This window comes from Hyla sarda, chromosome 1 (genome assembly GCF_029499605.1).
Source record: "Hyla sarda isolate aHylSar1 chromosome 1, aHylSar1.hap1, whole genome shotgun sequence".
Taxonomy (NCBI): domain Eukaryota; kingdom Metazoa; phylum Chordata; class Amphibia; order Anura; family Hylidae; genus Hyla; species Hyla sarda.
Window position 1 is genome coordinate 504,234,307 of NC_079189.1, and position 72,089 is coordinate 504,306,395.

Sequence of the window (72,089 nt, forward strand, 5' to 3'; positions counted from 1 at the left end):
TCTGAATAGAATACTACCACACACTGTACCCTCTAAATTTAATACTACCACACACTGCACTCTCTGAATAGAATACTACCACACACTGTACCCTCTGTATATAATACTACCACACACTGCACTCTCTGAATATAATACTACCACACACTGTACCCTCTAAATTTAATACTACCACACACTGCACTCTCTGAATATAACTTGCTGTGCAGTGCACCCTATGAATAAAATACCCAAATGTATTGTGGCCCATAAAAAAACGTACCACCCCAGAAATTCCTCATAATCTACAATATACTTCTGAAATGCAGAACACTCTGTGCCTTCACATATAGTAATAATGCCCCATCTTGTGCCCCTACATATAATAATTATGACACGTCCTGTTCCCCCCACATAATAATGCCCTGTGCCCCTAACATATATTGCCCCCTGTGCTGTGCCCTTCACATATAATTCCCCGTTCTTTGCCCCTCACATATAATGCCCCCATCATGTGTCCCTCACATATAATGCCCCCTGTGCTGTGCCCCTCACATATAATGCCCCCCGTGCTGTGCCCCTCACATATAATGTCCCCTGTGCTGTTCCCCTCACATATAATGCCCCCTGTACTGTGCCCCTGACATATAATGCCCCCCATGCTGTGCCCCTCACATATAATGCTCCTGTCATATGCCCCACACATATAATGCCCTGTACTGTGGCCCTGACATATAATGCCCCCCATGCTGTGCCCCTCACATATAATGCTCCTGTCATATGCCCCACACATATAATGCCCCCTGTGCTGTGCCCTTCACATATAATGCCCCCGTTCTTTGCCCCTCACATATAATGCCCCCATCATGCGCCCCTCACATATAATGCTCCCTGTCCTGTCCAGTCAGGGGACATTATATGTTTGGGGCACAGCACAGGGGGCATTATATGTTTGGGGCATATGACACAGGAGCATTATATGTGAGGGGCACAGGACAGGGGGCATTATATGTGAGGGGCGCATGATGGCGCATTATATATGAGGGGCACAGGATGGGGGCATTATATATGAGGGGCGCATGATGGGGGCATTATTTGTGAGGGGCACAGCACAGGGGGCATTATATGTGTGGAGCACAGCACAGGGGGCATTATATGTGATGGGCACAGAACAAGGGGCATTATATGTATGGGGCACAGCACTGGCATTATATGTGAGGGGAACAGTACAGGGGGCATTATATGTGTGGGGCACAGCACAGCAGGCATTATATGTGTGGGGGGCACAGCACAGGGGGCATTATATGTGTGGGGCACAGCACAGGGAGTATTATATGTGTGGGGCACAGCACAGGGGACATTATATCATATAATGCCCCCTGTGCTGTGCCCCACACATATAATACCCCCTGTGCTGTGCCCCACACATATAATGCCCCTGTGCTGTGCCCCCCACACATATAATTTATATGTGTGGGCACAGCACAGGGGGCATTATAAGTGAGGGGCACAGCACAGGGGGCCCCCCTGTTATGTGCTCTTAACATATAGTGCCCCCAGTGCTTTGCCCTGCAGCACCTCACATTAAAAATTCCCCTTTCTCTCCCCCCCCCCTAAGTTTTTAAATCCCCCTCCCCCTCCGATACAGTGCCCTTAACAGTGGCACATATTCTGTCCCAAAAATCCCCTGGGCCCTGAGCATACTCTTCTTACATACTGTATGCTGGCCGCGGGGACGGGATTACCAGGCCCGCAGAAGATCGCGTCCCCGCAGCTCACACGCTGTGCACTCACAGCGTGTGCACTGCCAAGGTTAGTGAATGGTGGAGCGGAAGCTTACAGCTTTGGCTCCACCATTCTGGGGGGCGGGGGGCAGCAATCTCGGGGGGGGGGGGGGGGGGGGCAATTGCCCCGTTGCCCCCCCCCCCCCCTGGATCCGCCACTGCAACAAGTATCCTTGTTTATCAGCTTGGGTGTTAAATTGATTTAAACCTAATATTGCAAATGTGTTAAAAAGAAAAAAGATAGATAAACATTAACTATCACAAAAGCATTCAATATTTTATTCATAAAAGTGTTTAACTGTACATTGTGTGAGGCAAACTCACACCTTTTTGCAAATGATTTTGGAAGTACTCAGAATATTTTTTGTTTTTTTTTGTCGGTAAAACGTCCATTTTTGCATAAAACGCTCATTTCGGAGTGAAAAATAAAATCACTCCAAGTGTTTTCTAAAGTGTCAGTTGTGCAATGTAAAATTTGGTCGCATAAATAGTCGCACAGACGTTGCGACTAAAATTTAGGCGCAATAACCGAGAAAAAGAGTCGGTTGGACTTTAGTAAATGAGGGCCAATGTGTGGGGAAATTTATTAAACCTTGCGAAGAGGAAAAACTGGTCTAGTGCCCATAGCAGCCAATCAGATTGCTTGTTTTATTTTTCAGAGGCCTTTTTAAAAATTAAATAAGCAATCTGATTGGTTGCTATGGGCAACTAGTCACCTTTTTCTCTGCACAAGTTTTGATAAATCTCCCTAAATGTTATATATACAATACACAGAATAAAGGATAGAGAGATACAGATTTAAAGGGGTTGTCTACTTATATAGAGGAATACTATTGTGGCACTACAATATTATAAAACCAAGGCTCAAGCTAGCACAATTGTGAGATTGACTGTATGATAACATAGCAAACAATATAGGAAAAAAATATTTACTATATTGTGACAAATACTGATCATATGCACAGCAGCAAATAATGGCCTGTGAATAGCTACAAACACTATCATTGCAACAGTACACAGTCTATTAATAAAGACAATTACTATTGTGGAATCATTGCAATAGAACACAGTCTAGGAATAAACATAAAGATTATTGTGATATCAGCAGAACACACAGGCAGCACAGTGGCTCATTGCCAACACTGTTGATTTACAGCACCAGGGACATGTGTTCCAATCCAGCCAAGGACAGCACCTGCATAGCCTTTGCATATTTTCCCATTGTTTGTGTGAGTTTCTTTCAGGTTCACCCACGCACAGACACACACACACACAAAAACAAAATGTTGTTTCTGAACAAAAGAATAAAGACTTTGGTAACTTTTTTTTGATAAACGGATATTCGAGCATCAAAAAATTGTATTTAAGTAAGACTATCAACCCAAGATATATAACTTACTATTATAATGTTATCACAAATTGTACTGGCTTCAGCATGCTTTTGCATGATTTCCCACAGACAGGAAGTAGCGTAGTTCTTTCATGTTTATTGTAGTGTTGTCTCTAGAGATGAGCGAATCGAAGCTGATGAACCCAAATTCATTACGAATTTCATGAAATATTCAATTCGCAATGAATGCGAATATCACCACGATTCTATTGCGCGAATGGCTTCATTAAATGCCATTTTACAACGTTCCTGGCTAAAGGAGACCTAAAATGGTGGGTCCACATGTGATTACATGGGGCAGGGGATTATGGGAGGGCGGGAAAGTACGGCGGGAAGGGAGGTAGGCGGGATGACCCTGAATCACATGTGAGATGCAGCCTATCAGCATTCATTGACCCCTGTGATGTCACAGCCCTATATATTCGCCAGCCATCTTGCGGCTGTTCATTTCATCCATGCACTCAGAGAGAGAGGACGGACTGCGTGTGTGTGTGTGAATTGCTTATACCACAGCGTACCACTGGCAACTGCTAGTCACATCAGCATTGTGGACAGACAGAAGTGCAGTACTTTGGTTGTTCTCACTGAGAAGGATCTTACGCAATAAACCTCCTATTCCCATTATTGAGCATTTAATCAGAGAGGGGCAGATCCAGGGGCAACTCCAGGCTGTGTCATTCAGGCAATATATGGTTTACTGATGCCGCTGCTGGGCCTGGGTCTGGGAATTACATTTTTATGATAGGTGGCACCAGCTATCCAAAATCTTCATTTAAAATTTCAAAAATTCTTGTGTTTTTTCTTAGGGATTGTGAAGTTCTGTTGTGTGTACTCATACTTAAGCCCACTCCAGGCTCCGTCATTCAGGCAATATATGGTTTACTGATGACGCTGCTGGGCCTGGGTCTGGGAATTAAAATTTTATGATATGTAGCACCAGCTATCCAAAATCTTCATTTAAAATTTCAAAAATTCTTGTGTTTTTTTCCTAGGGATTGTGAAGCCCTTTTGTGTGTACTGATGCTTCAGCCAACTCCAGGCTGTGTCATTCAGGCAATATATGGTTTACTGATGCCGCTGCTGGGCCTGGGTCTAGGAATTAAAATGTTATCATAGGTAGCACCAGCTATCCAAAATCTTCATGTCACGTTACTGGATGTGGATGTCATGGAGCAGGTAGTGGATCCTCTACCTGTGTGGCTGATGACACGGACCGTATCGGGGAGTGGAGTCTAAGGTGCCGCTGGTCTTCACCGGAGCCCGCCACAAGGCAGGATGGATTTGCTGCGGCATGCGACACCCAGGTCTCTACCCCCTATACGGCTCGACCACACAGGTAACTGGGCAAGGCAAAGTACAGGAGGATGAGACAGAGGCATAGTCAACGTAGCAGAAGGTCAAGGCAGGCGGCAAAGGTTCGTAGTCAAAAAACGTAGCAAGTAAGTCTGGTAACAAGGGTAGACCAAACAGGCAATAGGAATGCTTTCTCTTAGGCAAAGTGCACTGAAGATCCGGCAGGGAAGTGTGGGAGGTGCAGGGACTTTTTAGTTAGTGTCAGGTGCATACAGTAATTAAGGCCGTACTGGCCCTTTAAATCTCAGAGCTCCGTCGCACGCGCGCCCTAGGAGACGGGTGCGCGCGCGAGGGGGGACGAGACACAGGAGAGGAAGCGGCAGCAGTACTGGGTGAGTGAAGGGCCGGGATTCACATGCGGGCGCATCCTGCGATGCTCATCCCCGCGCTGCCGGGAGCAGGAACAATGCGCTCACGGCCGACATGTGCGGCAGGAGCGCAGGCAGTAACAGTACCCCCCCTTTTGGTCTCCTTCTTCTTGAGAAGATCTTTGTCCAGAATATTGTCCTGCGGCTCCCAAGACCTCTCCTCCGGTCCGAAACCTTCCCAATCAACCAGAAAAAAGCATTTTCCTCTGATGAACTTAGAATCCAAGATTTCCTTTACAACATACACATCAGAGGTTCCAGAGATTGGGGCAGGAGAGATGTCCCTTGGAGAGAAACAGTTGAAGATGGCTGGTTTCAGGAGAGAAACATGGAAGGAGTTCGAGATCCAGAGAGAGGAGGGAAGATGGAGGGAATAAGCCACAGGATTGAGCTGTTTCTTGACTTTATAGGGACCCACATAACGAGGTCCTAGTTTATAACTGGGTATCTTAAAGCGGATATATTTAGTAGATAGCCAGATTTTGTCACCAGGAGAATATTCAGGAGGAGGACGTCTCTTCTTGTCTGCCTGAACTTTCATACGAGAAGTAGCCTGTAGAAGTGAAAGACATGTTTTACGCCAGATGGAAGAAAAATTCCGTACTTGTTCGTCAACGGCAGGAACTCCAGAGGAAGAAGACAATAGTTGAGGAGGACGAGGGTGAAGTCCATAGACCACATAGAAGGGAGAAGCACCTGAGGAATTGGAATTCTTGTGATTGTAGGAAAATTCAGCCCATGGTAGCAGATCGACCCAGTCATCTTGACGCGGGGAGATAAAATGGTGTAGATAGTCTCCCAACGCCTGATTCACCCTCTCGACCTATCCATTGGATTGGGGATGGGGATTGAAATCCAACTTAATTTGTAGACGTGAACATAGGGCCCGCCAGAATTTAGAGACAAACTGAACCCCTTGGTCGGAAACAATATGGGAAGGCAGTCCATGCAAACGAAAGATATGATGAAGAAAAAGCTTGGCAAGTAGTGGAGCTGATGGGAGGCCAGGTAGCGGTACAAAATGAGCCATCTTAGAAAATCAATCCACTACCACCCATATGACAGTATTTCCTTGGGAAGATGGAAGATCTGTAATGAAATCCATGGCAATATCAGACCAAGGAAACTCAGGAACTGGTAAGGGCTGAAGCAGACCTGCTGGCTTGGAACGGGGAGTCTTGTACCGGGCACAGAAAGAGCAAGACCGAACAATATCAATGACATCCTTTTTCAAAGTAGGCCACCAGTAATGTCTTGAGAAAAGAATGTCCCCATTTCAAGACTCGGAGTTTCATATGAGGTTATATGTAAGTTTTTCCAGGAGGTAGATGTTGGAAACTTGCTGGTGCTAAAGAAATGAGACGCTCTGGCGGGATAATATGCTGTGGAAGGGGTTTACCGTCGTGCACATCTGAAGACCTGGAGCTGGATGTCAGCTGGATGTCAGACCTGGATGTCAGTTCGGACATTCTGTTCTGCAGGACGGAAATGGATGAAGAAGTTGAAATAATGACCATCGGGTCTGTCGCGGGTTGAGACGATGGGCAGGCTGAAGATAAAGTAGATTCTTGTGGTCAGAATAAATTGCGACGGGATGTACAGAACCTTCCAGGAAGTGACGCCACTCTTCTAAGGCCAGCTTGATGGCTAAGAGCTCGCGGTCTCCGATAGAATAGTTTCTCTCTGCAGGGGAGAAGGTTTAAGAAAAAAAATCCACAGGTTAAAGTTCTCCCTTTAGTAGACTTTTGTGTTAAGACTGCCCCAGCTCCTACTGAGGAAGCATTCACTTCCAAGAAGAATTGCTTGCAAGGATCAGGTATGGATAAAATAGGAGCAGAAGCTAAGGCGGACTTCAACTGTTTAAAAGCTTCTTCAGCCTCTGGTGTCCACACCCTAGGATAAGCCATCTTTTTGGTTAGGGAGACGATGGGAGCTACCAGAGTGGAATAATGAGATATAAATTGCCGATAGTAGTTGGCAAAACCAAGGAAGCCCTGGGTCGCTTTCAAACCAGACGGAAGAGGCAAGACCAGAACTGCAGACAACTTGTCGGGATCCATTTGGAGACCTTCACTTGTAACAATATAGCCCAAGAAAGGAAGACTGGTCTTTTCAAAAGTGCATTTTTCCAATTTGGCATAGAGATGATTTTCACAGAGACGATGTAAGACTTGGCAGAGATGAAAGCGATGTGATTGAGGATTGGACGAATGAATGAAGATCTCGGAAAATGTCGTTGATGAACTCCTGAAAGACTGCTGGAGCATTACAAAGTCCAAATGGCATGACAAGATACTCGAAATGTCTATCACGGGTATTAAATGCAGTCTTCCATTCGTCCCCTTTATGAATGCGAATCAAATTATATGCCCCACGTAGATCAAGTTTAGAGAAGATTCTAGCACCTCTAAGGCGATCAAATAATTCCGAGATTATAGGTAGTGGATAGCGGTTCTTCACAGTAATTTTATTTAAACCTTGGTAATCTATACAAGGTCTAAAGGAACCGTTTTTCTTCTCAACAAAGAAGAACCCAGCTCCGGCAGGAGAAGAGTACTAAACCCCTTGCGCAGATTTTCTTGGATGTAGTCTGCCATGACCTGGGTTTCAAGAACAGACAAGGGGTACATTCTGCCTCTGGGAAGGGTGGTGCCGGGCAGGAGATCTATGGGACAATTGTAGGGACGGTGTGGAGGCAATATTTCAGCTTGCTTTTCGCTGAAAACGTCTCCTTATGTGAAACTCCGACCTGCATTGACAGGGGTTCTGTGCGGTATAGCACGGTACAGTCCAGTCTTTCTCCATTTACCGTAGAGATGTACAGGGGTTTCTGTAGGCGGGACACAGGCAGACAATACTTATGCACCAGGGAGGCGTCAATAAAGTTCCCACAGAGCCAGAGTCCAGGAAGGCCAGAACGGAGATGATCTCTTTGGAGGAAAGAAGTAGCTGGACCATCAAATTTAAACGTGGAGAGGAGGAATTCACACCTAGGGAGGCCTCTCCTACAAACCCTAGGTGCGAGCGTTTCCCTGTGGCTGAGAATGCAGAGGACAATCCTTAAGGAAGTGGTCTGCACTGGCACAGAAAAGACAAAGATTTTCAGTTTGTCGGCGAGTCCTTTCCTGCTGGGTCAAGCGAGACCGATCCACCTGCATAGCCTCCACTGTGGGAGGCAACAGAGAAGGTTGTGAAGGTTGGTGGAAGAGTGGTGCCAAACGAGGAAAGCGCCAAGATCGTGCAGAATCCCTTTTCTGTCGTAATTCCTCTCGTCACTCGAAGAAACGGATATCTATCCGGGATGCCAATTGTATCAGGTCATTCAAGGTAGATGGCAATTCCCAGGCTGCGAGGACATCCTTAATTTGGCTAGATAATTATCTCTTGAAGGTAGCGCAGAGAGCTTCATTATTCCAGGACAACTCAGACGGCAGAGTTCGGAACCATACTCGCCAACAGTGGAGTTGCTCGAGCAGGTTCCTCAAAGACAGTGCGGAATTTTGTCAGGAATGTCTGGAGATTAGTGGTGATGACATCACTGCGATCACACAGCAGGGTTGCCCAGGCCAAAGCCCTTCCAGACAGGAGACTAGTGACGAAAGTCACCTTTGCACATTCTGTGGAGAACTGGTCCGCCATGAGTTCTATGTGCATGGAGCACTGTGTCACAAAACCACAACATGACTTGGGATCCCCCTAATATTTCTCTGGAAGCGACAAACGTAGTTTAGATCCAGGAGACTACAGCAGAGGGAGGTTGTACTGGAGCAGGAGGAGGAGACAGAGGCTGTGGCAGTTGCTGCTGAGCAGAAAGCAACTGCTGCATCATGGCGGTTAGCTGGTTGAGCTTCTGTGCCTGCTGAGCCAACTGCTGGGACTGAAGCGCCACGATAGGTGCAAGATCCGAGTTATCAGTCAGAGAAACCCCAGTTGGATCTATGGCCGGATCTTGCTGTCACGTACCTGGATGTGGATGTCACAGAGCAGGTAGTGGATCCTCTACCTGTGTGGCTGATGACACGGACCGTATTGGGGAGCGGAGTCTAAGGTACCGCTGGTCTTCACCAGAGCCCACCACAAGGCAGGATGGATTTGCTGCGGCAGGCGACACCCAGGTCGCTACCCCCGAACCGGCTCGACCACACAGGTAACCGGGCAAGGCGAAGTACAGGTGGATGAGACAGAGGCGTAGTCAACGTAGCAGAAGATCAAGGCAGGTGGCAAAGGTTCATAGTAAAAAACATAGCAAGTAAGTCTGGTAACACGGTTAGGCAAAACAGGCAATAGGAACGCTTTCTCTTAGGCAAAGTGCACTGAAGATCCGGCAGGGAAGTGTGGTAGGTGCAGGGACTTTATTAGTTAGTGTCAGGTGCATACAGTAATTAAGGGCGTACTGGTCCTTTAAATCTCAGAGCTCTGTCACGCACGCGCCCTAGGAGATGGGGGCGCGCGCGACAGGGCCGAGACACAGGAGAGGAAGCGGCAGAAGTACTGGCTGAGTGACGGGCTGTGATTCGCATGCGTTCGCGCCCCGAGATGCGCATCCCGGTCCCACCGGGAGTAGAAACAATGCGCTCACGGCCGACGTGCGGCCGGAGCGCAGGCAGTAACACTTCATTTTAAATTTCAAAAATTCTTGTGTTTTTTGTGAAGCCCTGTAGTGTGTACTCATGCTTCAGCCAACTCCAGGCTGTGCCATTCAGGCAATATGACACTGTGCCTTGGTCTGGGAATAAAAATGTTGTTATGGAAGGTAGCACCAGCTGTCCAAAATCTTCGGTTTTAATTTCTGAATTCATCTTTTAATCTTAGGGATTGTGAAGGCCTAGTGCCAATTCATGCTGCTGGCAACTCCTGGCTGTGCCATTCAGCCACTATATGGTGTCCTCATGCTGCCAACACCTCCACGCTGTGTCATTCAGCCACTATATGGTCTCCTCATGCTTCAGCCACATCCAAGCTGTGTCATTCAGCCACTATATGGTCTCCTCATGCTGCCAACACCTCCACGCTGTGTCATTCAGCCACTATATGGTCTCCTCCTGCTGCCAACACCTCCACGCTGTGTCATTCAGCCACTATATGGTGTCCTCATGCTGCCAGCACCTCCACCCTGTGTCATTCAGCCACTATATGGTCCCCTCATGCTGCCAACACCTCCATGCTGTGTCTTTCAGCCACTATATGGTCTCCTCATGCTGCCAACACCTCCACGCTTTGTCATTCAGCCACTATATGGTGTCCTCATGCTGCCAGCACCTCCACGCTGTGTCATTCAGCCACTATATGGTCCCCTCCTGCTGGCAACACCTCCACGCTGTGTCATTCAGCCACTATATGGTCTCCTCATGCTACCAACACCTCCACGCTGTGTCATTCAGCCACTATATGGTGTCCTCATGCTGCCATCACCTCCACGCTGTGTCATTCAGCCACTGTATGGTCCCCTCATGCTGCCAACACCTCCACACTGTGTCATTCAGCCACTATATGGTGTCCTCATGCTTCAGCCTCATCCAAGCTATGTCATTCAGCCACTATATGGTCTCCTCATGCTGCCAACAACTCCATGCTTTCTCATTCAGCCACTATATGGTCTCCCCATGCTTCCAACAACCCCATGCTGTGTCTTTCAGCCACTATATGGTCTCCTCATGCTGCCAACACCTCCACACTGTGTCATTCAGCCACTATATGGTGTCCTCATGCTTCAGCCTCATCCAAGCTATGTCATTCAGCCACTATTTGGTCTCCTCATGCTGCCAACACCTCCACGCTGTGTCATTCATCCACTATATGGTCTCCTCAAGCTGCCAACACCTCCATGCTGTGTCATTAAGCCACTACATGGTCTCCTCCTGCTGCCAATATCTCCACGCTGTGTCATTCAGCCACTATATGGTCTCCTCATGCTGCCAACACCTCCACGCTATGTCATTCAGCCACTATATGGTTTCCTCACACTGATGCCACCACCAGGCTCTGTCATTGTGCCGCTCTGCAGCAGTGATTCTAAAAGCGATGCCGGTAATCTGCATGCTATTCTGAATAACAGTATTATTTCACTACCCCAGCGCACTCCATATGCGTGTTAGAACACAACAAAGTGTTCTATACCCCTATTGAGGCTCTCTGTGGGCTAGAAATAGCCTTTTTTAATATAGATTCACCGCAAATAAATTCAGATCGAAACAAACTTTTTCGGAAAATTTTCGGCGAATCGTCCGAACCAAATTTTTGAAAAGTTCGCTCATCTCTAGCTGTGATTGGCTTCAACCATCCGGCCGATCCCCACTCTGGGCGGAAAATATGAATGAGTGTTGTGAATTCTATTCACATCACTGGCCGGCGGGAGTACAGAGCAGAGATACGAGCACTGTATAGAACAGCTCCGCATCTGTGCAATAGATAGGATGATCGCATCGGGTGTCAGGAGTGACACTAGGGGCGATCTGTCTATTAGTACAGGTACTACAACTCCCATCATGTACTACCTAAAAAATGCAAAAAAATAGAGAAAAAAAGTGAAACACACACACACACACACACATACTTTATTAAAAATGTATAAAAATGTCATTATAAAAAAAATACAAATTTTGTTAAATAGATTTTTTTTTTTTGTAGCCAACAAATTTTGAAAAAAACACCAAAGTCTCCTACCTCTCCCTGGTCCGGCAGGGGGTCCCCTCAGAAGCAGCATCGGTCCCGGCGGCAGGAACGGTGGCAGCAGCGACAGTCGCGGTGGCAGGATACAGCCGGAGGTGAGGCCTGTTCACCGCCTGCTGTTGCTTAGCAACAACTCTCCGCATGCACAGCCAAAGGGCATGCTGGGAGTTGTAGTGTTGCAACATCTGGAGTTCCAACTACAACTCCCAGCATGCCCTTTGGTAGTCTGTGCATGCTGGGGGTTGTAGTTATGTAACAGCTGGAGGCACATTTTTTCTACGAAAAAGTGTGCATCCAGCTGTTGCATAACTACAACTCCCAGCATGCACAGACTACCAAAGGGCATGCTGAAAGTTGTAGCAGTGTGCCTCCAGCTGTTGCAAAACTACAACTCTCAGCATGCCCTCCGACTGTCAATGCATGCTGAGTGCTGCAGTTTTGCAACAGCTTGAGACACATTGGTTGTGAAACAGAGTTTGTGTACTAACTCAGTGAAGAAAAAGAGCAAGGTCCAGCTCCCAGGAAAAATGAATAAAATTCAAAATTTTAATTCAAGCCATTAAAAATGAGTGAACAAAAATAGAGGGAGGGAAATAAAATCATCCCTCCCTCTATTTTTGTTCACTCATTTTTAATGGCTTGAATTAAAATTTTGAATTTTATTAGTTTTTCCTGGGAGCTGGACCTTGCTCTTTTTCTTCATCCCAAGTCTTCACTCCAAACATGCGGTTGGATGTTGTCCGTGCTTCCTACCTACACTTGAAGTCCTCCTCTTCTCAAGAACTTATATGGTGGTGAGCTGGTTTTCCTCTTTTATTGACTTTTTGTTATGCACTAACTCAGTGTTTCGCAACCAGTGTGCCTCCAGCTGTTGCAAAACCACAACTCCCAGCATGCACTGAGAGACTGTACATGCTAGGAGTTCTAGTTTTGCAACAGCTGGAGGCACACTGGTTGCAAAACACCTAGTTAAGTAACAAACTCTCAGTGTTTCACAATCAATGTGCCTCCAGCTGTTGCATAACTATGACTTTCAGCATGTATGGTCTTTCAGTGCATGCGGCGAGTTGTAGTTTTGCAACAACTGGAGGTTTGCCCCCCCCCCTATGTGAATGTACAGAGTACATTCACAGGGGAGGGGGTTTACAGCAAGATTTTTGCGGCAAGTTTGAGATGCAGCAAATTTTCCTCCGCAGCTCAAACTCCCAGCGAGAAACTCACTGTGATCCCCCGCTCGTGTGAATTTACCCTAAAAACACTACACTACACTACACAAGATCAAAAAAAAGGAAAACACTACATATACCCTTACACAGTCCCCACCCCACTCCAATAAAATAAAAAATAACGTCTTGTACGGCAAGGTTTCCAAAACAGAACCTCCAGCTGTTGAAAAACAACAACTCCTAGTATTGCCGGACAGCCACTGACTGTTAAGGCATGCTGGGAGTTTTGAAACAGCTGGAGGCACCCTGTTTGGGAAACAATGCTGTAAGGTATTTTGGTGGTGGATGCAAATCCCAAAAATATGCCTCAAATGCGCATGGCGCTCTCTCGCTTTGGAGCCCTGTCGTATTTCAAGGCAACAATTTAGTGCCACATATGGAGTATTTCCGTATTCGGGAGAAATTGCGTTACAAATTTTGGGGGGCTTTTTCTCCTTTTACCCCATGTGGGTATAAATCAGCATGTTAGTATACATTTATTTAATTTTTTACACTAACATGCTGATGTTGCCCCATACTTTTAATTTTCACAGGGGAAAAAAAGACCCCCAAAATTTGTAATGCAATACCCCATACAGTGCCGTAGCTATAGTGGTCGCAAGAGTCGCAATCGCGACTGGGCCCATAGCCCCCCCTGCCACTTCACTATACTATGCTATGCTATGCTACAGCAACATGTCCCGGGCCCACCGCTGCCAGCAAGTCGCCCGGGCCCGCCACTGCAAGCCGCTCTGCCTCCGGCTTTCATTCATTGTGCCGACCTGGCATCCCCAGATGAAATACCTTTCATTGCTGCGCAGAGGCTCCTCCCCCAGCTTACGAGCGGTGCGTGGCCATACATATATGGTGGCTGTGTAATGACGTTCCCAAAATCACAGCAAGGGGGCGTCACTAAGCTCTACGTCATTACGCGGCCGCCGTTTCTGTATGGCCGTGCACCGCTCGTCATCTGGTGGAGCTGCGCGGTGTCTTTTGCCTCCGACTCCTACAGCAGCAGCATCGTCGATGAAATGTGGTGCACTGCTGGATGCAGCCACCTGGTAAATGAAGGGGACTGTCTACAGCAGTGTTTCCCAACCAGCGTGCCTCCAGATGTTGCAAAACTACAACTCCCGGGAGGGGGGGGGCGTCCTAATATAAAAATCTGAGGAGACTACCTGACTACTGGGGGGGGGGGTGATATGAGATATGGGGTCCAGATGAGGGAGGGGGAGGGATGATATGAGATATGGGGTCCAGAGGAGGGGGGGGGGGATGATATGGGGTCCAGAGGAGGGGGGGGGGGGTGATATGAGATATGGGGTCCAGAGGAGGGGGGGGTGATATGAGATATGGGGTCCAGAGGAGTGGGGGGTGATATGAGATATGGGGTCCAGAAGAGGGGGGGGGGTGATATGAGACATGGGGTCCAGAGGTGGGGGGGGGGGGGATATGAGATATGGGGTCCAGAGGAGGGGGGGGAGGGGAGGGGTGATATGAGATTTGGGTACAGAGGAGGGGGGATTTGGGGTCTGGAGGCAGCGTGTGTATGAATGATGTGTGTGTATATACTGTATTTATGTTGTATGAATGATAAATGTTGTGTGTAAGCTAGAAGGATATATGTATGATGTGTGGACATGTATTTTGTTGGGGGATCTGGAGGCGGCGGGTGTATGTATATGTATAATGTATAATGCTTATGTATTATGCATGTGTGGGGGTCCAGAGGCGGTGTGTGTATGAATGATGTATGTGTACTGTATGTATGATGTGTGTGTATAAATTATAGATGTGTGTAAGCAAGATGTATATGTATGATGTGTGGACATGTATTATGTTGGGGGGATCTGGAGGCGTATGTATGTATTTTGTATGTGTGGGGGTCCAGAGGCAGCATGTGTATAAATTATGTATGTGTATGTACTGTATGTATGATGTATGAATGATGTGTGTGTATAAATGATAGATGTGTGTAAGCAAGATGTATATGTATGATGTGTGGAGATGTGTGTAAGCTAGAAGGATGTATGTATGATGTGTGGAGATGAATTATGCAGAGGGATCTGCAGGCGGCGGGTGTATGTATGATGTATGTGTATGTAAGATGTGTGTGTATGTATGTATTATGCATGTGTTGGGGGGGTTCGGAGGTGGCATGTGTATGAGTGATGCGTTTATGTACTTTATGTATGATGTGTGTATGAATGATGTGTGTTTATTAAAGATAGATGTGTGTAAGCAAGATATATGTATGTATGTATGATGTGTGGGAGGGTACAGTGTATAGCATGGTTATTTTTGAGGGTTTATATTCAGGGGCACAGTGTGTGGCAGTATTATATTCAGGGGCACAGTGTGTGGCAGTATTATATTCAAGGGCACAGTGTGTGACAGTATTATATTCAGGGGCACGATGTGGAGAAGTATTATATTCAGGGGTACAGTGTGTGGCAGGATTATATTCAGTGGTACAGTGTGTGGCAGTATTATATTCAGGGGCACAGTGTGTGGCAGTATTATATTCAGGGGCACAGTGTGTAGCAGGATTATATTCAGGGGCTCAGTGTGTGGCAGAATTATATTCAGGGGGGACAGTTTGGGGCAGTATTATATTTGGGGTACAGTAGGTGGCAGTATTATATTCAGGGGGTGCAGTGGATGGCATTATTATATTCAAGGGGTACAGTGGATGGTAATTTTATATTCAGGGGATACAGTGGGTGGCAATATTATATTCAGGGGGAACAGAAGGAGGCAGTATTATATTCAGGGGGAACAGAAGGAGGCAGTATTATATTCAGGGGGTACAGTAGATGGCAGTATTATATTCAGAGGTACAGTAGATGGCAATATTATATTCAGGGGTACAGTAGATGGCAGTATTATATTCAGGGGGTACAGTGGATGGTAATTGTATATTCAGGGGATACAGTGGGTGGCAGTATTATATTCAGGGTGTACAGTAGATGGCAGTATTATATTCAGGGGATACAGTGGATGGTAATTTTATATTCAGGGGATACAGTGTATGGCAGTATTATATTCAGGGTGTACAGTAGGTGGCAGTATTATATTCAGGGGATACAGTGGATGTCAGTATTATATTCAGGGGATACAGTGTGTGGCAGTATTCTATTCAGGGGATACAGTGTGTGGCAGGATTATATTCAGGGGTACAGTATTTAGCAGAATAATAATGATTACTGTCTTCATACAGAGGATGAGGATCTACTGACAAAGTGAGAACCTATGATGTCCGGGTGTCAGACTCTGCAGAGAAGATGGAGCTAGAAGACGTCCTGATGTCTGGACCAGATGGAGAAGGAAAGAAAAGACAAAAGAGAAGACGTCACTCAGGTCAGTGATATCATTGTGTTTTCTCCTGACTGTCCCATCAGAGCTGGAGTCATTTGTAAGTTCTGCAGGGATGATGGGTGATGCTGTACCCTAATCAATGGCTCTCCAGCTGTTGAAAAACTACAACTCCTATAATGCCTGAGGCTCTCTAGACATGATGGGAGTTATAGCTTTACAACAGCTGATTGGTGATTGGTGGGGGTCCCAGAAGTTTGACCCCCACCAGAAAAATGGGCATATTATTCTTCAATGCCTGTTTTGTCTGCCTGGCCCTGCCTGTTAGTCAGGAGAATACACAACTATATAAGTGACCAACAGGCAGGGCCAAAGGGACAAACAGCACTGATGGGACACAGTCAGGAGAATACACAACTATATGTGTCCCATCAGTGCTGTAGTCACTGATATCTTTGTGCAGCCGAGTAAGGGGTCGTCTGGGATTGGGGAAGAGGGTCGTCAGGTGGTAGGGGGGCCCAGGGCAATTTTTCGCACCAGGGCCCTGTGGTTTCTAGCTACGCCCCTGACCCCATGTGTGGGTGTAAAGTGACCTACGGGCGCACAACATGGCTCAGAAGTGAGAGTGCACTATGTACATTTTAGGTCTAAATTGGTGATCTGCACAGGGATGGCTGTAAATACCCAGATATGACCCCATTTTGTAAACTACACCCCTCATGGAAGGTGACAAGGGGTATAGTGAGCCTTAACACCCCACAGGTGTTTGACAAATTTGTAGCCCCATTTCTTCTGAGTTAGAACATACCCCATATGTGGATGTATAGTGCTCTGCGGGTGAACTACAATGCTCAGAAGAGAAGGAGCACCGTTGGGCTTTTGGAGAGAGAATGTGTCCGAAATTGAAGGCCATGTGTGTTTACAAAGCCCCCATAGTGCCAGAACAGTGACCCCCCCCCACATGTGACCCCATTTTGGAAATTACACCCCTCCAGAATTTAATAAGGGATACAGGGAGCATTTACACCCCACAGGTGTCTGACAGATTTTTGGAACAGTGGTCCATGAAAATGAAAAATAAAATTTTTCATTTGTACAGCTCACTGTTCCAAAGATCTGTCAAACGCCAGTGGGGTGTAAATGCTCACTGCATCCCCTTATTAAATTCTGTGAGGGATGTAGTTTCCAAAATGGGGTCACATGTGCCACTGTTCTGGCACCACGGGGGGCTATATAAACACACATGGCCCCCAACTTCCTTTCCAACCAAACTCTCTCTCCAAAAGCTCAATGGCCCTCCTCCTCTTCTGAGCATCGTAGTTCACCCGCAGAGCACTTTATGGGGTATTTCCATACTCAGAAGAAATGGGGTTACACATTTTGGGAGGCTTTTTCTCCTATTACCCCTTGAGAAAATAAAAAAAATTGGGGTAACACCAGCATTTTAGTAAAAAAATCTAATTTTTCATTTTCACGTCCAACTTTAGTGGAAATTTGTTACGTTCCTTGAGGAGTTTAGTTTCCAAAATAGTCATGCCATGTTTTTTTTTTTTTTTTTTTTTGCTGTTCTGGCACCATAAGGGCTTTCTAAATGCCCCCCAAAAACCATTTCAGCAAAATTTGCTTTCCAAAACCCAAATGTGACTCCTTTTCTTGTGAGCATTGTAGTGCGCCCGTAGTGCACTTGACATCCACATATGGGGTATTTCCATACTCAGAAGAGATGGGGTTACACATTTTCAGGGGCATTTTCTAATATTACCCCTTGTAAAAATTTAAAATTTGGGGGGAAACCAGCATTTTAGTGAAAAAAAAAAATACAATTTATTTACACATCTGACTTTAACGAAAAGTCGTCAAACACCTGTGGGGTGTTAGGGCTCACTGTACACCTTGTTACGTTCCTTGAGGGGTGTCGTTTCCAAAATGGTATGCCATGTTGTTTTCTTTGCTGTTCTGGCACCATAGGGGCTTCCTAAATGCGACATGCCCCCCAAAAATCATTTCAGAAAAACTCACTCTCCAAAATCCCATTGTCGCTCCTTCCCTTCTGAGCCCTCTACTGCACCCGCCGAACACTTTACATCCACATATGAGGTATTTCCTTACTCGAAAAAAATTGGGTTACAAATTTTTGGGGCTTTTTTTTTTCTTTTACTCTTTGTAAAATTTCAAAAACTGGCTCTACAAGAACATGCGAGTGTAAAAAATGAAGATTTAGGTGTAAGCACATTATTTGCACAGGGGCCCTCTGCTGTCTGTGTCCACCCCTGCCTTAGCCTATAACTATTCAGCAAGGGAAGTTGGATATTAATGATACTAATTATATACATATGAGTGGAACATAAGAAAATGCAATGAACAGGGAGAGATCCATGCAAGAACCCAGAACCCTGTGCAGCATAACTTAAAACACGTTTCTGTGATCGCATCAGGTCTTACTCCTGAAACCCGCTGCAGCATTGCGCTTAGCTCCCTGGTCGGCAGAGATATCTGTCATTTCTCTGCATATAAGTTTATGAGTGATCTCTGCCGAACAGGGAGCTGAGTGCAATGCTGTCCGCTTTCTCAGCCTGAAATTAACAATCGCAGCCAGTCTGAGGTCTCACCCTTGTTAAGTCACCAACCCCGATGTCTGATGGCCCCGCCCCTTGAAAACTGCAACTCTCAGTATACCCCGACAGACCCTTTAGCTGTCTGCATATGCTGTCAGTTGTAGTTTTGCAGCAGCTGGAGGCACCTTAATTGGAAAGCACTGGTATGGAAGGATGGGGAACATGCTATGGAGGGGATAACTAAATAAAACATTGTTTCCCAGCCAGGGCGCCCCCAGCAGCCTTTGACTGTCTGAGCATGATGGGAGTTGTAGTTTTGCAGCAGTTGGAGGCACCTTGGTTGGGAAACACTTGTATAGAGAAATGGGGGACATACTAAGGAGTGGCAGGGGACACCGTGTAAAAAGATTGGGGACATGCTTAGGAGGGGTGGGGAACTATATAGAGGGATGAGAGACATGCTGAGAAGGGGTTAACTAAATGGAGCAATGTTTTCCAACCAAGATGCCTCCATATGTTAAAATACTACAACTCTCAGCATGCATGGACAGCCTTTGGCTGTCTAGGCATGCTGGGAGTTGTAGTTTTGCAGCAGCTGGAGGCACCCTCTTTGGAAAACACTGGTATGAAGGGTTAGGGGGCACTATGTAGAGGGATGGGAGACATGCTGAGGTAGGGGTAACTAAGTCGAGCAGTGTTTCCTAACCAGGCTGCCTTCAGAAGTTGAAAAACTACAACTCCCGATATGCCCTGACAGCCTTTGGCTGAGGGTAAGTTGGGTCCAGGACCCTGTTATTTCTAGCTATGCCCCTGTCATGGACCCTAGCACTGTAAGGTAACAATGCTAAGCCACCTGAAAATAGACTCCCATGGACAGGTTTAGCACGTACATTGGGGGCTTCCATAATGTACACACTGGCCCACATTTACTATTCAAACCCAACATGTTTTGTCGGGTTGTGCACAGATTCTGGCCCATTGCACCAGAAATTCTGTCCGCGCCAGAATTTGCACTAGAAATTCTGTCTGCGCCAGAATTTGCACCAGAATTTCCACCAGAGTTGTAAAAAAAACCTGACTAAATCTCCATCAAGAAAACCCGAAAAAGGGTTGTGACGGTTCTTGACATTTTCCCAAAAACCCAACACTTTCACAAAAATCCAACATATTTACTAAGGTTTCCACAGAAAATGTGGTGGATTTCAGCTGAGGAAAACCCTACAGATCAGAGCATGTGTAAAAAAAAAAGCAAAATGTACGGAAAGTGGAAAATGTAGGGAAACCTTAGTAAATACCGTGGAAAATATTGGTAGAAAATTAAAACCCACAAAGAAACCTACACAACACTCTTAGTAAATAAGGGCCACTAAGCGTAGTACAAAAACATAATGGGGGAGATTTATCAAAACATGTCCAGAGGAAAAGTTGCTGAGTTGCCCATAGCAACCAATCACATTGCTTCCTTAATTTTTTTAATGGCCTCTGAAAAATGAAAGAAGTGATCTGGTTGGTTGCTCTGGACAGGTTTTGATAAATCTCCCCCAATGTGAATGTAGCTTTAGATGCAGTTAGCCAATGTTAACCAGCCCCCCTTTGGTTTTGCATTGTGATTTTCTAATGCATAGCCTCCTACACCCATGATGGAGCCTCCACAAAAGGCATTAAAATGTCCAAATCATTTGTTGAAAGCATTTTAATTGGTGGAAAGGTGCCAAATGCTATTTCCTATTGCTCAGTGTGCTTAGAGAAGTAATAAAGAGGACTTTATGATACACCGCTATACATGTGCTGTTTTCCCTTTCCTAAGGAAATGTGTTCAGTATTTAGCGGCTCCACTAATGTGTGACACCCTGTAATTACCTTCATTTCTGGCTGGAGCTCCAGCTCCGCTGCACAACTCCGGCACAGCTTATATTTTTCATATTGAAAGCATTTGGTAAATGAGCTGCCTAATATAAAGGAGAAAACCAAGAACATAGGTTACATGCAGATAGCAGAACCATTAATGAGACGTATAAGGATAATGTGTGACATGTGTCAACTTTGTCTTCATAATTTAAAGAGTAACTGTACCAAAAATAACAATCCCTTGTTATCTGGACTACTTATGTAATCACATGTTGTTTATTTAAATAAATATAAGTTTTATTCTGTTGTCCAAGCAGCACAGCCATAAGGGCAGTGCTGGTGTTACTGCTGTAAGGAGCCCAAGTCAAATTAAATATAAAGAGGGATCCATTTCTGCAGACTTTGCCATCTGTCTAATATATGTTACCAGCCTTAGAAGGCATCAGAGCCCATTGTTTTTACCAAATTAAAATCATGGGGGTCCACCACCTTCCCCTGCACTGCATGCAGGGAACTCCCTACTCTTCCTGGGGCCCACTTTCTTGGTAGATCAGTGTCTATTCTGTCGGGACGGAGGTGGAGGGAGGGAGATGGGGAGAAAGGCTGAGCCCTACTTGGTACAGATGAACGTCAGTGAGAACAATATAGGGGCCAAAATATTAGCTGACCTGTCGGCAGGAAAACAGGGTTTAACCCCTTAAGGAATCTTCGTTTTTGCACTTTTGTTGCACCTACAGACCCATATAAAGGCTTGTTTTTTGCGTCACCAATTGTACTTTGCAATGACATTACTTATTTTATAACATAATCTGCGACGAAACAATAAGAAATTATTTGTGGCGTGAAATGGAAAAAAAAAGGACTATTTTGCAAATTTTTATAGCTTCCATTTCTACGCAGTGCACTTTTCGATAAAAACGACACACTATCTTTATTCTGTAGGTCCATGCGGTTACAGGAAAACCCAATTTATGTAGGTTTTATTTATTTTACTACTTTAAAAAAATGATAACTACATGCACCAAAATTAGTATGTTTAAAATTGTCATTTTTTTTTTCTGCGTATGGGGCTATATGAGGGCTTTTTTTTTGTGCCATGGTGTGTAGTTTTTATCGGTACCATTTTTGTTTTGATGGGACTTTTTGATTGCTTTTTATTAATATTTTTATGGTATATGAAGTGACCAAAAATTAACCCTTTTGGCCTTTGGTATATTTTTACATGTATGCCATCAACCATGCGGTTTAGCTAACCTTATATTTTAATATTTCGGACATTTATGAACACGGCGGTACCACATATGATTTTTTTTATTACATTATTTTATTTATAACATAGGAAAAGGGGGGTGATTTAAACTTTTATTAGGGTGGCTTATTCAAATTTTTTCACTTTTAACTTTTTTTTTAGCCCCCTTAGGAGGCTATACCATGCAATCTTTAGATTGTATACACTGTTCAATGCTATGCCATAGCATAGCATTGATCAGTGTTATCGGCGCTCTGCAGCTCCAGTCTGCTGTGCAGGCATGGAGCAGTAGATCGCCGATCGGACAACGAGGAGGCAAGTGAGGACCCTCCCGTCGTCCAGTAAGCTGACACACTATCTTTATTCTGTAGGTCCATGCGGTTACAGGAAAACCCAATTTATGTAGGTTTTATTTATTTTACTACTTTAAAAAAATTATAACTACATGCACCAAAATTAGTATGTTTAAAATTGTCTTTTTTTTTTTCTGCGTATGGGGCTATATGAGGGCTTTTTTTTGTGTCATGGTGTGTAGTTTTTATCGGTACCATTTTTGTTTTGATGGGACTTTTTGATTGCTTTTTATTAATATTTTTATGGTATATGAAGTGACCAAAAATTAACCCTTTTGGCCTTTGGTATATTTTTACATGTATGCCATCAACCGTGCGGTTTAGCTAACCTTATATTTTAATATTTCGGACATTTATGAACACGGCGGTACCACATATGATTTTTTTTATTACATTATTTTATTTATAAAATAGGAAAAGGGGGTGATTTAAACTTTTATTAGGGTGGCTTATTCACATTTTTTCACTTTTAACTTTTTTTTTAGCCCCCTTAGGAGGCTATACCATGCAATCTTTAGATTGTATACACTGTTCAATGCTATGCCATAGCATAGCATTGATCAGTGTTATCGGCGCTCTGCAGCTCCAGCCTGCTGTGCAGGCATGGAGCAGTAGATCGCCGATCGGACAACGAGGAGGCAAGTGAGGACCCTCCCGTCGTCCAGTAAGCTGATCAGGACATCGTCATTCTGTTGCGATATTCCCGATCCTGAGCTGCCGATATAGTTTTACTTACAGTTTAGAGGGTTAATGTCAGTTATCAGCCCAATCGGGGTTTAACCTGTTCTCCACTCGTGAGAATGGTTTTAACCCCGTTAGCGGGATTAAGGCGTACAGGTACGCCCAAGTGATTAAGGACTCGAGAACAGGGGTGTACCCGTGACACCCTGCATCCTTAACTGGTTGAGTAAGCACATACCTAGATAGTGCTACTCATCAGGATTACAAGCAAGCTTTTTTTCAGTCCTTGTAGTACTCTACATATGCAAACAAGGCTCAAGTATCCAGAAGATGTTCCATAGTGTATTAGGAGTCTGAATAAGTCCAGCCCATGACCATTTTTTGTTTAGTGACTGTCAGTCAAACAGGCTAGGGAGATGTGGGCCATGGGGAGGTCATAAAGAGAACAAGAGATGGACATGCCTGGATTCTTGTTGTGCTGGGGTCTAGATGAGTGAATTTTTGAAAAATTTGATTAGTCCCATTCGCTGAATTAACCGAAAAAATTTGGTTCAGTTCAAATTTATTTAAAGTGAATTGCTATTAAAAATTACTATTTACGGGCTACAGAGAACCTCAATAGGGGTATAGAACACTTTGCCTTGCTGTAAAACGCATAGGGAGTGTGCTGAGTTAATGAACTAATATTGTTATTCAGTACGACATGCAGATTACAGGCAACACTATTAGAATCACTGCCGCAGAGTGTCTGGATGTGGCAGCAGGGTCGGGAAACCATATGGTGTCACAATTGAAGAGATTAAAGAGATGTTTTATGTAATACGCCGTTCGATAAGTTGGCGCATACTGCTGTAAATTGCTGCAGTGAAAAAGCTCATACTTGTATCTTAAAATCGAGCTGGTGGTCCTCTGCGAGGTGAGCTACCACCTGTTCCTGCCCCAGCCTCCCAGTGCCCCCCCTCGCCCCCCAACTGTGAAACTGCGAATGTTTTATTTAATCAGTTATGGTTCATTGTAATTGCTTCAACCTGTTTCATTGGATTCTTGTTTTCAAATTGAAGATTTTGAAAGTTTTCAAATTTCAATTGAAGATTTTGAATAGATTCACAAGTTTAATGTCCTGGGTGCCCGAAGCGTTTTCCTATGAACTAATACTATATGACCACAAAACTCAATATAATAAGGAGATCCCATGGCGGCACAATGACAGAGCCTAGAGGTGGCAGCAGCACAATGAGACCATAGGGCCTCACAATTAAAAAGATTTGAAGATTGTAAATAGAGTAACATTTTAAAAGTTTAATTTAATGTGCCGACAGCATGAGGAGACCATATGGTGGCAGAATTACCCAGCCTGGAGGTGGCAGCAGCCTGACGAGACCATAGGGCCTCACAATTGAAAAGATTAAAGATACGTTTACATTTTTTAATGTAAGATTTTAAATAGATTAACATTTCAAAAGTTTAATTTAATGTGCCAACAGCATGAGGACATATGGTAGCAGAATGACACAGCCTGGAGGTGGCAGTAGCATGAGGAGACCATATAGTGGCAGAATGACCCAGCCTGAAGGTGGCAACAGTATGACGTGACCATAGGACCTCACAATTGAAAAGATTAAAAACATTTTTTTTAATTTATATGGAATATTTCAAATAGATTAACATAAAAAAGTTTTATTTAATGTGCCAGCTACATGAGGAGACCACATGGCCACAGTGTGTCCTTGTCCTCTGTCTTGTCTTCCTCATCACCCTGTAGCTCCACACACTGCTCCTCCTCTCCTGTCAGATGATTTTAAAAACCACTCATTTCACGAAACCTTTCCTGTGCTCCACTGTCCCCCTCCTCCTCCTCTTCCAGTTCAGCCCCAACAGGGCTCATGTGGTCACCCATCGTTTCCAACACTTGTAGGAAATGAAGCAGTGGAATGACGTTGTTCATCCCGTAATCCTGGCGACTGACTAACAAGGTGGCTACCTCAAAGGACCTGAGCAAACAGCAGGTGTCACATATGAGCTGCCACTGGTTGACATTGAAGTTACACAGGGGAGTTCAAGAAATCGGTGATGGCTTTTCTCTGTTCGTATTGTTGGTCCAACATATGGAGGGTGGAATTCCAATGTGTGGAAACGTCGCAGATCAGACTATGTTGGGGGATGCCGCTCTGACACTGCAGCTCAAGGAGGGTGTGCTTTGCGGTGTAAGAGTGGCTGAAGTGCATGCAAAGTTTCCTTCCCTTTGTTAGGATGTCTTGCAGATGGGGGAACACTTCAGCAATCGCTTGACAACCAGATTGAACACGTGTGCCATGCAGGGTGCATTGGCTCAGGCTTCCTTGACACAGCGCAGACAAGAGGTTCTTCCCATTGTTGGTCACCATGGTTCCCATTTTTGTTTTTGTGAAGTAAGCTATGATTCAATATCTTGATGAATCACTTTCAGCAGTTCCTCCCCTGTGTGACTCTGTTCGCCAAGGCAAACCATGTGAAGAACAGCGTGACACTGCCGTGCCCTGCACATATGGTATGCTGGGCGGCACTGAGACTTATCCATGCAGTGGAGGCTTAGGACACGATGGAGGATGAGGAGGTGGAGTCACACACTGTCGCAGGACTAATGGAGCTGAAGCGGTGTGACCTGTCCAAGTTGCTGTTGTGGGTGTGCAGGAACCACATTCACCTAGTGGGCCGTAAAGGACATGTATTGTCCCTGACCGTAGTTACAGCTCCCCACGTTTGCGCTGACGTGCACTTTGGTACACACCGACAGGCTCAAGGACTGGTCCATCTTCTGTTCCACATAATTGTGCAGGGCTGGTTCTGCCTTTTTCACAAAGAAAAGATGGCTTGGGACTCTCCACCTCGGCTTGAAAAGGGAGGGACTGCAGCACCAGCAGCTTCTGCACCATTGGATGAGTGGGCGCATACTGTTGTCTCTTGGACATGGCTTAGCTGATGGATTGTTGGCGGAATAACTGACTCAAAGTAGGAGGAGCAGGAGCATCTGGACCGACAGAAGATGGATATGACAGACAGCTCCCTTCGGCTAAAGTGGTGGAGCCCTTGCTGGCTGAAACAGGGAGCATTGTGCCACTGGATCACCGAATCAGAGCCACGGTTCTCCTAGGCCGCTTTATGGTGATGCTGCATATGTCGGCGCAGGGCCATGGTGCCAAAATTGGCACCCTGGCCACGCTTCATCTTCTGCCGACACATCTAGCATATGGCCATGTTAACCTCCTACGGATGCTTGATGAAAAACTGCCACACTGCTGAGTAGCTGAGTTTCCCCCCCCAACAATCCGCACTGATTGACTGCTACTGCCTCCAACTCCAGGAACCCCTGTTCCACTACCTCCCGGGAAGGTAGGCTGCCGCAAAGCAGGTGGTCTACCTCGGGAACATTTGGCTCCAGACTTCCCAATTCTGCCACCATGCTGACTCCCAACCATGCTACCACCTTGCTTGCTCATCAGCTGCCTCATGGTTAACCCGCAACCCTCTTCTCCTGATGATGTTGAAACCCCTTCTGCACCCGGCTCCCAAGTGCGATCGGCTTCATCATCATCATCGAGTTGTGTCTGCATGTCACTGATGTCCTAATCAGTTTCCTCAACAGTGTCTGCTTCAGGAGCCTGAACGCTCGCAACACCACTTCCCACTCCACTCTCCTCATCACAACTTGCCCACCTAGCGGAGAAAGCGGCGGATGTCTCCTCCACTTCTTGGCTGGGCAGTAGCTGCTGACTGTCCTCTATTAGATCTTCCTCACTGAATAGTGGAGCTGAATCCACAGCATTATTTACTTCTGTGGGGAAGGAAACAGCACAGGACAGAGGCCCACTGACTGTTTACTAGGGGTGTCAGATGTCACTTGTTATGAAGTGGATGACCAAGTTAACCAATCAATGACGGCAGATGGGTATCTGCTTGAGACATGACAGCTAGCTGATACCGGGAGCACAGGCCTCTCGCTGAGACTCCTGCTGCCATGCCAGCTGAGTGCGTATATGTTACACTTATGAGAGGAGGACAATACGCTCCACTACGCTTAAAACTGTATTTGGCTACAAAAGCAGGTGTATAGTTTTTGCTGGCCTTTCACACTACCTAGGCCCAAATTTGTTTAACAGGAAAATATATAAAAGACACCACGTAGGTGTACGTACAGTTTACACTTATGAAAGGAGAACTATGCACTCCACTATGCTTAAAACTGTATAAAGTGTGTAAAGTGTGTAGCTTTGGCTGGCCTTTCACAGTAACTAGGCCCAAATTAGTTTAACTGGAAAAAATATAAAAGACTTCACGTAGGTGTACATACAGTTTACACTTATGAGAGGACTATACGCTCTGCTACAAACTGTATAAGGCTACAAAAACAAGTGTGTAGCTTTGGCTGGCCTTTCACAGTAACTAGGCCCAAATGAGTTTAATAGGAAAATAAATAAAAGACGCCACGTAGGTGTACGTACAGTTTACCCTAATGAGAGGAGGACTATGCGCTCCGCTACAAACTGTATTAGACTACAAAAGCAAGTGTGTAGCTTTAGCTAGTCTTTCACAATAACTAGGCCCAAATTAGTTTAACAGGAAAAATATAAAGGACACCACGAAGGTGTACGTACAGTTTACACTTATGAGAGGTGGACAATACGCTCAGCTTAAAACTTAAAACAAGTGTGTAGCTTTGGCTGGTGTTTCTCAGTAAACAGTCTCAAATTAGTTTGACAGGAAAAAAAACGTACACCACCTATGTACGCACAGGTTACACTTATTAGAGGACAATACGCTCCGCAACTTGTATTAGGCACTAAAATATGTTGACTATGGCTTTTCGTGCTCACCCTAACTGGCCCCTATTAGCTTTAGAGTTGTAGTACACACTAGTGCTGCAGCACAGAGTCTCTGTATAGTACAGCCCAGTACAGTATTATTATGCTTTAATAGCAGGTGACAATGGCTTTTAGTGCTCAGCCTAACTGGCCCCTATAAGCTTTAGAGTTGTTGTACACCCCACTGCAGCAGTACAGAGTTGCTGTGTAGTACACCCAAAAGTGTACTTTCTTTCTCTCCCCCTTCCCTTTCAGTGCTTTTCTGCAGTGATTTGTGGTGAATCACTGCTGTAAACCTGTTTTTCTGTGCAACACACACTGCTCTATCTCTCTGCAATAAAACGCTCTCTCTGAAATAAAACACTGGGATGGCTGGCTGCAAGATGGTTGCCGATTATATAGGGCTGTGACATCACAGGGCTGGTGGGCTGCTGATAGGCTGCATGCTGTATGTGCTTCAGGGTCATCCCGCCTACTGTCTTCCCGCCTTTCCAGAGTTCCTTGCCCCATGTCCCCAAATGTTAATCCGCCATTTTAGATGCCCTGGAGTCTGGAATGCACTAAATGGAGATTAATTAAGCGATTTGTTTCATCGAATCGTGGCAATATTTGGATTCATTCTGAATAGAATTTTTCCTGATATTTGTAACGAATTCGGATTTGTCAGATTCACTTTGCTCATCCCTACTTGGGACTATTGAAATAAAAAGGCATGTCCATATTCCTGACCTATACGCTTTCCATTGTTGTGTATGCAGGTACACAATCTGTAGCAGTAAGCGGCTACTCACCCCTCCCCCTCTTCCCCTTTCCCGGTTCATCATTGTACCAGTGATACTCCACTATGGATCGCCTTTGCTCTTCTATTTGCTGGGGTCTGTAAGTCACATTGACAAGATAGGAACTTGACTGATACCACCTCTAACACCACTCGTGACCACCAAGCTGCAAACTCTTCCCAGGACCCATTCTTCTTTTTACTCCAGAGTTTTGTACCATGTGCAAGCCTCCAGTGGGTCCTTTTACAGACTACAGAGGAGATCTGTCCTGAGGATTTACTGTGCAACATTTATAACCCATGATGAATAATATGAAAGCCCATTGGGCTCCACTGCTGCTTTTGTCCAAAACCATACTGAATAGTGACACAGTCATTGCACACTCCTATTCAGAGGCCTGACTGTGATAACTGAAAGCTAGCCCATCAGGAGTTACTCGAATTGCTGTAATGTGAACACCTATTGTGTATTCTCTTTTTGTAGGGTTAGGGTTAATTTATATCAAACCACATAATGTAGAATTAAATTGGTTTGTCAGGAAAGGACAAGCCTTCATCACATTAATACTATTATCTGGAGTCATTTGGTGAAGACTTTTAATTAATGATCGCTTGTGAAACTAATCGCACAATGATTGATGCATTTTCTCTATGAACCAAGTTTATACAGTAAACATAATAAATGTTAAATCCCCTCAACGAGACAAAGCAGAGCAGCCCTCTGTATGTGTAAAAGGAACACTAAACACATAGAATGCATAAACAAATATACAAAAGTAGCCCAGCTTTTCCTTCCTTATTTTTCTATTTTCCTTGATTCCTGAGAAACAGAGTATATAAAGAAATCAGCAATGTGTGTCCCAGCTTCCAAATCCTACTTTTTAAAATCCTCTGTGATTAAAGCAGGAAAAGGCCATACACCCCCCCCCCCCCATTCTGCCATGTTTTCCATAGAAAAAAAAATTAGTCACATCCCTTTTCTAAGCCCTGCATTCGCATTGAGAGAAATATTAAACATTATCACGTCATCAGGAACTCTGCCCTAGCTAGTGGAGGATTCTCCTGGAATTGCAGGACATGTGTATGTGACGTACTTTCACCTGTTCCTGGAAATGTTTGGGCGGCTTGAGACACCCCTCACTATAGGCTGTCGGGGGTATGGCTCACATGGTAATCGATCCATCTTATTAGCTGTAAGTCATTTAAATAAGGGTTGTACCCTGTACTGACCACAACTGGGAAGAAGCCTATAAGGGTGAAACTGGATGGGTCTGGTGGTTGCTCCTGTTGCATCTACCACTGAGTATGATTGATATGTATTGACGGGAACTTTACTTTTGTTTTATACACTGTGATCACTTTTAGTATTATTGTTTACACATCTTAGTATAGAGCACTTAATGCTTTATGTTACAGTCTGACTTGTCCCCCTCAACTTACCAGTAGCGGAGTCTCACTTTATCTTTAGTGAATGACCCTTTTTAGGACCTCTTACTGAGTTTCCCATTACATAACCGGGGAGACCAACTTTCTATGTTACGCAACAGGGTTTTTTTGTTCTCCGGAACCATTTCTGTCAATTGTCTATTTTATATGTTTTTAAATGTTTATGTTTTTCAATGAAGATGCATATATGTTGTTTCCTTTTTAAAAGTTATCAGCAACAGATCAATCCCTTTGTCCTCTGCAGGATTAAATTTGCCTGTTTCAGGACCATACAAAAATACTAAAAACTGACAGTGAGGGCAACTTTACTTCATGTGTCTTTTTTCATCATTTATTTCTAGGCTTTGTGTTCGTTTAAATAAGAGGGTTACAATTGGAAAGAGTCATTTATATTTTGACAAACTTATATTTATTAGATGTTAGGACTGAATAGTTTCTCCAATTTAATGCATAAACCTACAACAGACATTAAAGTATTCTCCAGCATTTCAGATTGTTAACAGCTCACCAGCTTTTCCCAATCTTCAAAGGATAATTAGACAAGTTAAAAAAAAGAAAGATGAGATCAACGTAAAAACGGAATCGTTGACAGTGACTGGTAACGCCAAAAGAATATCGTGCATGAATAAAAGTAAAATTCTAACATATGGTTAATCCTACAATAAATAAATGTTTGAATTAAGACAGGTTGAGGATTTTGTCTTATCAGAGATATCTCCTTTCATATTACAGCTGCTGGCTAAGTTTGCCACAAATCCTTCTGTGACCATTACTTCTGCAGTGACTGGTGCAGGAGAACTGTATTATTTCAGGTGGCCATTCAGATTAACCTCTAAAAGACCAAGGGCGTATCTGTACGCAATGGTCCCAGTACCACAGTTTGAAGTGTGCTCACGAACTGAGAACGCTTTATACCCGGTGGGTCTTAGTTGCTATCAGCAGCCAGGACCCATTTAATGTGATTTTTATATATATTTTTTTTCAAAGAATTAAACAAAAGGAACATTTCAACAATAAATTTGGTATGTAATATAGAACAAATTAATATGTATTCATCCATAAAAAGACAATGTTAATGTCCAACATTAACCCTTTAGATGATGCGGTCAAAGTTGATCACGGCGTCTAAATGCAGGATCTATAGGTGCCGGTAGCTTAGTTGAGCTGATCGGGACATCTGCTTCGAAATCGCAGGTCCCGATCAGCTGAGAGGAAGGTTGGAGGTCCCTTACCTGCCTCCTTGTCATCCGATCGGTGATCTTTTCAACTGTAATTTCTGACATATCGGATCAGACAATCTTGTTGCCATCTCCTTTATTGCCTGCTCCATTTTGGCACCAAACAACTTGATAAGTAGTGTTGAGCGGCATAGGCCATATTCGAATTCGCAAATATTCACGAATATACGGACGAATATTCGTCATATATTCGCGAATATTCACATATTCGTTATATTCTCGTTTTATTTTCGAGTATGGGAAAATTAACATATGTGAAAATTCACATATGCGAAAATTAGCATATGCCAATTTTCGTATATGCGAATTTTCGCACGCCAGTCTCACACAGTAGTATTACAGCCTTCTTTACACCACACAACCTGGAAGCAGAGAGGGGTGATCACTGTGATGTGTACTGTGAAGAAAAAAAAAAAAAAACGAATATTCGTAATTACGAATATATAGCGCTATATTCGCGAAATTCGAGAATTCGCGAATATGCGATATTTGCGAATAATATTCGAATTGCGAATATTCGCGAGCAACATTTATTGATAAGGATCTAAGTGGACTAATAAGATCTGCTGCTGATGTCTTGGGGCAGATACCACAGGACGCGTTAAGAGCCTATTGAATATGTTTGTAACTTTAAAAACCTATTGACAAAAATAATACAGATTCAGTGTTTATAATATATATTGTGACGATCCGTCTTGAGGATTAGCTCTGGGATCGTCCTGGTCACTTGCCACGGGACACGTTCCTCACAATAACACCACAGACCACAGTTCCGCATACAAGTCTGGCTCCTCGCCAGCTTTATTTCCACAGGTTGCAGGTGAAACAAAACATAAACAGGAACAAAATAAAGTCCTAGACCGTCTGGTCACTGACTACACATATCAGCATGCCCTGACTACGAACTGGTGAGCTACCCTCCGCCAGTTAAACATGTGTCTCCGGCAACCTGTTACTCACAGTTCACACCACTTCTTGGACCACTCGCAGCGCATTCTGCGTGTTACCTAAACAGGGTCCGTGTGTCTCCCCCTCTAACAGCCAGCATACTGTTTCCAAGGGAGAGCCCCAACTATTCTGTTTCCTTTCCTTTTAAACACACCTCCCCTTCCTGATACCTCATTAATCAGGCCACAGGTGGATTCTCCAGAGTTAGCAAGGGAAATACACCCTTTCCTTGCCACACTGCCACATATCCCCCCCCCCCCCTCTGCTCAGACCACCGGGAAGGAGCACTTTTATTCAAAAGGCAGAGTCCAACTGCCTTTCCTTTTCCTTGGACAACTTTTGTCCCACAGTCTCTGAAGTCCTTGACTTTTTTCTTCTGGACTTTTACCAGCCACCAATTACAAGTCTCTCGGTCACTCTTCTCCAGTACCAGGTTCTTTACCCTGGTGTGGGCAAGATTCTTGAAATTAAGGACAGAGAGGACTGATTCTTCTAACCTTTGTCTTCTTCTGGCTTGCCGGACCTCTGCCTCTGCTTCAGAGAATCTTTCGGCCTCAGTAGCTTCACCAACCACTGTCTTGTTCTCTGTACCTTCAGAGGACCTCTGACACGGGTCCATTTCAGTTTCAACTTTAGAGGACTTCCCACCTAGTTTTACCACAGTTTTGACTTCAGTGGATTTCTCACATGGTTTCACCTCATCCCTTCCAGATTTCTCTTCAGGCGCACCAGCTTCCTCAGGTTTGGCTTCAGAGTCTTTGGCTCCTTCAGATTCTTGTGTAGAATCAGCTTCTACTACTGTTTGGCTCTTCTCTGCAGCTTCTTCAGGCTTACTCTTCTCTTCACCTGTAGCTTCAGTTGTGCCATTCTCTTTACTCATAGCTTTTGAGGTTGACTCTGGTTTAGCTTCTGCTTCAGAGGATTTCTCTGCCTCAGAATTACCTTCAGAATTTTTGGTCTGCTCAGGTTCAGAGGATTTCCCGCCTGACTTCTCCTTAGTCTCCACTTCAGATGATCTCACACCAGGTTTCAGCTCAGTCCTGGCTTCAGAGGACTTCTTACAGGGCTTCACCTCAGTCTTAGCATTAGAGGACTTTTTACCGGGCTTCAGAGAAAGCATCCCTGTATCCCGTAACTTCTGCCCCAGAAGCCTTTCTTGAGCCAATTCCACCATAGCTTGGTCTCTGCTCTCTTTTAGAACTCCCTGGTCCTCTTCCTTTTTCTCACATTTTCGCTGCTTACACTGGAGCTTAGCGGACTTCATCCTCTCACTGTCAAGTAACTCTGTCAAGTCCCTGACAGTATCTTCCAAAGACAGCAATTGTTTCCTCAACTGTTCATTGTCTGCCAGCACAGCCACCTGCTTGTAGAGCTGTGCTCCCAGCAAAACCAAGGCAGCTACGTTGGACCTTCTGCGCATTTCGTTCTGCGCTTCCAGGCTCTCTTTTAAGATTTTCATGTCATCTTCCAGCTTTAAATATTTCAGCTGCTCACTCTTGAGTTGTGCAGAGATCATCTTCTCACTGTCCAGCAACTGTTTCTTGGTCTTCTCTAACTCCTTGATAAATGTTCCACTCTCACCAATCTGTTAAGATAGATCTGAGATCTCCTGTTGGAAGTTCTTGCTTTCATGTTTCAGAGTCTCAACTTGTTCGAGGGCCTCCTCATACTGCTCACGGAACAAGTTATTGTCATGACGAGCAGATTGAAGAGCATGTGAAAGGGCATTCTTCGCCTTGACTTCCTCCTCAAGTTGTCTCTTAGCTTTAGAGACACTATCCTGATTGCTGACAAGAGCCTCAACTTCCATTTTCATTTCATTTTTCTCTTTTTCTATTTTTTCCATGGCTACCAGCCTAGCCTTGTGATCACTCCGCAGAGCCTGATATGAACCATGTAGAAGACTCACTTCTTCTTCCTGGAATGACATCCGCTTGGCCAGACTCTCCACTTCACTCTCCTTGCTGGTCCCAAGACCCTGGGAGCGGGACAGTTCATCCTGCAGAGCCACAAACTCCCTTTTGTGATGCTCCATGACTTTTTCCAGCTGAAGCCTCGCTTCTTGCTCTTTCTTAAAGTCAGCAAGTGATTTGTCCTTCTCCTCTGTCAAGCGATGTACCTCTTTTTCTTTCTCCATTAACTTCACAGAAACCATCTGCAGGGTTTCTTCCAGATTCTGGATCTGCTCCAGTGTTTTTTCAAGGCAAGCTCGTCTTTTCCAAGACCTTTTACTGACAGTGGTCTCCTCACTCTCGCTGTTAGACCTTGAGACATCCTCTGGTCCTCTGTCAGACACTCGACGCAGCTCTTCTCCATCTCTAGATGACGTCTCCCCCTTTTTTGGGGTTGCGGCCACTTGTGCCTCATTATTATCATCAACAGGTGCCACTGACACCTGGCACTCTTCCTCTCCCACCATGTTGGCAACTCTGGAGACTCTTGCTAAACACTCCCGTCAGACCGGCAATCCCTTGGCGGTAAGTTTGTTGCCCCTAGCAGCCTTTTCTTTTGTCTTGTCACAGTCTCTCCATGGCCTGGAAAAAACTACTAGGGCTCCTGGGTTTGCAACAATATGTGGTCCAGCGGGTCGACCTTTCTGGTTACGACCTCTCTCTAGTTCAGACACCACATCTTCTTCACTTAGGACTCTGTCTGTGACCGTAAGCGCAGCCCCCAGCTCCGCTGGTACTCTTTTCCGGAGTTTTGGTTTTTCCTCAGCCATCTCTGTAGCTTCTTTTCCAGTCACCTCTTTAACTTGACTCGCAGACTGTTCTTCAGCTCCCCTAGTGGTCTGGCACACTCCCACCTGACATATACCTAGGGTCTGCTGACACTCCCCATCCTCAGCCTCTGTGGAGTTACTGTCCCCTGTTATGTGGTGTAAATCAAGTGTTGTGAGCCTATCTGGTGTTCCTGCTCTAGCCACCTGACTATCTTCCCACAACTGCTGAAAAAAAGGAAAATCCTTCCCCAGTACTACTTCATACTCTAAGGTAGGCTCTATTACTACCTTGTGACTTATGGTACCATAGGGAGTAGAAATACACACATTAACTGTTTTATAACCCCAGATACCGGCTTGTATAGACACCATAGCAGGGTCTGGCTTTCTGCACCTGGTCTTTACCAGACTTATTACACATTTTGGATCTAACAAAACCATCATCTTTTTACCTTCTAGTTCCAGCTCACACAGGTTTTCTTTTGTCCTGCGAGAGGTGGCAACAGTACTCTTTATCAGAACACATTAACATTATCAGCCTGCATGGGTTCACAATATACAGCACCATTCACACAGTCCAGTAGAGACCCCCCAGTCCTCACTACATCCGGAACCTTTGGGTGCGAACTCTCAGGTGCATTCTCGGCATCCCACAGCTGCCAGAAATACGGAAAGTCTCTGCCCAGTACAATTTCAACTGTAAGTTCCGCACATACCTCCATCATATGGCTTACTGTCCCAAAACATGTATCAAAGGTAATTTAAACAGTCTCACTGGGCTCCGGGCGGGACTTCACAAAGGGAATTATTTCTGGCAGAATCCAAGATAAAGTCTGGCAACAATCCAAGTCCACCCACAGTGGGATTCCGCCCACCAACAACTCACGGGACCTCGGCTTCATCCTGGCGACCACCGGTTGTGGCCCACGTCGGTTGCCCCCAGCAATTGCCTGCCGATGTCTTTTTTCCAGAAAAAAAGTCTCAATCCGTTGCCCCTAGCAAAGCTTCTCCACAGACACAATCCTGTGCTTGAACTCCTCTGCTGGGCTCCTCCGACTTGCAATCTTGCAGGGGGTTGCTCTTACCAACGGCATGCCCGCATCCTCCACCAAAATGTGACGATCCGATTTGGGGATCGTCCTGGTCACTTGCCACGGGACATGTTCCTCACAATAACACCACAGAACACAGTTCCGCATACAAGTCTGGCTCCTCGCCAGCTTTATTTCCACAGGTTGCAGGTGAAACAAAACATAAACAGGAACAAAATAAAGTCCTAGACCGTCTGGTCACTGACTACACATATCAGCAGGCCCTGACTACGAACTGGTGAGCTACCGTAAGCCAGTTAAACATGTGTCTCCTGCAACCTGTTACTCACAGTTCACACCACTTCTTGGACCACTCGCAGTGCCTTCTTCGTGTTACCTAAACAGGGCCCGTGTGTCTCCCCTCTAACAGCCAGCATATTGTTTCCAAGGGAGAGCCCCAACTATTCTGTTTCTTTTCCTTTTAAACACACTTCCCCTTCCTGATACCCCATTAATCAGGCCACAGGTGGATTCTCCAGAGTTAGCAAGGGAAATACACCCTTTCCTTGCCACACTGCCACAATATATATATATATATATATATATATATATATATATATATATGTATATGGAATTTACCCAGAATTACAGTTCACAATGGTGGCTTCAGATCATGCTATACAGTTTTTAGATACTCTTGTAGAATTGGATAATTCCACACTGTGCACTGATTTATATGTTAAGGAAACGAATAGAAACAGCATATTGACCTATGATAGTTTCCATCCAGGTTCTACAATTAAATCCCTCCCTTGGAGTCAGTTCCTTCAGGTAAAATGTATTATTTCCGACCCAGTTAAGACTGAAACCAGACTAAATGAAATATGTACCAAATTTCGCCAAAGGGGTTATCCACAACAATTATTAGATAGCTACAGATCTAAATTAGCTTCCATTGACAGAAATACATTACTGCAATCCCAATCTAAAACACCATCTGAGAGGATTCCATTTGTATCTACTTTTAATAAAAATAGTTCCAGTATTGCAAATATTATACGAAAAAACTGGACATTAGTCAGTAAAACACTGAACATGAGGGAATTCCCGGTGATAACCTATAGGAGAGGGAAAACATTAAAAGATTGTTTCATAACATCAGATACAGGCAGTCTTAAGCAAAAAACTGGACAGACCCTTCTTAGAGAATAAAAAATGGCAATTTTGAAGGGGGACACCTTTCACCATCCTTATATAGGACAACCCTTTAAGATCAAGAGCCACTAAACTTGCCGATCAATTTTATAATCTATTTACTACAATGCCCATGCGGGCTATATTATGTTGGTTAGACAACTAATGAATGTAGAATTTGTTTGAATGAACATAAATCGTCCATTAGAACTGGTAGGAGGGACTTACCTATCCCCAAACACTATTTGGAGAATGGACACAATATTAGTCAAATTCGATTTCGCATAATTGATTATGTCCCCCCCATTACGCCGTGGGGGTGATCGGGAGAAACTGTTACGTGAGAAAGAATTAGAATGGATTCATGCATTAGATACTATGTACCCTAAAGGTCTGAATATAGACTTCAGTTTGAAACCTTTTATGTGATGTATTCTTTTTTCTATGTTTTTCCTCTCTTTTCTCTTCCTCGTTCTTTTTCTCCTTCCCTCCCTTCCCCTTATTCCCCCCCTCCTCCCCCCCCCAACCTTTCCTGACCCTTTTCCCTTTTTTTTATTTCTCCTGTTTTTATTTACATTTTCATTATTCTTTATCTATTTTTTTATTTTTTAGTGTCTATTTTTTATTTTATCTTTAATTTTTATTTATTATTTTAAATTGTTTATTTTATATTTATTTTTATTTTCATTTCTATTCCTATATTTTTTTTATATTTTTACTTCTTTATTATTTTATTTACCCCCTCTATCCCTCCTTCCCCTTTCCTTCTCTCATCCTGTTCAGTATTTAAATGCATGTTCATTGGAATTTGGGGATTTTAACATTATTCTTTTTTTAAATTATATTTTAGATTCACATTGTGTCACTGGAATTACTTATTACTGTAAAGGATCTCCATTACAGCAGAGATCGCAGCCATTGTAGCCTCTCTGTCATATTTTAGTTTTTCCTTTTTCTTATTAATGCTCCAATTTTCTTGTCACCTTAATAAAAATTGTTTATTTCATCATCATTTTATGTTATTGGTTGATGTTATGTGGTTCAATCCTGCTAGGATAAATATTTTTTTGTGTCAGTAGTAGTGCGCATGTGTGGCTGGTCAACTTAATCGTGATAGGTCCAATGAGACAACGCGATTGCCGGCCTTGCTCGTGCAGCCGTAGAATTCACATAGTGGCCAAAATGGGTAAGGGCATGATGCGCGCCTGATCAACACTCATTATTGTGTACGATAAGGGGCGGAAGTGACGCACAGTCATGCTGGAACTCTTCCAGCGTGTGCGCAGATGCCGTGTTTAAAAACAAGCAAGTACATAGGGATGGCTACAATCGGCATAACTTAGAGATAATGTCATGTGAGATAAGGCTGGTACTGAAGGTATCTATGTAACACTATGATGCACTGTATATTATAAGGCACGAGACACTTTATAAATGCTTTTATTGCATACATTTGGTTGCTATGTCAACCTGATATCACTATTATTGACAGATCATTGCACCAATGGGATTTGAATAAGGGTGTGTTCTTATCTAATTACACATTTGTATCACATGTTTTGTATCCAATGAAATGTATGTATGGTATATATATATATATATATATATATATATATATATATATATATATATTACAATAAAGAAGAAAAGATAGCACTACTTGCGATTCATGGTTTAGCTGGAATTAACATCTGAAGGTTTGAGCTGAACAGCTTCACGAAGCAGGTATACAGGTGTGATTAGCAGGGTGGTGCTGGAAAGAGTCCATAGAAAGGATAATCAATGTGCATATAGAGACAGTACTTAGAAAAGATATCCGCACTCACCCAGAGGCTAAAGACACCAGGCTCCAACGACAATGTGGCCAGAAGACCAGGGACACTGGACGCTGATAGGGCGCTCAGAGGTAAGGCGATAACCGATTATTCGCACTATATGTGCTTCATCTGGCCTCATACACCATCATTGCGCTCGGTTTTTTATATATGCAGATGAGCGTGCAGTGATCATGTGAACCAGCACCGGAACTTACGTGCGTAAACAGGAAAAAAAAAAAAGTACAAAAATATATAAAATACAACCTAAAGAGGTAAAGACTAATAATTAGGTTAGAGCATACAGAAAAAAAAATAATAATAAAAAAGAGATTATAAAAAAGGGGCCATATCTACCCGGTCATTAAAGCCGAGCGGGCCTTGTGCTTCTAAACGCATAATCCAATACGATTCTGCACTCAACAATCTAAGGTTCCTATCTAGGGGAGAGTCAGTCTGCCGAATTATTTCTAAACCTCCAAACTTTAGACATTCAGGATTATTCACATGAACTTCGCGCATATGCTGAATGAATCTTGGGGCACCAATCCCTGTTCTCATCGAATATGTGTGCTCCCTAAATCTAATTCTAAATTGGCGATTAGTTTTACCTACATAGTAAAATTTACAACTGCAGAGAATAAAGTATACTACAAATGTGGACCGACATGTGATTAAATCATCAACAACAAGAATATTATCACCCAAATTTACTGTTTTGCTATTAACCCCTTAAGGACCAAGGACGTATGAGTACGTCCTTGGTCCCGCTCCCATGATATAACGCGGGGTCCCACGGTGACCCCGCATTATATCACGGCGGGCCCGGCGACATAGTGAAGCCGGGACCCACCTCTAATAGCGCATGGCACTGATCGCGGTGCCGCGCGCTATTAACCCTTTAGCCGTGCGCTCAAAGCTGAGCCACGTGGCAAAAAGTGAAAGTAAAAGTGCCCGGCTAGCTCAGGGAGCTGTTCGGGATCGCCGCGGTATAATCACGGCATCCCGAACATCTGTAGCACAGGATGAGGTCTTCTTACCTTCCTTCCTGCAGTCCGATCGCCGATTGAATGCTTCAAGCCTGAGATCCAGGCTTGAGCAATCAATCGTCGAAAACACTGACCACTGCATATCTATGGAGAATCATTGAACAGTGTTAAAGATCAGTAAATGCAATGTTATAGCCCCCTATAGGAGTTATAACATGGCATAAGAAAAGTGTAAAAAAATCATTAACCCATTGAATTATCCCTTCCTCTAATAGAAGTTTGAATCACCCGGCATTTCCAATAATAAAAAAAACAGTGTAAATAAAAATAAAAATAAACATATGTGGTATCACCGCGTGCGTAAATGTCCGACATAAAAATATACCGCTAATTAAACTGCACGGTCAATGGCGTACGCGCAAAAAAATTCCAAAGTCCAAAATAGCGTATTTTTGGTCACTTTTTATATCATGAAAAGATGAATAAAAAGTGATCAAAAAGTCAAATCAAGGCAAAAATGGTACCGACAAAAACTTCAGATCACGGTGCAAAAAATGAACCCTCATAGCCCCCTGAACATGGAAAAATAAAAAAGTTATAGGGGTCAGAAGATGACAATTTTGAACGTATACATTTTCCTGCATGTAGTTATGATTTTTTTCTGAAGTAATACAAAATCAAACCTATACAAGTAGGGTATCATTTTAACCGTATGGACCTAGAGAATAAAGTTAAGGTGTCAATTTTATGGAAAAATGTACTACGTAGAAACGGAAGGCCCCAAAATTTACAAAATGGCTATATTTTTTCAATTTTGTCGCACAATGATTTTTTTCCCGTTTCGCCGTAGATTTTTGGGTAAAATGACTAATATCATTACAAAGAAGAATTGGTGGCGCAAAAAATAAGCCATAATACAGATTTTTTGGTGCAAAATTTAAAGAGTTTTTTTAAGATAAGGAGGAAAAAACGAAAGAGCAAAAACGGAAAAATGCCCGGTCCTTAAAGGGTTAATATTATATTAGCATTAAGGGCAGTTACCGCATTTTTTATTTTCTTTGGGGGCAGAACTAGTAAGCCATTGGTTTTTTTTTTAGAGATTCTTTTAGTTTTTTGTTGCTATATTTATTAAGCTTTTCACCTAGTGTGGTATTGCTTCTTTAGGTGATAACTGTTTTTTTTCTCTGCTACCTCATTGAGGTCTCCATCTTCTTCAAGAATGTGCCAGTTTTTATTAATAGCCCATTTAATAGCAGAATTCATATTACTGTTATTGAATGCAAAGTAGAAACGTTTATTATCCTTTGTTGGATTATGCAAAGCTTCTTTGTTGCATGAAAAAATGAAATCCTTCCTTTTTATTTTCTCAATTCTTTTGTGTGCAGACTTCAAAACGTGGTCGGGATATCCTCTTCTGGATAGACGTAAGGTAAGTTCTTTAGCTTGCTCATCATAAATTTTTGAGTCACTGTTATTTCTTTTCAAACGGAGAAGTTGTCCATATGGTATGGCATCTTTAACTTGTGAAGGGTGAGAGCTAGCATAATGTAATATGGTATTCTTAGATGTAGATTTCCGATAGCCTTTAGTTTTTAATTTTCCTTCTTCAGCGTATAGAATGAGGTCCAGAAATTCAATTTGGGATCCCCCAAATGAGCTAGTAAACATCATATTAACATTATTGGTGTTGAGAAATGACATACATTTGTCAACATTTTCTTTATTATTGTCCCATATTATCAAAATATCGTCAACATATCTCCAAAAAGCTTTAATATGCTTGAGATATGGATTGTTCGCACAAAAGATATATTCCTTTTCAAAGTATGATAAAAAAAGATTAGCGTATGAACAAGAGGTGGCACTTCCCATATCGGTTCCAGATACTTGTTTAAACCATTGTGTTTCAAAACAGAAAGCATTGTGTTCTAGGATAAATAAAAGTGCTTCACAGATAAAATCTTGAAAGCCAGAGTTTTTATTGGTATCAGACAAAATGAATCTGATAGCCCCTATACCAGCATCGTTCGGGATGCAGGTATATAGACTCTCGACATCCACAGTCACTAAAGAATATGTTTCCTTCCAATCAAAAGATTCCACGAACAGGAGAACATCTCCCGTGTCCTTAAAATAGGAGGGCATTTGAGGAAGCAGGGGTCTTAAAGCCCAATCTATGTATTTGAACAAAGATTCTGTCACTGCTCCTCTCCCAGCAACAACTGGGCGACCGGGAGGGGGAATGACTCCTTTATGAATTTTCGAGAGCAGGTACCACTTGGGTTTAGATGGATGTGCTGGTTTTAATCTTTTAGCTGTTTTCATATCTATGGTACCTTGGATGACTTTGTTCCTCAAAAAAGATTTCAATTGGTGTAGTATTTTAGATATTGGATCATTCTTCAATTTCACATAGACTTCTTCCTTATTTAGTTGTTGTAAAGCTTCTTGCATGTATTGTTGTTTAGACCACACCACTACTCCTCCTCCCTTTTCCGAACGTGAAATTTTGAGATCAGGACGATTAGTAAGCCATTTCATAGCGGCACGCTCTGTAGATGTCAGGTTATTGTTATCGGTGGGATATAATAATGCTTTCATATCCCTCAAAACAGCTTTCTGGAAAGTATCTATAGGACTACCTGCCACAATAGAGGGACAGAATGTTGAAGGTTTAACTGATGTAAATTTATCAAATTCTATAGATTGACTTGATTCCAACATGTATGTATGTGGTAATCCAGCTGCCAGTTGTGCCAAGTCCTTAATTCATTGTACTTCTGTAGATGACATATCTTTAACAGGACAGAAACCTAAAGGTCCTATAATGCATGGGGACCCACATTCAGAAATGTCTTGTGTTCCAGATGGATGTGTAGCAAAGAATTTATGCATATTAATTTTCCTCATAGATTTAAAAAAATCGATCTCAAAAGATGACATCTTAAACTTCTCCTTTAATCCAAAATTCAGACCTTTACTCAAAAGTTCTTTCACTGAATCCGGAATTATAACATCTGTGATATTACCGTATTTATCGGGGTATACCACGCACCGGCCTATAACACGCACCCTCATTTTACCAAGGATATTTGGGTAAAAAAAGTTTTTTACCCAAATATCCATGAAAAAATGAGGGTGCGTGTGTGTGCGTGTATACCCCGATATACCCCCAGGAAAGGCAGGGGGAGAGAGGCCGTCGCTGCCCGCTTCTCTCCCCCTGCCTTTCCTGGGGTCTAGAGCGCTGCTGTCGGCCCTTCTCACCCCCTGGTTATCGGCGCCGCTGCCCGTTCTGTCCCCCTGACTATCGGTGCCGGCGCCGTTAGCCAGGGGGAGAGAAGCGGCGCCGACAGCCAGGGGGAGAGAAGGGGCAGCGGCACCCATTGCCGGCACCGCTGCCCCGTTGCCTCCCCCCATCCCCGGTGGCATAATTACCTGAGTCCGGTCCGCGCTGCTCCAGGCCTCCGTCGTGTGTCCCCAGCGTCGTTGCTATGCACGGCGCGGCGCTCTGACGTCATGCGCCGCGCCGTTCAGCGCATAGCAATGACGCCGGGGACGCACGACGGAGGCCTGGAGCAGCGCGGACCAGACTCAGGTAATTATGCCACCGGGGATGGGGGGAGGCAACGGGGCAGCGGCGCCGGCAATGGGTGCCGCTGCCCCTTCTCTCCCCCTGGCTATCGGCGCCGGCACCGATAGTCAGGGGGACAGAACGGGCAGCGGCGCCGATAACCAGGGGGTGAAAAGGGCCGACAGCAGCGCTCTAGACCCCCAGGAAAGGCAGGGGGAGAGAAGCGGGCAGCGACGGCCTCTCTCCCCCTGCCTTTCCTGGGGGTGTATCGGCGTATAACACGCACATAGACTTTAGGCTAAAAATTTTAGCCTAAAAAGTGCGTGTTATACGCCGATAAATACGGTAATTACAATGTTATCTTCCTCTAATTTCTCCAGGAAACCTCCTTGCATTTTTGCAAGTACCTTCCTCTTGGAGGATCTCTTCTTCCCTCCCCGCCTTGCGCGCTTCCTAAATGGGGTGTCTGTTCAGATGTAGCATTTTTACTAGCATTCTCTTGTCCTGCATCGTCTGATGCACTTGTGTCAGTCTCTGTGGTCCAGAAATCTTGACTTTTGCGCCTTCTATGGGATTGTCTTCTATAATTTCTATAATTTTTGTTTTTATTTGCAGGATGTTTTTGCTGTTGTGAATTCCAAGTGAAAATATTACCAGAGTCGTAGTCGCGTTTATCACGCAAAAACTCTTCTTAGTTCTTTTATTTCTGCTTGAAGTACTAGCATTTTCCTTTCTAAGTTTTTTATAAATGCGGTAAATTGAGCCTCTGACAATCTTGTCCGCAGCTCCATTTTAGCCTTACAGAGCTCGTCTGTAATCTTGGTATATTCTATTTGATTTTGACTTAATACTAATTCCACTAATGTCAGTGCATGCATTTTGTGTGCCTCTGTCCATTGTTGCATAAAAGATGTATTGTCTACAAACTGCGATGGTATCTTAAAAATTCTCAAACCCATAGGAGCTCACTTACTATCCTTGTAGGCTTGCAATGAATTAACTGACCAAAAAGAACGTAATTCTTTGTCTGCCAGAGAAAAAATCTTGTGTTCTAAAGATTTGGTGCTCATAAGGTGTATTTCATCTTGTGTGTTGCAAGAGTTAAAAAACGCCTCAACGTCTTGTCTACCCATGTCCATCTCTGCTTCTTGGCTGTTACTAGCTTCATCCATCCTTAAATAAGGACGTATATATGTAAAAAAAAAGCTGTTTTGAGGGATATGAAAGCATTATTATATCCCACCGATAACGATAACCTGACATCTACAGAGCGTGCCGCTATGAAATGGCTTACTAATCGTCCCGATCTCAAAATTTCACGTGCGGATAAGGGAGGAGGAGTAGTGGTGTGGTCTAAACAACAATACATGCAAGAAGCTTTACACCAACTGAATAATGAAGAAGTTTATGTTACATTGAAGAATGATCCAATATCCAAAATACTAGACCAATTGAAATCTTTTTTGAGGAACAAAGTCATCCAAGGTACCATAGATATGAAAACAGCTAAAAGATTAATACCAGCACATCCATCTAAACCCAAGTGATACCTGCTCCCGAAAATTCATAAAGGAGTCACTCCCCCTCCCGGTCGCCCAATTGTTGCTGGGAGAGGAGCAGTGACATAATTTTTGTCCAAATACATAGATTGGGCTTTAAGACCCCTGCTTCCTCAAATGCCCTCCTATTTAAAGGACAGGGGGAAGATGTTCTCCTGTTCGTGGAATCTTTTGATGGGAAGGAAACATATTCTTTAGTGACTGTGGATGTCAAGAGTCTATATACCCCCATTCCGAACGATGCGGGTATAGGGGCTATCAGATCCATTTTGTCTGATACCAATAAATGCTCTGGCTTTCAAGATTTTATCTGTGAAGCACTTTTATTTATCCTAGAACACAATGCTTTCTGTTTTGAAACACGATGGTTTAAACAAGTATCTGGAACCGATATGGGCAGTGCCACCTCTTGTTCATACGCTAATCTTTTTTTATCATTCTTTGAAAAGGAATATATCTTTTGTGCGAACAATCCATATCTCAAGTATATTAAAGCTTTTTGGAGATATGTTGACGATATTTTGATAATATGGGACAGTAATAAAGAAAATGTTGATAAATTTATGTCATTTCTCAACACCAATAATGTTAATATGATGTTTACTAGCTCATTTTGGGGATCCAAAATTTAATTTCTGGACCTCATTCTATACGCTGAAGAAGGAAAATTAAAAACTAAAGGCTATCGGAAATCTATATCTAAGAGCACCATATTACATTATGCTAGTTCTCACCCTTACCAAGTTAAAGATGCCATACCATATGGACAACTTCTCCGTTTGAAAATAAATAACAGTGACTCAAAAATGTATGATGAGCAAGCTAAAGAACTTACCTTACGTCTATCCAGAAGAGGATATCCCGACCACGTTTTGAAGTCTGCACACAAAAGAATTGAGAAAATAAAAAGGGAGGATTTAATTTTTTTATGCAACAAAGAAGCTTTGCATAATCCAACAAAGGATAATAAACGTTTCTACTTTGCATTCAATAACAGTAATATGAATTCTACTATTAAATGGGCTATTAATAAAAACTGGCACATTCTTGAAGAAGATGGAGACCTCAATGAGTTAGCAGAGAAAAAACCAGTTATCACCTACAGAAGAAATACCACACTAGGTGAAAAGCTTAATAAATATAGCAACAAAAAACAAAAAGAATCTTTAAAAAAAGAACAATGGCTTACTAGTTCTGCCCCCAAAGGAAATAAAAAATGCGGTAACTGCCCACAATGCAAATATAATATAACAGTAAATTTGGGTGGTAATATTCTTGTTGTGGATGATTTAATCACATGTCGGTCCACATTTGTAGTATACTTTATTCTCTGCAGTTGTAAATTTTACTATGTAGGTAAAACTAATCGCCAACTTTGAATTAGATTTAGGGAGCACACCTATTCGATGAGAACAGGGATTGGTGCCCCAAGATTCATTCAGCATATGCGCGAAGTTCATGCGAATAATCCTGAATGTCTAAAGTTTGGAGGTTTAGAAATAATTCGGCAGACTGACTTTCCCCTAGATAGGAACCTTAGATTGTTGAGAGCAGAATCGCATTGGATTATGCGTTTAGAAGCACAAGGCCCGCTCGGCTTTAATGACCGGGTAGATATGGCCCCTTTTTTATAATCTCTTTTCTATATATTTTTTTTCTGTATGCTCTAACCTAATTATTAGTCTTTACCCCTTTAGGTTGTATTTTATATATTTTTGTACTGATTATAAGATACGATTTATTAGTATATCAATTGTCTGTTTTTTTTTTTTTTACCTGTTTACGCACGTAAGTTCTGGTGCTGGATCACATGATCACTGCACGCTCACCTGCATATATAAAAAACCGAGCGCAATGATGGTGTATGAGGTCAGATGAAGCGCATATAGCGCAAAATAATCGGTTATCGCCTTACCTCTGAGTGCCCTATCAGTGTCCAGTGTCCCCGGTCTTCTGGCCACATTGTCGTTGGAGCCTGGTGTCTTTAGCCTCTGGGTGAGTGCGGATATATTTTCTAAGTACTGTCTCTATATGCACACACACACACATATATATATATATATATATATATATATATATATATATATATATATATATATAATATAAGAGATCCTTTTACTAAAGTAACACAGCAGCACTAACATAAAAAGTACAAATTAAAATTTACATTTTAAATCATTATCATTTATTTATCTATTCAAATGTTAATTAATGGTAACGGTATATAAACAATTAAATATAGCACCATAAAAGAGAACAAAATAACTGTCCTATTCCCTCTCCTTTAAATGGTCCCCAGATTTCCATATTATGTAAAAAACTGGGCTAACACACCCTGCAATACCAAGATATGGCCACAAGAGGGACTGCAAATGTCTGCAAGTCTAATTTACTTACATTCAAACCTAATAGATGCTAAACACTATGCAGTGCTTATTGCTAAATATTATTCATGAAGAACAGTGCATATTTCCCTAAGCCACAGCATACTTTAGACTGGACTTTTATTTGATTTTATTAGATGCTTCCCAATTGAAGAAATTTGCAATAAATAGAAATAATGCACATAAAAATGAACATTGATTGATTTTTCAAGCATAAAATCCCAAGGCTAAAAAGTACCTGTCACCAAATAAACTTTTCCAAACTAACTGAGGCTATGTTCCCTAACTACTCCGAACATTCCCCCCCCCCCCCCTTAAAAAGAGATTCAGAGCTTTAAAAAAGCTGTGTATCTTACCTCTACTCTCGATTACTCCCAGCAGGAGAAAGTGGATATTTCCCAGCAGGCATGACATCACTGAAGCCTGCTGAGGGACCAATTTCACCCTCACATGGTTGCAGTGTCATGATGAAAAGAAGACCTCAGGCTATGTGCAGCTTTCAGTGAGGCTCTATGCAGGTTTCAGTGAGGCTCTGTGCAGCTTTCAGTGAGGCTCTTTGCAGCTGTCAATCAAGCTCAGTGCAGAGAAGCACTTCCTGAGTTTGGTCTCCTGCCAAGCCTGGAGGAAACCAAACTCACTGTATTAATTGTGGCAGGGAACAGAACAGAGCCACATAGTGGCCATTTTTTCTATTATATTTTAAACATACTTCTGTTCATAATTTTAAATACAAGTGAATGGGAAAGTGTCTGTTAGTTAAACAAATAACACTATATTAAAAGTTTTATTTGGTGACAGGTGCTCTTTACCTAAAACAGATTTTATTATTGGAAATAAATGAGTAATACATACATTTAGGTGCACTACTGTGGTGTATGTAAACAGTGACATATGGCTAACCCTCAAACTGATGTTAATATTGAGACATTAACCAGTATATCCTTATATGAAGGACATACCTGAGGTTTCTCAAGTGGCACGGGACCTAACACTAAACCTACCTGTGCCATATGGGCAATACCAGGGGCCAGTGGGCAATTACAGTAGCAATAGGTCTGACTCACAGCCTGATCCCAGTTACCTCCAGTGTGGCTGGGCAGACACACAATGGGAGGAGGGAAGCAGGCTATAAGCCCCACCCAAGTTGGCTATTGTGTTGCCGGCCTCACAGGTGAACCTTAATGCTGCCTAGAAAGTGATCAAGGCGCATTAAATGTGGAGCTTATACACCTCCAAGTATAAGATTTAAACAACAAGAAGAAAAAAAAAGTGGTTTCAAAAAGCAGGAAGTGCTCAACCTCAAATACAGTTGTGCATTTAAAATGCATACAATGGGGGATGCCTGCAACAGACTACAAGTGCCACAAATGTCAACCTACACCTGATGAAAGGTGTGGATATGTAACATATAGAATAATACATAAATTAAGCTGCACTACTGTGGTAGATGTAGACAGTGACATATGGCTAACCCTCAAACTGATGTTGAATTCATCAGTTAACATCAGTTTGAGGGTTAGCCATATGTCACTGTTTACATCTACCACAGTAATGCACCTAATATATGTTACACATCCAAACCTTTCATTTGGTGTAGGATGCCATTGTGGCACTTGTAGTCTGCTGCAGGCATCCCTCATTGTATGCATTTTATGCTCGGGATTGCCTTTAGCAACAGACCACAAGTGCAGGATCTGCTCCCTCAGCACATATGCATAACTGCAATTGGAGTTGAGCACCTTCTGCTTTTTGAGACCACATTTTTCTTCTTGTTGTAGCAATTCCCACATAGAAGAATCTTTATATACAATTTTTTTTTGTAATCAAACCAAAGGAAATGTGTGCAAAAAACACCATGTGCCACCTATACCACCAAGTATTAATGTGATGCAAAGACCTCTAAAAGGTGGAAGTAAACAAGGAATGGTCCATTATGGCAGGTGGGGTAAAAATTTCCCCTGTAAGGCCCTACTCTTGTATTATTAATTCCCTTCTTGGCAAGTGTTACTCGCCCTAAAAAGGGAGGCCCCACACAGGAACCTCTCCCAATTTCCACCTACATTCACTGCCATTTCCCAGAGTTTTTAGGTGGAAATAGGGATTGGTTCCTGTGTGGGGCCACCCTTTTTAAGACAAGTAACACTTTCCTCGAAAAGGTGGAAGTGAACAACGTGTTGTAAATTGTAGCAGGTGGGGGTACAAACTTCCCCTTTAAGGCCCTACTCTCACCGTATTAATTCCCTCCTTGGTAATTGTTACTCACCCTAAAATGGGCGGCCCCACACAGGAAATTCTCTCTATTTCCACCTAAAAACCCTGTGAAACGGCAGTGTTTGTAGTTGGAAATTGGAAGAGGTTCCTGTGTGGGGCCACCCTTTTTAGGGTGAGTAACACTTGCCAAGAAGGGAATTAATAATGCGAGAGTAGGGCCTTACAGGGGAGTTTTTACCCCCACCAGTTACAATGGACCATACATTGTTCCCTTTTACCTTTTAGAGGTCTTTGCATCACATCAATAGTTGTAGGTGGCACATGGTGTTTTTTGCACACATTTCCTTTAGTTTCATTTCAAGATTTTTTGGACTACATATATTTTATCCTAAGAAAAGTCACGTTTTAGCTAATGCATATCATTAATACTTACTTGTGGTCTGATGACGAGGAATGTCTGTAACTGGGGAGCAGCACCTTAAACATGTTTTGCACTATCCATATTTGTGAAGTGTTGATGTGGCATCATGGTCGATCTACTCTGATGAATTAGGCATTGGTGGGGGGAAATCCTGGCTGATCCATGCCTGATTCATCTTCACAAAGGTCAGTCTCTTCACATTTTTGATGGACAGACGAGTCCTCCTTACTATGGCCCCCTGCCGCACTAAACACCTGCTCTGATTGAACACTACTGGCAGGGCAGTACAGCTTTTCCAGGACTCTGCTAGTTGCGGCCACAAATTAAGTTTGGCTGCCCAGAAGTCCAGCGGATCTTCAAAGTGTGTTGGCATGGTCATGTCAAGGTAAGCCATCACCTGCTGGTTCAGGTCTTGCTCCAGGTCTACCTGCTGCTGATGTGTTGCTTCACTGTGCGGGTGAAGAAAGCTACTCATCAACGACTGTAGACTCAGGCTGCTGCTGATGGGGTTGGTACTGATCCTGGCACTCCACCGCTCGCCAGCAGCCATGGCAGTGGAAGGTGAGCGCAGAAGGCTCCCCTAGTCAGACCTGTGAGAGGATGGACAATGGCGCAGATAGGCATCTGCAAACTGACTACATAGGATGTCTCTGTAGTAGGTCAGTTTGTACTCCCTCTCAGTGGGTGTAAAAAAGGCCCCCATTTTTTGCCGGTAGCGAGGGTCCAATAAGGTGGAGAGCCAGAAGTCATCCCGCTGCCAAATGGTGACAATTAGGCGGACTACCTGCCCCCATCTCCACTGCATACTGCCATGGTGTGTCTGGGTCCTCTGTCTCGCCTTCCTCATAATCCTCTAGCTCCTCTGGCTGCTCCTGCTCCTCCTCTCCTGTCAGATGACTAGAAAAACCACCCATATTGCAAAACCTAAACTGTGCTCCACTCTGCCCCACCCCTCCTCCTCCTGTTCAGCCCCCACAGGACTCATGTGGCCGTGAGATGTAGGCGCCAAGTCTCCAGTGCCCTGACCAGCCATTGTTTCCAACACATTTTGTAGTAGATGAAGCTGTGAAATTACGTTGTTCATTCCATAATCCTGGTGATTGACTAATAATGTGGCTTCCTCAAAGGGCCTGAGCAAACGGCAGGTGTCACGTATGAGCTGCCACTGGTTGACATTGAAGTTACACAGGGGAGTTCCCCTATCTGCTTGGATCATCAAGAAATCAGTGATAGCTTTTCTCTGTTTGTATCGGTCCAACATATGGAGGGTGGAATTCCAACGTCGCTAATCAGACTATGTTGGGGGATACCGTTGTGATGCTGCAGCTCAAGGAGGGTGGGCTTTGCAGTGTACAAGTGGCTGAAGTGCATGCAAAGTTTCCTTCCCATTGTTAGGATGTCTTGCAGATGGGGGGAACACTTCAGGAACCACTTGACAACCAATTTGAACACGTGTGCCATGCAGGGTGCATATCTCAGGCTTCCTTTTCGCAGCGCAGACAAGATGTTCTTGCCGTTGTCGGTCACCATGGTTCCCATTTCCAGTTTTCGTGGAGTAAGCCATGATTAAATTTCTTGATGAATGACTTTTAGCAGTTCCTCCCCTGTTGTGACTCTGTTTGCCGAAGCAAACCATGTGAAGAACAGTGATACACCGCTGTGCCCTGCACACATGGTATGCTGGAGGGGCACTGAGACTTGTCCCTGCAGTGGAGGCTGAGGACACGGTGGAGGATGAGGAGGCGGAGTCGCACACTGTCAAAGGACCAACAGCCTGAGAGCATGGAGGCAGAAGCGGCATGACCTGTCCAAGGGGCTGTTGTTGTTGCTGTGCAGGAACCACATTCACCCAGTGGGCTGTAAAGGACATGCATTGTCCCTGACCATAATTACAGCTTCCCACGTTGGCAGTTTGGTACATTCTGACAGGCTCAAGGAATGGCCGACCTTCTGTTCCACATAATTATGGAGGGCTAGTACTGCCTTTTTTCACAAAGAAATGATGGCTTTGCATTCTGCACCTCGGCTCAGCACAAGCCATCAGTTCTCTGAAAAGTGCAGAGTCCACCACTTAAAAAGGGAGGGACTGCAGCACTAGCAACTTGAACAGGAGCACATTCAGCTTCTGTGCCGTTGGATGAGTGGGCGCTTACTGTTGTCTCTTGGACATGGCTTCGCCAATGGATTGCTGGCAGAATGACTGACTCAAAGTAGAAGGAGCAGGAGCATCTGGAGCGACAGAAGGAGGGTATTACACACAGCTCCCTTCGGCTGAGGTGATGGAGCCTTGGCTGGGACCCTGGCCACGCTTCACCTTCTGCTGACACATCTTGCATGTGGCCAGATTAACCTCCTCCGGATACTTGATGAAAAACTGCACGTCACTGATGTCCTCCTGTGGCTCCTCAACAATGTCTGCTTCAGGAGCCTGAATGCTTGCAACGCCACCTCCCACGCCACTCTCCTCATCACTACTTGCCCACCTAGGAGAATTGTCTCCTCCAATTCTTGAATGGGCAGTAGCTGCTGACTGTCCTCTATATCGTCCTCACTAAATAGTTGAGCTGAACCCACAGCATAAGATACTTCTGTGGGGGAGGGAACAGCGTAGGACAGAGGCAATGGGAGGACAGGGACTGCTCCCGGGTCATGCCAACTTGAAGGGTTGTGTCTGAAGAACCCACCAACTGTTGATTGGTGGTGTGAGATGTCACTTTTGATGAAGTGGATGACCGTGTTAACCAATCGATGACGGCAGATGGTTTGCTGGTCGAGAAAGGACCTCTAGCTGATACTGGGAGCTAAGGCCTCTCGCTGTAACTCCTGCTGCCACTCTCCCCTTTTCTGCTGCGACCTCTGCCTGATGAATTTAGGCCTCTGCCACTCCTCTGTGCATGTCCTGTCACTTCTTTGCCTGACATACTTAGTGCGTATATGAGGGGAGTACAATACGCTCCACAGCGCTTAAAAAAGTATTAGTGTACAACAAAAGCCGGTGTGTACTTTTGCCTGGCCTTTCACAGTATCTAGGCCCTTGAGACTTTAACAGGAACAAAATAGTGTACCACTGAGATGTACATATGTGGTATGCACTTATGAGGGGAGTACCATGCGCTCCAGTACGCTTAAAAAATTATTTGTGTACAACACCAGCCAGAGCGTACTTTTGCATGGCCTTTCAGTATCTAGGTCCTTGAGCCTTTAACAGGAACAAAATAGTACACCACTTAGATGTACATATGTGATATGCACTTATGAGGGGAGGACAATGCGCTACAGTACGCTTAAAAAAATATTTGTACACAACACCAGCAGTAAACACCAGTGCTGCAGCATACAGTCGCTGTGTACAACACCCAAAATTGCTCTTTCTCTCTCAATCTCACTCCCTTCACCATCAGTGCTTCTAGGCAGGATTTCTGCTTGAGCTGAATCACTGTGGTTCTGTGCAACACAATGTGCAACACACTGCTCTCTGTCCCTCTCTGTAATAGAACGCTGTAGACAGTGACTGGGAGGTGAATCTCTGCAGTAAGAATGCTTTTCTGTGCAAAACACACTGCTCTCTGTCCCTCTCTGCTACAGAACGCTGACTTGACCAGGAGGTGAATCACTGCTGGAAAAAAGCTTTTCAGTGCAACACAGCGCTGTCTGTCCCTATCTCTCTGCAGTGAAAGGCTGAAGTCACTGGCCACAATATGGTTGCCGATTATATAGGGCTGTGACATGACAGGGGTGACTCACTGCTAATAGCCTGCATGCTGCATGTGCTTCAGGGTCATCCTGCCTTACCTTGTTCCCGCCTTCCCAGGATTCCTTGCCCCATGTCATTGTGGGTAAATTGTTTGAAGGACTTATAAGGGATTACATACAGGAATACATAGGGGATAATTGTATTATAAGTGATAGCCAGCATGGGTTTACTAAGGATAGAAGTTGTCAAACCAATCTAATTTGCTTTTATGAAGAGGTGAGTAGAAGCCTTGACAGAGGAATGGCTGTGGATATAGTGTTTCTGGATTTTGCCAAAGCGTTTGATACTGTCCCTCACAGACATCTAACAGGTAAGTTAAGGTCCTTGGGCTTGGAAACTTTAGTTTGTAACTGGATTGAACACTGGCTCATGGATCGTACCCAGAGAGTGGTGGTAAATGATTCGTACTCTGATTGGTCCCCGGTTATTAGTGGTGTACCCCAAGGTTCAGTACTGGGCCCGCTGCTGTTTAATTTATTTATCAATGATATAGAGGATGGTATTAACAGCTCTGTTTCTATCTTTGCAGATGACACCAAGCTTTGTAGCACGGTACAGTCTATAGAGGATGTGCATAAGTTACAAGATGACTTGGATAGACTAAGTGTCTGGGCATCCACTTGGCAAATGAGGTTCAATGTGGATAAATGTAAAGTTATGCATCTGGGTACTAATAACCTGCATGCGTCGTATGTCTTAGGGGGGATTAAACTGGCAGAGTCACTGGTAGAGAAGGATCTGGGTGTACTTGTAGATCACAGACTACAAAATAGCATGCAATGTCAGGCTGCTGCTTCCAAAGCCGGCAGTATATTGTCATGTATAAAAAGAGGCATGGACTCGAGGGGCAGGGACATAATACTCCCCCTTTATAAAGCATTGGTACGGCCTCACCTGGAATATGCTGTTCAGTTTTGGTCGCCTGTTCATAAAAGGGACACTGCGGAGTTGGAAAGGGTGCAGAGACGCGCGACTAAACTAATATGGGGCATGGAACATCTTAGCTATGAGGAGCGATTAAAGGAGTTACAATTGTTTAGTCTTGAGAAGAGACGTTTAAGGGGGGATATGATAAACGTATATAAGTATATAAATGGCCCATACAAAAAATATGGAGAAAAACTGTTCCAGGTTAAACCCCCCCAAAGGACGAGGGGGCACTCCCTCCGTCTGGAGAAGAAAAGGTTTAGTCTAAAGGGGCGGCACGCCTTCTTTACCTTGAGGACTGTGAATTTATGGAACGGTCTACCTCAGGAACTGGTCACAGCAGGAACAATTAACAGCTTTAAAGCAGGGTTAGATACATTCCTGGAACAAAATAACATTAATGCTTATGCAGAATTATAAAACTACATCCCTTTCCCTTATCCTCTTACATCCTTCCCTTCAATCCCCTGGTTGGACTTGATGGACGTATGTCTTTTTTCAACCATACTAACTATGTAACTATGTAACTATGTATGTCCTCCCATGTGGATCAGCCATTTTAGATGCCCTAGAGCCTGGACTGCACTAAATGGAATTTAATGGATCAATTTGCGCAATAGAATTGCGGCGATATTCTAGAATTGCGGCGATATTCGCATTCGTTGCGAATAAAATTTTTCCTGAAATTCGTAAATTTGCTCTTCTCTAATCTTATCCCCTTTTCAAAGGATAGGGGATTAGATGTCTGATTGCGGGGGTCCCGGTGTTGAAGACCCCCGCAATCTTGACTGCGGCACTCCAGACATCCGGTGCACAGAGCGAAATTCGTTCCGTGCCGGATGACTGGCAATGCGGGGAGGAGGCTCGTGACATCACGGGCACGTCTTACTCATGACATCAAGGCCACGCCCCCTCAATGCAAGTCTATAGGAGGGGGCGTGATGGACGTCATGCCCCCTCCTATAGACTCTCATTGAGGGGGCGTGGCAACCCCTGGCACGCATGCCACTCATGGCACGTGGGGTGCTTTTGAGTGGCTCGCTGGGCTGGCTCTGGGCGGAGAGCCGCTCAATCCTCTAATGGGGATCCTGGATCCCCGGGCGAGCATGCGCCACTTTAGGCTGTGTGCGCACACGCACACAAAGCTTAAGCCTCCTCTCAGTGTGAGCCGCAGGACCTGCGCTTCACTGAGAGGAGATCTGTGAACTCTGCCCCCACGCAATGAAGGCGCAGATGACGGCACTCATCGGCGCCTGCACTGTAGCCGGAGAAGAACGCAGCCAGCTTATGCTGTCGAGGGGATCCCTGAGTGGGAAATAGAAAGAGTAATAGTTTGTCTTTTTTTAAATCCTCCTGGCATCAGCACAGCAGAGGAGAGAAGGTGACGGAAGGGAGAAAGGGGGAATGCAAATGTTAATGAAGAGGGGAAGGGAGGGGGCTTTGTGTAAGTAATGATGATGAGGGGGGATGCAAGTGATGGTGATGAGGGATGGGGTGCAAGTGATGATAAGGGAGTTCAAGTGATGATGATGGGGTGTGCAAGTGATGGAAGAGGGGGCATTATGATTGGGGTGTAAGTGATGATAGGGGGGTGCAAGTGATAATGGGGGGCTGCAAGTGATGATGGGGGTTCAAGTGATGCGGGTGGTGGTGCAAGTGATGGGGGTGGTGGTGCAAGTGATAGTGGGGAAAGGGGGGTGCAGGTGACAGGGAGGGGGATGATGATTTAGATGTGAAGGAGCACTGGCTACTTCCTTGCCTGGCTACTTACACAATTACCTGCCTGGCTATCTACCTTATTAATTTCCTGGTTACATACCCACCAACTTAGCCACCTGGCTACCTACCTACTTAGCTACCTACCTACATAGCTATTTACCTACATAGCAACCTAAGTATCTACCTACCTACAGACATACATAGCTACCCATTTAACTACCTTGCCACCTACCTACGAACTTACCTCCATTTCTACTTACCTACCTGCATCGCTACCTACCTACCTATATCCAAGGAAAATTGTAGCTCACTAAAGAATAAAGTGCAGAATTCAGTGCAGAATTCAATCCATTTCAAACAGTGTTACAGAGCAGGCTATCTATCGTTGCCTCTCATTCTTGACAAAGGCAAAGACAGGTCACTGAAACGTAGCCTGCTTTGTAACACAGTTTGGAATGGAATAAACTCCACCGAATTCTGCACTTCTGGGGAGTGCACTGGAAAAATTAGGAAACTAAAATATTTGTCCTGCAGATGCTGCAGTGATGGGTTTTGACTGGAAAAAGTCATCATGGTGGTCTGAGCCAGATGGAGAACAGAAGGAAAGAGGAAGTCGCCGACCGTAAAATACGTTAATTGTGAGTCAGTTACTGTAACTGTATGTATTTTTTTTCGCAACACGACTGGGGTCTGATCCTGGGGTCTGTATTATGGTGGGTGGTGATTCTGGGGTCTGTATTATAGTTCGAAGGGTAAAGAAATCCCGGCACTCGCTGGATGCTTTTGCAAATATGAACGTGTTATATTCATGCGGTGCAAATCACAAGTATAACGCGTTTCGCACACTGCTTTGTAACACAGTTTGGAATGGAATAAACTCCACCGAATTCTGCACTTCTGGGGAGTGCACTGGAAAAATTAGGAAACTAAGATATTTGTCTTGCAGATGCTGCAGTGATGGGTTTTGACTGGAAAAAGTCATCATGGTGGTCTGAGCCAGATGGAGAACAGAAGGAAAGAGGAAGTCACCGACCGTAAAATACGTTAATTGTGAGTCAGTTACTGTAACTGTATGTATTTTTTTCGCAACACGACTGGGGTCTGATCCTGGGGTCTGTATTATGGTGGGTGGTGATTCTGGGGTCTGTATTATAGTTCGAAGGGTAAAGAAATCCCGGCACTCGCTGGATGCTTTTGCAAATATGAATGTGTTATATTCATGCGGTGCAAATCACAAGTATAACGCGTTTCGCACACTGCCTTTCTCAGACTGACATACAAAACTATGGTTACATCACATTATATACATAGAAGCCCATCCCACTTCCTGTTCTGGTGGTGCCATGGATACCAGTTTGTTTAACAAACATAAAATATATTCTCAATTTCACTTTAGATATGGCTTATACACCAAATAAACAGATTTGTTGTATGACAGAAATGAATATACTAATCTCATATGTCTTGCATGTTGATCTTTTGGTTCCTCCCTTCAATTAATTATCTATGGGCAATAAAAACCAAAGATTAAAAGTAAAAACTTTACAAAAATGCAGAGAACTCATAATCTCTATTTAGACATCTTGGTTCTAAGGTACACAGGCGGTGGATCCAATAAGCCTCTTTCTTCCATAAGAGAGTTTTTTTCTGAATTAAAACACAGTTTTGAGAAGCCAGCGAAAGAGCACTTATCCTTGTCTACATTGCACTCAATGTAGCAATGTAATTAAAAGTGACAGTTTACTGCATCAACATACGGGAGAAGATATCAAATTGAAACACTTTAATACCTGTGACTCAAAAAATGTCATTTACACAATCAAATGTCCGTGCGGTCTCCTATACGTTGGGGAGACCACCCAGCGTGTGGGAGACAGACAGAAACAGACAGAAGTCGTCTATAAGATGTAAGAACTTGTTGTACCCCATTCCATTTCATTTTGATAAAGCGGGACATAACATCTCACAGTTGAAACAACAGGTAATAGATCAGGTACAAAAACTCGCCTGTCTACCTTAGAACCAAGAGGTCTAAATAGAGATTATGAGTTCTCTGCATTTTTGTAAAGTTTTAACTTTTTGTCTTTGATTTTATTGCCCATAGATACTTTGAAGGTAGGAACCAAAAGATCAGCATGCAAGACAAATGAGATTAGTATATTCATTTCTGTCATACAACATATCTGTTTATTTGTTTGGTGTATAAGCCATATCTAAAGTGGAATTGAGAATATATATTATGTTTGGTAAACAAACTGGTATCCATGGCAACCACCAGAACAGGAAGTGGGATGGGCTTCTATGTTTAAAATGTGATGTAACTATAGTTTTGTATGTCAGTGGTCGAAACACGTTATACTTGTGATTTGCACCGTGTGAATAAAACATGTTGATATTTGCAAAAGCATCCAGCGAGTGTCGGGATTTCTTTACCCGTCTAGTATCCTGCTTTCCACGAGCACCGCCAACACCCAAGTGCCGACACTTCTTGCTTTGTATTATAGTGGGGTGTGATTCTGGGGTCAGTTTTATGGTGGAGTCTTATTCTGGGGTCTGTATTACGGTGGGGTCTGATTTTGGGGTCTGTATTATGGTAGGGTCTGATTCTGGGGTCTGTATTATGGTGGGGTCTGATTCTGCAGTCTGTATTATGGTGGGGTCCAATTCTGGGTCTGTATTATGGTGGGTGGTGATTCTGGGGTCTGTATTATGGTGGGGTCTAATTCTGGGGTCTGTATTATAACGGGTGATGATTCTGGGGTCTGTTTTATGGTGAGGACTGATTCTGGGGTCTGTATTATGGTGTGGACTGATTCTGGAATCTGTATTATGGTGGGAACTGGTTCTGTGGTCTGTATTATGGTGGGGACTGGTTCTGGGGTCTGTATTATAGCAGGTGATGATTCTGGGGTCTGCTTTATGGTGAGGACTGATTCTGGGGTCTATGTTATGGTGGAGACTGATTCTGGGGTCTGTATTATGGTGGGGACTGATTCTGGGGTCTGTATTATGGTGGGGACTGATTCTGGAGTCTGCATTTTGGTGGGTGGTGATTCTCGGGTCTGTATTAAGATTCAGACTGATTCTGGGATCTGTATGATGGTGAGGACTGATTCTGGGGTCTGTATTATAGTGGCTGGTGATTCTGGGGTCTATATTACGATGGGGTCTGATTCTGGGGTCTGTATTATGGTGGGGTCTAATTCTGGGGTCTGTATTATGGCGGGTGGTGATTCTGGGGTCTGTATTATGATTCGGACTGATTCCGGGGTCTGTATTATGGTTCAGACTGATTCTGGGGTCTGTATTATAGTGGCTGGTAATTCTGGGGTCTATATTATGATGGGGTCTGATTCTGGGGTCTGTATTATGGTGGGGTCTTATTATGGGGTCTGTATTATGGTGGGTGGTGATTCTGGGGTCTGTATTATGATTCGGACTGATTCTGGGGTCTGTTATGGTTCAGACTGATTCTGGGGTCTGTATTATGGTGGGGTCTGTATTATGATGGGGTCTGATTCTGGGGTCTGTATTATGGTGGATGGTGATTTGGGGGTCTGTATTATGGTTCAGACTGATTCTGGGTCTGTATTATGGTGAGGACTGATTCTGGGGTCTGTATTATGAAGGGGACTTAATATGGGGTCCATATTATCGTGGGGTCTTATTCTGCGGTCTGTATTATGGTGGGTGGGGATTCTGGATCTGTATTATGGTGGGGTCTGATTCTGGCGTCTGCATTATTGTGGGGTCTGATTCTGGGGTCTGTATTGTAGTGGGGTCTGATTTTGGGGTCTGTATTATGGTTGGGTTTGTTTATGGGGTCTTTATTATGGTGGGGGACTTATTCTGGGGTCTGTATTATGGTGGAGTCTGATTCTGGGGTCTGCATTATGAAGGGGACTTAATCTGGGGTCCATATTATGGTGGGGTCTTATTCTGGGGTCTGTATTATAGTGGGGTCTGATTTTGGGGTCTGTATTATGGTTGGGTTTGTTTCTGGGGTCTTTATTATGGTGGGGACTTATTCTGGGGTCTGTATTATGGTGGGTGGTTATTCTGGGGTCTGTATTATGGTGGATGGTGATTTGGGGGGTCTGTATTATGGTTCAGACTGATTCTGGGGTCTGTATTATGGCGGGTGGTGATTCAGGCGTCTGTATTATGGTGGATGGTGATTCTGTGGTCTGTATTATGGTGGGGTCTTATTATGGGGTCTGTATTATGGTGGGTGGTGATTATGGGTCTGTATTATGGTGGGGTCTGATTCTGGGTTCTGTATTATTGTGGGGTCTGATTCTGGGGTCTGTATTATGGTGGGGTCTGATATTGAGGTGTGTATTATAGTTGGGTTTGTTTCTGGGGTCTTTATTATGGTGGGGACTTATTCTGGGGTCTGTATTATGGTGGGTGGTGATTCTGGGGTCTGTATTATGGTGGGGACTGATTCTGGGGTCTGTGTTCTGGTGGGTGTTGATTCTGGGGTCTGTATTATGGTGGTGATTCTGGGGTCTGTATTATGGTGGGGACTGATTCTGGGGTCTGTATTATGGTGGGGTCTGATTCTGGGGTCTGTATTATGGTGGGGTCTGATTTGGGGGTCTGTATTATAGTTGGGTTTGTTTCTGGGGTCTGTATTATGGTGGGGACTGATTCTGGGATCTATATTATGGTGGGATCTTATTCTGGGGTCTTTATTATGGTGGGGACTGATTCTGGGGTCTGTATTATGGTGGGTGGTTATTCTGGGGTCTGTATGGGTGTTGGTGGTGATTCTGGAGTCTGTATTGAAGGGGACTGAATCTGGGGTCTATATTTTGGTGGGGTCTGATTCTGGGGTCTGTATTATGGTGGGGTCTCATTCTGGAGTCTGTATTATGGTGGACACTGATTCTGGGGTCTGTATTATAATGGGTGGGGATTCAGGGGTCTGTATTATGGTGGGTGGTGATTCTGTGGTCTGTATTATGGTGGGGTCTTATTCTGGAGTCTGTATTATGGTGGGTGGTGATTCTGGGGTCTGTATTATGGTGGGGTCTGATTCAGGGGTCTGTATTATTGTGGGGTCTGATTTTGGGGTCTGTATTATAGTTGGGTTTGTTTTTGGGGTCTTTATTATGGTGGGGTCTCATTCTGGAGTCCTATTATGGTGGGGACTGATTCTGGGGTCTGTGTTATGGCGGGTGGTGATTCAGGCGACTGTATTTTGGTGGGTGGTGATTCTGTGGTCTGTATTATGGTGGGGTCTTATTATGGGGTCTGTATTATGGTGGGTGGTGATTCTGGGTGTATATTATGATGGAGTCTGATTCTGGGTTCTGTATTATTGTGGGGTCTGATTCTTGGGTCTGTATTATGGTGGGTGGTGATTCTGGGTCTGTATTATGGTGGAGTCTGATTCTGGGTTCTGTATTATTGTGGAGTCTGATTTTGGGGTCTGCATTATGAAGGGGACTGAATCTGGGGTCTATATTATGGTGGGGTCTGATTCTGGGATCTGTATTATGGTGGGGCCTCATTCTGGAGTCTGAATTATGGTGGGGACTGATTCTGGGGTCTGTATTATGGCGGGTGGTGATTCAGGCATCTGTATTATGGTGGGTGGTGATTCTGTGGTCTGTATTATGGTGGGGTCTTATTATGGGGTCTGTATTATGGTGGGGTCTGATTCTGGGGTCTTTATTATGGTGGGAACTTATTCTGGGGTCTGTATTATGGTGGGTGGTGATTCTGGGGTCTGTATTATGGTGGGGACTGATTCTGGGGTCTGTGTTCTGGTGGGTGTTGATTCTGGGGTCTGTATTATGGTGGTGATTCTGGGGTCTGTATTGTGGTGGGGACTGATTCTGGGGTCTGTATTATGGTGGGGTCTGATTCTCGGGTCTGTATTATGGTGGGTCTGATTTTGGGGTCTGTATTATAGTTGGGTTTGTTTCTGGGGTCTTTATTATGGTGGGGACTGATTCTGGGTTCTGTATTATGGTGGGTGGTTATTTTGGGGTCTGTATGGTGTTGGGTGGTAATTCTGGGGTCTGTATTGAAGGGGACTGAATCTGTAGTCTATATTTTGGTGGGGTCTGATTCTGGGGTCTGTATTATGGTGGGGTCTCATTCTGGAGTCTGTATTATGGTGGGGACTGATTCTGGGGTCTGTATTATAATGGGTGGTGATTCAGGGGTCTGTATTATGGTGGGTGGTGATTCTGTGGTCTGTATCATGGTGGGGTCTTATTCTGGGGTCTGTATTATGGTGGGTGGGGATTCTGGGGTCTGTATTATGGTGGGGTCTGATTCAGGGGTCTGTATTACTGTGGGGTCTGCTTTTTGGTCTGTATTATAGTTGGGTTTGTTTTTGGGGTCTTTATTATGGTGGGGACTGATTTTGGATTCTGTTTTCTGGTGGGTGGTGATTCTGGGGTCTGTATTATGGTGGAGTCTGATTCTGGGGTCTGTATTATGGTCGGGACGGATTCTGGGGTCTGTATTATGGTGGGTGGGGATTCTGGGGTCTGTATTATGGTAGGGACTGATTCGGAGGTCTGTAATATGGTGGAGACTGCTTCAGGAGTTTGTATAATGGTGGGTGGTGATTCTGGGGTCTGTATTATGGTGGGTGGTGATTCTGGGATCTGTATGATGGTGCGGACTGATTCTGGGGTCTGTATTGCGGTGAGGACTTATTCTAGGGTCTGTATTATGGTGGAGTCTGATTCTGGGGTCTGTATTATGGTGGGGACTGATTCTGGGGTCTGTATTATGGTGGGTGGTGATTCTGGGGTCTGTATTATGGTTCGGACTGATTCTCGGGACTGTATTATGGTGCAGACTTATTAATTGGATCTGTATTATTGTGGAGTCTGATTCTGGGGTCTGTATTATGTTGAGGTCTGATTTTGGGGTCTGAATTAAAGTTGGGTCCAATTCTGGGATCTGTATTATGGTGGGGATTGATTCTGGGGTCTGTATTATGGTGGGGACTGATTCTGGGGTCTGTTTTATGGTGGGTTGGGATTCTGGGGTCTGTATTATGGTGGGGACTGATTTGGTGGTCTGTATTATGGTGGGGTCTGATTCTGGGGTCTGTGTTATGGTGGAGACTGATTTTGGGGTTTGTATTATGGTGGGGACTGATTCTGTGGTCTGTGTTATGGCGGGGTCTGACTCTGGGGTCTGTATTATGGTAGGTGGTGATTCTGGGGTCTGTATTATGGTGAGGACTGATTCTGGGGTCTGTGTTATTGTGGGGATTGATTCTGGGGTCTGTATTATTGTGGGGACTGATTCTGGGGTCTGTATTATGGTGGGGACTGATTCTGGAGTCTGTATTATGGTGGGTGGTGATTGTGGAGTCTGTATTATGGTTCAAACTGATTCTGGGGTCTGTATTATGGATGGTGATTCTGGGGTCTGTATTATGGTGGGTTGTGATTCTGGGGTCTGTATTATGGTGGGGACTGATTTTGGGGTCTGTATTATGGTGGGGTCTGATTCTGGAGTCTGTATTATGGTGGGGACTGATTTTGGGGTTTGTATTATGGTGGGGACTGATTCTGGGGTCTGTATTATGATGGGGTCTGACTCTGGGGTCTGTATTATGGTAGGTGGTGATTCTGGCGTCTGTATTATGGAGGGTGGTGATTCTGGGGTCTGTATTATGGTGAGGACTGATTCTGGGGTCTGTGTTATGGGGGGGACGGATTTTGGGTATGTATTATGTTGGGGATTGATTCTGGGGTCTGTATTATGGTGGGGACTGATTCTGAGGTCTATATTATGGTGGGGACTGATTCTGGAGTCTGTATTATGTTGGGTGGTGATTGTGGGGTCTTTGTTATGGTTCAGACTGATTCTGGGGTCTGTATTATGGATGCTGATTCTGGGGTCTGTATTATGATGGCATCTGATTCTGGGGTCTGCATTATGGTAGGTGGAGATTCTGGGGTCTGTATTATTATGGGGTCTGATTCTGGGGTCTGTATTATGGTGGGGTCTGATTCTGGTGTCTATATTATGGTGGATTCTGATTCTGGGGCCTGTATTATGGTGGGGACTAATTCTGGGGTCTGTATTGTGGCGGGTGGGGATTCTGGGTTCTGCACTATGGTGGGGACTGATTTGGGGGTCTTTATTAAGGAGGGTACTGATTCTGAGGTCTGTATTATGGTGGGGACTGATTCTGGGGTCTGTATTATGGTGGGGACTGATTCTGGTGTCTGTCTTATGGTGGATGGTGATTCTGGGGTCTGTATTATGGTTTGGACTGATTCTGGGGTCTGTAATATGGTTCGGACTGATTCTGGGGTCTGTATTATGGTGGGTCTGATTCTGGGGTCTGAATTATGGTCGGGACTGAATCTGGGGACTATATTATGGTGAGGTCTGATTCTGGGGACTGATTTATGGTGGGGTCTGATTCTGGGGTCTGTATTATGGTGGGTGGTGATTCTGGGATGTGTATTATGATGGGTGGTGATTCAGGGGTCTGTATTATGGTGGTGTCTGATTCTGGGATCTGTATTATGGTGGGGTCTGATTCTGGGGTCTGTATTATGGTGGGTGGTGATTCTGGCTTCTGTATTATGGTGGGGACTGATTCTGGGGTCTGTATTATGGTGGGGACTAATTCTGGGGTCTGTATTGTGGCGGGTGGGGATTCTGGGTTCTGCACTATGGTGGGGACTGATTTGGGGGTCTTTATTATGGAGGGTACTGATTCTGAGGTCTGTATTATGGTGGGGACTGATTCTGGGGTCTGTATTATGGTGGGGACTGATTCTGGTGTCTGTCTTATGGTGGATGGTGATTCTGAGGTCTGTATTATGGTTTGGACTGATTCTGGGGTCTGTAATATGGTTCGGACTGATTCTGGAGTCTGTATTATGTTGGGTGGTGATTGTGGGGTCTTTGTTATGGTTCAGACTGATTCTGGGGTCTGTATTATGGATGCTGATTCTGGGGTCTGTATTATGATGGCATCTGATTCTGGGGTCTGCCTTATGGTAGGTGGAGATTCTGGGGTCTGTATTATTATGGGGTCTGATTCTGGGGTCTGTATTATGGTGGGGTCTGATTCTGGTGTCTATATTATGGTGGATTCTGATTCTGGGGCCTGTATTATGGTGGGGACTAATTCTGGGGTCTGTATTGTGGCGGGTGGGGATTCTGGGTTCTGCACTATGGTGGGGACTGATTTGGGGGTCTTTATTAAGGAGGGTACTGATTCTGAGGTCTGTATTATGGTGGGGACTGATTCTGGGGTCTGTATTATGGTGGGGACTGATTCTGGTGTCTGTCTTATGGTGGATGGTGATTCTGGGGTCTGTATTATGGTTTGGACTGATTCTGGGGTCTGTAATATGGTTCGGACTGATTCTGGGGTCTGTATTATGGTGGGTCTGATTCTGGGGTCTGAATTATGGTCGGGACTGAATCTGGGGACTATATTATGGTGAGGTCTGATTCTGGGGACTGATTTATGGTGGGGTCTGATTCTGGGGTCTGTATTATGGTGGGTGGTGATTCTGGGATGTGTATTATGATGGGTGGTGATTCAGGGGTCTGTATTATGGTGGTGTCTGATTCTGGGATCTGTATTATGGTGGGGTCTGATTCTGGCTTCTGTATTATGGTGGGGACTGATTCTGGGGTCTGTATTATGGTGGGGACTAATTCTGGGGTCTGTATTGTGGCGGGTGGGGATTCTGGGTTCTGCACTATGGTGGGGACTGATTTGGGGGTCTTTATTATGGAGGGTACTGATTCTGAGGTCTGTATTATGGTGGGGACTGATTCTGGGGTCTGTATTATGGTGGGGACTGATTCTGGTGTCTGTCTTATGGTGGATGGTGATTCTGGGGTCTGTATTATGGTTTGGACTGATTCTGGGGTCTGTAATATGGTTCGGACTGATTCTGGGGTCTGTATTATGGTGGGTCTGATTCTGGGGTCTGAATTATGGTCGGGACTAGTGTTGCTCACGAATATTCGCAATTCGAATATTATTCGCGAATATCGCATATATGGGTGGTGATTCTGGCATCTGTATTATGGTGGGGACTGATTCTGGGGTCTGTATTATGATCGGTGGTGATTCTGGGGTCTTTGTTATGTTGGGGACTGATTCTGGAGTTTGTATAATGGTGGTTGGTGATTCTGGGCTCTGTATTATGGTGCAGACTGCTTCTGGGGTCTGTATTGTGGTGAGGACTTATTCTGGGGTCTGTTTTATAGTGGAGACTGAGTCTGGAGTGTGTATTATGGCTAGTGGTGATTATGGGGTCTTTATCATGGTGCAGACTGATTCTTGGATCTGTATTATTGTGGGGTCTGATTCTGGGGGTCTGTATTATGGTGGGGTCTGATTTTGGGGTCAGTATTATAGTTGGGTCTGTATTATGGTGGGGATTGATTCTGGGGTCTGTATTATGGTGGGGACTGATTCTGGGGTCTGTATTATGATGGGGATTGATTCTGGGGTCTGTGTTATGGTAGGTGGTGATTCTGGGATCTGTATTATGGTGGTGATTCTGTGGTCTGTATTATGGTGGGGACTGATTCTGGTGTTTGAATTATGGCGGGTGTTGATTCCGGGTTCTGTATTATGGTGGGTGGTGATTCTCCGGTCTGTATTATGGTGGGTGGTGATTTGGGGGTTTGTATTATGGTGCCGTCTGATTATGGATTCTGTATTATGGTGAGGGCTGATTCTGGGGTCTGTATTATATTCGGGACTGGGTCTGTATTATGGCGGGTGGTGATTCAGAGGTTTGCATTATGGTGTGGACTGATTCTGGGGTCTGTATTGTGGTGAGGACTGATTCTTGGGTCTGTATTATTGGGGGTGGGGGCTGATTCTGGGGTCTGTTTTATGGAGGGGTCTGATTCTGGGGTCTGTATTATGGCAGGTGTTGATTCTGAGGTTTTTATTATGGTGCGGACTAACTCTGGGGTCTGTATTGTGGTGGGGACTGATTCTGGGGTCTGTATTATGGTGGAGTCTGATTCTGGGGTCTGTAATATGGTGAGATCTGATTCTGGGGTCTGTATTAAGGTGGGACTGAGTCTGGAGTCTGTACTATGGCAGGTGGTGATTCTGGCGTCTGTATTTTGGTGGATGGTGATTCTGGGGTCTGTATTGTGGTGTGGACTGATTCTGGGGTCTTAATTATGGTGGGGACTGATTCTGGCATATGTATTATGGTGGGTGGTGATTCTGGGGATTGTATTGTGGTGGGGATTGATTCTGGGGTCTGTATTGTGGTGAGGACTGATTCTGGGGTCTTTATTATGGTGGGGACTGATTCTGGGATCTGTATTATGGTGGGGACTGATTCTGAGGATTGTATTGTGGTGGGGACTAATTCTGGGGTCTGTATTGTGGTGGGGACTGATTCTGGGGTCTGTATTATACAGGTCTGAGTTAAAATGGTTGCTCTCACTGTAAGGTCTTTACAGCGAGAACAATATATTGGGACAATTTGAAAGAAAAAAAGCCACACCCCCACAAACCCCACCCAGAGTAAGCCACACCCACAACAAGCCACACTCATGTTGCCGGCACATCAAGCGGCACAGCACTACCAAAAGATTGCCTATGCCTGCTGTAAAGGAACACTGGGTGCAGCAGGGAGATAGCGGGGGTCCCCAGCGGCGGGACCCCCACGCTCAACATCTTATCCCCTGTCCTTTGGATAGGGGATAAGATGTCTAGGGGAAAGAACCCCTTTAACACTTGCTGGGTTGTATACAGAGCCCTAGCCCAGTGAGTGCATCGGGCTGGCTGCTGAGCTTTTAAAATAAAAAATAAATGATGAGAGAATTGTTGGGCCGGGTGTAGAGCTTGCAGACATCCATGTACTTGGTGGATTCCCTGGGATCTGTGAATCTAACCATACAATCTTGTAGTTAAGAGAATGATGTTCTCAAAATAACTTTTATAGACTCGCAACCTAAGCTATGCTTCTTACACAGTGCACAACACACTGTTAGACTTAAAGGGGTACTCCGGTGCTTAGATATCTTATCCCCTATCCAAAGCATAGGGGATAAGATGCCTGACCGCGGGAGTCCCGCCGCTGGGGACACCAGTGATCTTGCACCCGGCACCCTGTTTTTAATCAGTCACCGGAGCATAGGCTTGCATTGAGGGGCGGAGCTTGAAGTTACACGGGGGCGCAGGCGTGATGTCACATGCCGCCCGCCCTGTGATCGCCCGTAATCAGACCCAGAGTGAACACGGGTCCCCAGCGGCGGGACTCCCGCGGTCAGGCATCTTATCCCCTATCCTTTGGATAGGGGATGAGATGTCTAAGCACCGGAGTACCCCTTTAATACATTTTTATATATTTGTATATCTTAAAAATAGTATATTTGGTGTTTTATTCCATCTGTTTTGGCTGATATTAAGCAAATATGTTGGATTGTAAGATGTGTTCATACAATTAAGCTAAACTGTTATATTCCATTATTATGACATTAAATACTGTCCTACGCAATGACATTCTGCCGTAGTGCTGAGACGTTCAAATATTACAAAGGTCATGTTGATACTAATATAACATAGCACTCATGTGGAAACTTATATTATCTGTTATTTAATCTTCATTTACAAACGCATGAAATGCTCTTTAAAACATAATGCTGGAGATAAAAATTTATTTTTCTGAATAATGTTATGAAGAATGATGAAGTTCTGAGAACACACTGGATATATACTTTTAAAGGTGTTCTATAAAGTTACTAGTCATTCAGGAGAATCTTGAGAAGATCATCACTTTACCACCTCCGAACTTACATAACAGCCATTATTTATAACAGGTGGGCCGCTACACTAAAATGTTACAGTGTCATTATTAATGGGGTTTTCTAGGACTAGAATTTAGAGGTTTATTTTCTCCTTCTTCTGTATTTTATGTTGCAGAATATATTCATTCAATTGTGAATCTGGCACAGCACATAAGTAAGGGTAGCACTATTTCTAGGGAAAATGCAGAGCTTTTTTCACATCCTGAACAACCCCTTTGAAAGCCAATTGCAGAAAGTTATCTTAAAAGAAGCTCATCCAGCATTAGCTAACATGATGTTCCCTTTTCAGACTACAGTAAACACTGGACAGTCTCTGAAATTGTCCTCTTGTACAGCCAATTCCTTTTTTCATCAACCTGGAAAATCTTTGAATCATCTTAGAATTCTAGAATCCCCTCTAAAATACTGTGCCCCCCCCCCCCCCCCTCATCTAATACTATTGCAGCCATAAATAAGATCCTGAAATGTCCCAATGGGTTGGGTATTGTGAGCTTAGGTATTGGATGCACTGTCACTTTAATTATATAATGTATATTTGCTTCCTGTGCTACTACTATACAGGTTGGAAACCACAACCGTCTGGACGAAGGTCGCAGGACCGAAACACGAGTTGGGGTGGCGGCATCACGGGACTTCTGATACTCAATTACTGCAGCTTGGTCAGTATTTTTGTTACATATGATTGTTATGGACTATCTTACTGTATGTGTCTAGAGATGAATGAGTCGAACATGACTAATCTGAATTTGTTACGTTCAGGAGAAATTCGATTTCGAATGCAAATATTGCTGCGATTCTATTGCACAAATCGCTTAATTAAACTCCATTTAGTGCGGTCCAGGCTCAAGAAAAGATTTTTCCAGCAGCAATTCACCTCCTAGTCACTGTCTACAGCGTTCTATTACAGAGAAGGAAAGAGAACAGTGTGTTGCTGTCACGTCCTGCGCTCCGGCCAGACATGCTGGCCATGTGCGCTCTCCTCCTTCCCTCTCCTCTGCTGTCGGGGCTGGGATTCGCAAGCGGGACGCGCCCGCATTCAAATCCCTGCCTGTCACTTACCTCGAATCGCTACACAGCCTTCTCCTCTCTCTCAGCGCCAGCGCACGTTCCTCTGCCTCCTAGGGTACGTGCGTGCCAGAGCTCTTGGATTTAAAGGGCCAATTCGCTCTTAATTATTGTTTTCACCTGCAACTCACTTATAAGTTTCTGCACCTCCCTTCAATCCCTGCTGGATCTTTGCTGCCCTTGTGCCCTAGAGAAAGCATTCCTGTACTTCGGCTTATCCGTGTTCCTGACCCTTTGCTCCGTGATCTGTTCCTACTCCGTTGCTCTGCTGCTCTTGACCTCCTGCTACGTTCTGGACTACGCTCCTGTGCTGCCTGCCCTAACCTACTGCTATCCTGACCATGAATTGTTGTATCCCTCCTATGCCTCACATCTCCTCAGTCACCTGTGTGGATGAGTGGTGCCATGGGTAGCAACCTTGGTGCAGCCTGTCGGCGCAAGACCATCCCGCTTTGCAGTGGGCTCTGGTGAAAACCAGCGGCACCTTAGACTCCGCTCCCTGGCACGACCTGTGTCATCTGCCACACAGGTCCAGCGGATCCACTTCATCTGTGAGTGTCTTGCCAATTGCCGTGAGTCATTAACGTAAGATCCTGCCATGGATCCCTCTGCCTGAAGTTTCAGATCTCCCCTCGTGGTTTGTCAGTTGCAGCAGTTAGCCTGTCAGGCGCAACAACTGAGTCAATTGTTAGCCATGATGCCACAGCTTCTAGCCATGTATAAACAACAGCAGCAGCAGCAATCTGCTCCATTCTCTCCACCAGTTCCTGCAGCTTCACTGGATCCAAACTTTGTTTACACTTACCCATGAAGTATGATGGTGATCCAAAGATGTGTAGAGACTTCGTGATCCATGCATCTGGAGCTCATGGCGGATCAGTTCCCAACGGAACAAGCTAAGGTGGCATTTGTGGTCAGTCTGTTGTCTGGGAAGGCCCTAGCCTGGGCTACACCTCTCTGGGATTTTAATGATCAAGTCTCCTCAAACCTGACAGCCTTCCTAGCTGCATTTTGCAGTGTTTTTGAAGAACCTGCATGAGCCTCCTCTGCCAAGACGGCTCTTCTGAACCTCAGCCAAGGGAATTCCTCCGTTGGTGACTATGCGGTTCAATTTCACACTCTTGCCTCGGAACTGGCATGGAACGATGAGGCCTTGTGTGCAACTTTTAAAGGACATCTGTAGTGCAATATAATTTTTCCTCTATCCTTTGGATAAAGGATAAGTTATAGATCGCGGGGGGTCTGAGCACTGGGGTCCCCCGCGATCTTCTGTACTGGGCCGCGGCACTATGCTGGAAAGGGGGCGTTCTGTTCCCGCATGACGCAGCAACCGACACGCCCCCTCCATGTACCCCATAGAGATACATTGAGGGGGCGTGTCTGCCCCAGCTTTCTGCTTGGGACGAAACTGCACTTCCTGCAGACTGCTGCAGCCCCGTCCACTACCGCGGTCCCAGTGCTCAGACCCCCGTGATCTATAACTTATCCCCTATCCTTCAGATAGGGGATAAGTTATGTTGCACTACAGATGTCCTTTAAAAAAGGACAATCCTGCAAAATTAAGGATGCTCTTGCTACACAATTTCCTCCGTCTACCTTGTGTGAATTAATCCATTTAGCCACACAAATAGATGTGCGTTTTGCCTAGAAGCAGGAGAAACTTCGTATTGAAAGAGAACCTGCCCAAACACGGTGATTTCCTCACTTGGCTCCCGTGTTCCAACGTTCACCTCTACATTCTTCTTTGCCTCTTGCCGAAGAGGCTATGCAAGTGGACCGATCTTGCTTAACGCAGCTGGAAATATCCCCACGACACAATGAGAATTTGTGCCTATATAGTGCCAGTCCGGAGCACTTTCTCAAAGACTGTTCTATACGTCCACAGAGTTCGGGAAACGATCCCACCTAGGACATGTGGGAGAGGCGT